General features: G+C 38.8%; 2 protein-coding genes across 3 annotated transcripts; one reads left to right on the top strand and one right to left on the bottom strand.

Annotated features, from left to right (window-relative positions):
• Positions 1-3952: 3952 nt before the first annotated feature.
• mms19 (MMS19 homolog, cytosolic iron-sulfur assembly component) lies at positions 3953-27308 on the bottom strand. 2 transcript variants are annotated; one of them, XM_041815167.1, is made up of 31 exons: positions 27181-27308; positions 26610-26658; positions 26281-26381; positions 25378-25463; positions 25130-25204; positions 23301-23370; positions 22586-22714; positions 22369-22430; positions 19978-20064; positions 19789-19863; positions 19461-19538; positions 17774-17912; positions 15253-15407; positions 15003-15081; positions 14444-14569; positions 14277-14358; positions 14059-14156; positions 13214-13375; positions 11825-11980; positions 11398-11497; positions 9982-10084; positions 9792-9869; positions 9562-9688; positions 9368-9474; positions 9184-9240; positions 8829-9015; positions 7798-7880; positions 7523-7687; positions 7254-7313; positions 5858-5958; positions 3953-4447 (listed from the first exon to the last, which is right to left on the bottom strand). In XM_041815167.1, exons 1-31 carry the CDS (start codon positions 27266-27268, stop codon positions 4417-4419), a joined length of 3096 nt encoding a protein of 1031 aa, XP_041671101.1. In that variant the 5' UTR covers positions 27269-27308; the 3' UTR covers positions 3953-4416. The 2 variants fall into 2 exon arrangements, with proteins under 2 accessions (XP_041671101.1, XP_041671102.1); XM_041815168.1 differs by having other exon boundaries at positions 9792-9866.
• Positions 27309-27744: 436 nt separating this feature from the next.
• ubtd1b (ubiquitin domain containing 1b) lies at positions 27745-52218 on the top strand. Its single transcript, XM_041815175.1, has 5 exons — positions 27745-27992; positions 28310-28529; positions 44585-44812; positions 44938-45095; positions 47286-52218. Exons 2-5 carry the CDS (start codon positions 28448-28450, stop codon positions 47556-47558), a joined length of 741 nt encoding a protein of 246 aa, XP_041671109.1. The 5' UTR covers positions 27745-27992; positions 28310-28447; the 3' UTR covers positions 47559-52218.
• Positions 52219-57364: the final 5146 nt, after the last annotated feature.

Below are 57364 nucleotides of genomic sequence, written 5' to 3'. Positions count from 1 at the left end.
TAAACACATCTGTATCTCCATTCAAGCCAGAATTTCATCCTGAGTCTTTCCCTTGTTTTATGATTTTTGCTGCACCTGTAACACATGCCAAGGCAGCCTGTTGTGGAGGGACAGCTAGAGGGTATCGAAAGTCACAGTGTGTGGCCGGCCTTAAGCTTGCTTCTTTATACAAGGTTTTTTTCTGCAATACCAGAAGCCTAAAATAAGATACACACCTAAGTTTCACTTTGAGTCAAGCATCCTGATGAATTGTAAAAGTTGAGCAGATATTCCACCAAATCTGACTGGCTGATTAATATAATACAAAAAACACACAGATTGAGGCTTCTTTGTGAAATAATAATTGGATCACATCCTAATGTGCCAGAAATCTTGCTCTAATGGTTCATTGATTAAAAAATTAGAGATGATATTGGATTCTTGCCGGTATTTCTAAACTAAGCTAGTACAAATACTGATACTGATATATACACACCAAGTGTCTTCTCTGCATAAAGAGGCTGAGTCAAGCCGAGCTGAGAGAGGAAGTAGACAGTCTGGTAGTTGTTATAAGTTTGGGGCTTCATTCAAAATGTTCACAGCTCATGATGGGCCCCTTTGAGTGTGTGGCTCCCTAGGCAATGATCTATACCTGATGGTACTGTTTTGCCAGTGCTTAAGGCAAATATATGATTTCTACTGCTGATATGTACAGCCAGTAATATCTGCTGTAAATATTAGCCAACATTTTTTAATCTGCTGACACCATATTACCTTTCTAAGCTTTTATCTGCCACTACTGATATCATGCCAATAAAATGTTGGTCCCAATAAAAAAGGCAAAACACAGCCCCATTAAGAATAACTGAAACTGCACTGATCCCTGATGACTTGTTTTGTCAGTGATTTGAGCCTTGACCTGGCCTGCCCCTTTAAAAGGTCTTTTGACTGTAAATGTTGATCATGTCTGTGAATTTAAGGGCAAATCCAAGTGTTTCTTAATGTAAGGAAGACATGTTTTTCTGTTAATGTCCTGTGATTATTTAAACAGTTGTCCTTTAAAAAGGTTCAAGCTTTACTTCTCTGCATGTTTACAGTCCTTTTTGTGTTCAGTGTGCTAAGGATGAGAAAAACTGCTTTAAACTGATGTTCTGGTGCTAAAGAGCGTAAAACCAAGAGCTTTTTCACTTTAATTTATGACTTGAATCTTAACCTGCTTTCAAATTCAGTTTGGAAAAACCTTTACGGAACTCAGTTTATCATCACTGACAGTGATAATTAATGATTGTGTGCCTTGTTTGGTTGCTCTGCCCTTCAATTGGGGCACTTTTAGTTAATCAGGCACTGTAAGGCTTAATAGTACGCTTCCATGAGCTCACCCTTACATAATCATAGTAATAGATTAATAATGGATTATATGGATCTGGATTTGCCATAGGATGTTGACGTACAGTTGTGATATCGTTTGTAAACAAAGGGAGCTGTGCTCCAGTTTTTCTCGTCTTGTGTCCTTTTTTTAATAAACCATGTTTGATATTTAAAGTGTGATGAAAAATGACCAGTGATTTATGTGTAATTATAAAGAAAAGTTTTAATGACATTATAAGTTAGACATTTTAAATATTGTCTTTTTTTCCTTGGCATAAGTTGTAAGGTTCAAAGTCAACCTTACTGAAATGACAAGAACTCTAATAAAGCATCAACATTTGTTCAGATAGTGAGAACATGAGGAAAGCAATCGACATTGTCCACATAACTTACAATCTTAATTCAGCGTACATCAACATAGATCATTATGTAAAATAATCTTAAAAATCAAAACGGTCAGTGGATAAGAGACTTAAAAAAGTGCTCGAATACTTTGATTCTGTGATCAACAACAGGGTGATTGGCACATTTATTTTATCCCAGGTCTCAACAACCCCACCTGGCTAGAAAACTAGAGCGACACAAATCAAACATCCTCGCTGTTTTTTAGATATTAGTGCGCAGTTAAACATTCATTCAAAGGAAAAGATAAAAGCGTGTCAGTGCCTGCTGGGTTCAGTGCTGCTCTTATTTGGCTTCAAGTCTACACAAAGTCAAGAGGAGAACTTCAATTTCCAGCAGCAAAACATTTCTGAAAAGTCAAAGTTTAAAAGAACAATGTCAAATGAAAATATTGCTACCTCGGTTCAGGACTCTGTTCATCACTTTTAGCTCACGACTAGTTTATGTTCTGTTGCTCTATTTTCATCTATAAATTTACATGTTAATCATTTTACCAAACAAACAATTGGATAATTTGAAAATTTTAAACATGTTTGCTACATCACTAAACAGAAATCAGAAAAAATTGTTTTAAAAATTTCATTAGTTAAATCAGTGGTTCCCAACCTTTTTTTCCTTAGCCCCCCTACTCATATCTAAAAAAATGGAAACAGTTAAACACAAATTTAAATGGTTTTCTTTGACAAAATCCCAACAGAATTATTCTACTTAACAGGTTCTTGCCAACAGATCTATGCATAAACTATCCATTAGTTCAACAGCATATTAGGGCCACTCTAAAACTACAAACAACAAAGTGGATCTGTTCATTTTTGAGAAAAAAGCTAGAAAAGATTATCATATTTAATCCTGATTAATCTCAGGACTTCTGTAGTTAATCAAAATCAATCGAATCCTTTCTATCCCATTTTAGAAATTCCTTTATTTTGCATTTAAATCTGTTTCTGCATCATTTTAGATTTTTGTGTCTTAAACTAAGGGTAACTGACTTCCAGTGTCTATACACACCTGCTATTTTTGGTAAAGTGAGGATTTTAACATGAACTTAATCACAGAAAAAGGAACTTGTTATGGACTGAAAAGGAAATATGTGTAAATGTTTGATAACATATGTCTACTGAGCCGTCTGTGAGTTTTTACAACTGGAATGAGACACTGGGAATCAGTGGTGGACTCATCTTACATCACGGTGACAGCAGGGAGACACTGATGTGGTTTAACCAAAGTTTGTTTAAGGCAAAAATAACGCATGTGATTATCGTGATTAAGAAATGCAAGTGCACTACTTCTGGATCATAGTTGATCACAATTAATGCAATTAAACTTGACATCCCTAAAAAATACTCAACATTTTTATATTTAAAGAGTTGTAAATTTACAAGTAAAAACTTGATTTTGAAAGCCGTAAATATACAGGGGCCAAAAATTAGAATTTTGTAGATTATGTAGTATAAAATAGCTGATTGCAAGGAAGAAAATCACACAGATAAAGTGGTTTTCCCTGTACTGGTTCTGCTGTTGTGAGCCTGATAGAACTGTACTGTTAAATGGGACTGATCAGTAAGGAAGTATGTGTGATTTTAGCCCAGAATCATTAAATTATCATTTTCATCTGGACTTGGAAGAGACATTAATGTTAACAGCAGCTATCTAATCACTGTTGTCAGTTTGGGTTTATTGTAGATTTAGCACTTTACAGTGTTGCTACTGTATAACGTTATATAAATATGACATTTTTGTGTTCATAATGTTAAATGTACAACTTTTACAACTTTATAATATTGAGTTTTTTTCCTCATAAATGTGCAACTTTTTAAACTCTGAAAAACTTGGTTTGGTTTCTTGTAAATATATGACTTTATGACTACAAATCGTGACTTTATTTTTTTCAGTGGAAACAGATACTCCTTATAAACCTCTTAAAGTAGCTCTAATATGCCATTGCACATTTAGTCTCTAATCCTGGTTTTAAAAAAATATATGCACATCTGATCTTGAATACATCAGGGCAGACAGGGTCCTGCCCTCGGAGATATTTGGCATCCCGCCCACAGGAAGGCTCGGACCCCAGGTTGGGAACCAATGAATTAAATAACAGAAAAGCAGCTGATGTATATTTGATTTTCCAAGTGTTTCTCACCTTCAAAGTACCTTCATCAACATTTACAAACACTGTCCTTCATTTCATAACAATTGTGTGATGTTCATTTTCTGGGGTTTATTTAGATGCTTTTCTGGCTATGACAGACCAAGATGAAACTTTCTCTGGCATTGGTTTGTGATTTAAAATGCATGATGCACATTTTCAATATGAACAAGCAAAACACCCAAATGCAACCTCATGTCATGTTTCTCCAGTATGTAGCAAAAGAGATCCCAGTATAAATAAGGCATGTTAAAGGAAACAAACTTAATGGTTCATTCTTTTGACTCTGTAGTAAGTCCATATACTCTCATTTGTGCGTTCATGAACAGTTAAAAAGAAAGCAACTCAGTGAGAAGTTGAAGATGAGAGCAGATAGATGGACGAAGAAAGATCCACGGAAGAGGAGAGAGGGAAGAGAGCTGTTGTGTAGATTGCACAGCATTGATCCTTTGTTTCTGGTCCTTGAGTCTGACTCTTCCAAAGCTGGGCTCCCTGGATGAGGATCATTAGAAGCCCCAGAATCACCTTCCTCCAGGACTTCCCAACAAGAACCTTTGAAGGAAAGTGAAACACTTGAAATATCAATTTTAAGATTTAAGTGCAGTAATTGATGACTATTTATGCTGAAATACTTGTTAACTCCATCAAAGAGTAATGCATTAAAGGCACAACAGATCATTGTGATAGGCAGGACAGTTTCTTGTGAATATACCACTGAAACAAAAATGCAACATTTCTCACTGCTAAATACAATACAATACAATACAATACAATAACTTTATTTATCCCTGAAGGGACATTCATTGAAAAGCGTTAAAAAGCAGCATTTCCAAAACATTTTTTCCTGGCGACCCCCTTTTCAAAATGTATACGCCATTGTGACTCAACAGCTTCGTTTTCTGTACAATATTGCTTATCAAGTCTGCCTTCTCTGTTCTGTTCTGGTACGTCAAGCTGATGGCTGGTGCTAGCTTGGATAACTTTAAATCTGGACTCTGGTCCTGATCTGGTGCTTTCTATTTCATGAACCTGGAAGGGGCATGGCTTTAGGACTTCTGTGGTTCTCTGGTCTGGAACAATGCATCTCTTTATTATTAGCCAAGCTTCCATGACTGTGACTTTCGCTCTTTGCCATCCAGTGGCTTGAGGAACCTTTTTTTGTGTTTTATTAATGTGGCGGGGTGAGTGTGATAAGGTGGAGTGGCTTTATTGTGGCCATAATGTGCACTGCAGACATAATTGTCCCATTAAATATTGTAGCACAGAAATTCTACAAACTCATTTGGTGACCCTTAAAAATCTCCCACGACCCAACTGTTACCCTTTTTCCATCAAGCCACTTCCAATGCCAGTTCAGAGCTAGAGCCTGACCTAGCACCAGTTCTTTGGCTCTGAGCCAGAAAAACTCGTTTTAGTGTGGCGCAAACTCTAAACTGGACCAGAGCAAAGCACAATTTCAACAAAGAAGGAGGCAGACAGGGTCATTTTTGACAAGAATTGTTTCGCTGGGTTATTCATGTCTCTTCTCGAATGTGATCGCCATCCAAAATATTGAATACAAGCAACATAAATGCATCCCACCAATGTTTTTTGGGCTCTGAGGAAAGTCCTGGAGGACAACAGCAACAGTTGAACCGCAAAAAGAGCCGTCATCTCTGTTATTGTGCCGGATTGGCGCAAGTGTAACTGGGAAAAAGGGAGATGCAGAGTGACATCTGCAACGTCGTACTGATGTAGCTCTTGGGGCCAGCCTGTGGAAAAGCAAGTGGTTCTTTGTCTGTTTTCAAATTGAACCAACTCAGAACCAGCTCTAGCCAAGCCCCAGCACTGGGGCTGGCTAGATGGAAAAGGGGGTCATAGTCAAAGGTGGAGGTCTCTATCACTGGTACTGGACGTATCACAGAGGTAAATAACCATTAGGCACTAATTCTAGTTTCCTATTAACAGGATTTTGATGCTTACCACTCTCCTCTTGCCTGTACGGCCTCCGTCCTCACCAGCCTCTTCTTATCATCCAGAGGCCGGGCAAGAGCTCGCAGCACTCTAGCACGAAATGGCAAGACCTGAAACAGCAAAATTCCCTTTACTTTATACTGGTTTAAACATATCAAATCTGATCTACTGACAAGATGCTGAAGTTCTAGAAAAAACACAATTAAGTCCTTTAAGATTTCTAATCCTAAAGGAAAAAATGGCACATGGATCACATTTATTCAAAAGAAGTCAGAGTAAATGGACGACAAGTCAGGTAGGGTTACTTTAAAGAAACTTCTTCCATTGTTGGGTAAAATATTGAGAGAAGAGTAACTTGTTAGAGTACTTTTGCTACTAACCCTTTGATTACTTGTTCTACATGTCTACAGGACCAGTGAGCTCAACTCAGCAAATCAAGAAATATTGTCCCAGCTCAAAAAGCACTGAATAGCAAAAAAACAAAACAAAAAACCCCAAAACAAAACAAAACAAAACAAAACAAAAAAAAAACAAGCTGATCAGCAGTCATAAAGTTTAACACTTTTTTATTATCAAAGAAAATAGAAAACATTTGTTTTAACATTTTCTTTAACAATAAAAAAAGTGTAAAACATTACAAAGACTGCTGATCAGTTGATTTTTTGCTACATGTCTGTTATAATAATGCCACATATCCATAAATGTGCTGACTCTACAGTCTAGTTTACAGCCCAGGATCTCTAATTACAGCTTAATAACAGAACAAATGATGTGATCATCTTTAAAGCTCTTTAATATGCTCACAATCTGAATATAAACTGGGTAAAGTTGCACAGTATTAAACACTAAGCTGTGCAATGCTGAATGCCTCATTAAAATAAACAATAAGAGCTTTGAAATGACATTTCACAAAGATATTCTTGTCCATTTTGTCCAAAAAAATTCACCATTATGTGAGTAATTCAACAGTGTACTCTTGGCCATCCCAATAAATAAGCTAGCACACCTGCGATTACCCTCCATTGGCACACAATTACTTGCTAACATGCCAACAGGTGGGAGAGAAACACAAACTGTGTAGATGCATCAGGGATTTATTTATTGTGGCAACAGAAGGGAACAGGGAATAGGGCAGTGTTTACTTCTATGAAAACAAAATTTTAAAAACTATTAACTAATTACTTGAATTGCAAAATAAATGCACCACATTTTAACAAGAAAATAATCTGTACTGTAATGGATTACATCGTACCAAGTTACTCCAAATACAGATGACCAACTGTAATAGGTTAAATACTTCAATAAACTTTCTCCTCTCTAAAAAATAGATTCCTGAAGCTTATTTGACTTGAACTGAGTTTAAGTGGAGGCTCACAAATGTCTGCAATGTTGATGCGAGTTTTACCTCATGTTCAGGGAAGCGGGAAACTGCATTGATGCATCGTAATGAAGCGATCCTTACGCTCTGGAAGACACAAGCACTTTTTATGAGCTCTGGCCAACATGTTTGTACTTTATACCATGCATTCTCATCTAACATGTATAAAAGCTGAGCCTTAAGAACTCTGATTTTACTGGGGTTTTTTTTGCTCTGCTGTCACCTTAAAATCACCAGATTGTAACAGACATATTTGAGCTGGCAAAACTTAAAGTAAAGTGTGACATCTCACTAACCATGGCAGGACTAGAGTTGAGGGCCAGCAGCCTGTTGACTAATGCCTCGAGCTGCTGGATGAGAGCGGGTGGAGGATCGACGAGAACGGGCTCCAGACAGGACAGAGTGGACAGCTGGACGCCCTGATCAGGACACGACAAGGCCTCCAACAGCAGGGACAGGAGCTGGATGAAAAATTACACTTCAGTTACTACTCTTAAAACAAAGGCCTGTTGATTATTTTAAAATGTTTAAAAATAAAGCTGCAGTGACTATAGTTGTTGTCTCTACTCACAGCTGGGAGTTCAGTGACTTGAACCTGCTTCGGCAGGTTGTTGACAATGTTTGACAGAGCCTTCAGGTAGTTGGGCTTCTTCTCTGAAGGGGGAAACATAGATAAGATCAATAAAGCACCCTAACCTTGACAAACCAGCTCACAAAAGATAAGCTAAGGTAAATGTCTACACCTTGAAAAACAGCAGCTATATTAACTTTCTTTGAATGGCATTCATTCTCTTTTAAAAGTCACATATTTTACCCCTTTAAGACAAGTTTATATTGGTCTCAAAGGCCCCCAAAACATGCATGTGAAGTTTCTGAAAAACAAAATAACAAAACAAAACAAAAAACACTCCAGTATTAGATTTTTGCATGTCTAAAAAACCCCTCTGTTTCAGCCCTGCTCAGAATGAGCTGTTTCTGTGTCTGTGGCTTTAAATGTTAATAAGCGGCCTGACTGCTCCTAACTCCCCTTGTATGTGGCTTAATACATGTGGTTCTCCTGATCCTACTCTCAACTGGGAGCTGAGGGCAGAACTTTCTTCCAAGCGGGAAGGGCCAACTGAACCTGGAGGCGGGGGCTAACTCCCCACATGACATCATGAGGGAAAAAATCTGAGAACGACTTTTTTCAACACACACTTTGTGAAAGGTTGAGAAAGGGGGGGTGGATATTTCTGATTCTTGGAGAGACTGTGGACAGGCCAAGGGCACATATTTTTTCAGAAAAGTATTAAAAAGTGTATTTTGCATAATTTGTGACCTTTAAAGATTTCATGTATCTTTTTTTCAAATAGGTAAACCTAAAATGAGTACACCACCGTGGTTAACAGGAACTTCCCTGTTAACCATAGTTAACAGGAACTTCCCATAGTTAACAGGAACTTCCCTTAGAATAAATGCAGTCCAAATATCTTCAGATTTCTAATTTCTTTATATATCTTTATACTATATACTGAAAATGATGTAAGTTGAAAACTGTATAAAGCCACAGTTTTGTGTCAGAAGTTGACCTGAAATGACCTCAACAGTGCTGTAGGTGTGTACCTTGTGGTGCAGCATTGAAGCCTTGCACCAGCTTGGCCGAATTCTCACTGAAGAAGCGTTGGCGGTACATGATGCGAACATCAGCGTGGCAGCTGCGGTTCAGAATGTCAGGAGAGTCACCCATCAGCAGAGAGAAACCTTCTGCTGCCAGAGGACCCAGGTCAGCGTCATCGAGCAGAGAGAAGAGCTTAGAAACATAGTGTAAGGTAAATTAGAAAAAAGGCCTGCAAAAGTCCATGTTGTATCAACGTTTTATATTTATATCTTCAAATATCTATCTCTGAAACATAAACTATGGTACTACTATGATGTACTGTAATAAACTACATTTATAAATAGGGTTCTGTGTGTTTACCTTGTCAGTCAGCGCTGTGGACAGAGGGTGATATCTGAGAAGCAGAGCCTTGGCAATCTGGAGACAAGAGCAACTTTACCACATAAATATTTTTGTGCCAAGCAATGCATCTTATCTATTGCTTAACAGCTCATAATGAAACTATCATCAAAGGGTCATCATATTAAAAAGCATTAACTCTTACCCAGATCATGAGGGTGAAGGCCTGGGTGCGTACAGATGAAGATGCAGAGTCCAGCTCACTGCAAACTCTCTTCATCGTTCTCTGAATGAGGCTGTTGAGATCATCTCCTGAAAAATTAACCAAACATTAAATCTGCTTTAAACTTAAAGTTCAACATTATCCGACAATGGACAATGTGGAGACAAAAAACTGACCCTGTGGTCTCTTATTAATCAGACCAGCGAAGCACTTTGCCGCTGAGGTGTATGACAGTTGGTGGCTGCAGGTGCAGCTCATCTCCTCCAGCTGAGACAGCAGCTCATCCATCTGAGGAAGCACCACCTGAATGAAATGCAAAACACTTAGAGTACTGCTTCAGTGACAGAAATGACTTTTTACAAGAATTTCTGCTGAAGAAGAACAAAGAGTTGAAGATGAAACTCACACTGCGAGGTAAGGAGCACACACATCCTATGAGCAGACAGACCAGCTGAGACTGGCTCCATGAGTCTTCGTCATGCTTCTGGGAAAACACAAGTTACAATAATAACTACAATTTTCACTTTTTTTTGTTATTTGTCTACTTAAATTGTATGCAATCTCTTTTAGATGGATGGTTTTATGCATACACAAACCTTGAGCAGTTGGATATTTGAAGGGAAGGAGTTGTTGGGCAAAAAGGAAACGTCACCGTTCAAAAAGAGGGATACAGCCTTAGATGCTGTCCGTTCCGCCAACCTGACGAGAACAAACAAAAGGAAACCACATGAGCTGAAAAACAATCTGATGGTGCTTTGTGGAAAATACGCCAGACACTGGCTGACAAAAAAAGAAAAGGTGAGAGATGAATGGGAACTAACAGCATTTTTTGACTGTTTTTGGATCTTCAGGTTAAAAAACATTTTAGAATATAACCCTCTGAGTCCTAAGCTATTCTTACCAATTTTGTCTCACCTTGACTTATTGTCTTAAAAAGCTTGTAAAACATCAGCCCGGTGGTGCATAGTCAAGATCTGAACATCATTTTTTTTAAGACAACTGCAGCAATCACTTGAATTTTAAAAAAAGCTCTGGGACTATAAAGACAAAAAACAAAAAACAAAAAACTTAAATGAAAATTGAAACTCTAAGATTTTATGTGTGATACACAGTAAACACTAAGGACTGTTAGACTGAGAACTTTTTTTTAGCATAAACTTGTTATCCCAAAAAGTGAAACAAATCTGTGACAAAAAGTCTTAGAAATATTCACATATTTACAAAAAAGTCCTTGTGCCTCTTCGTGTTAACTTTATTTGTGCCATTATTCAAAGCAGTTTCTATCTGAAATGACACAGAGGGCCATATTACAGGATCTCGGTCTGTTTCCCTCTCTTATTGGCTATTGAGGCCGTCTTTTCTAGGATACACATGCAGGGTTTGACAAAATAGGTCGGGACAACGGAACAGCCTGTCATTGGTTGTCACAGCCCAGTCACAATTCCTTGTGGGATACAAAACGGACAATACGGTGGGCAACATGGTCAAAATGGTCAAAAAAGGATTTTCAATATCGGAGTTACTGGGGTGGATTTCATTTTTTAAGACCCCGGAAAATCACCCAAGTTCTAGGCTTAATAGAAAAGCCTACATAAGGGCTACAAAAGGCATGGATAGTGTCATTGGAACGGCATAATGGAAGAAAAAAAGTGAGGGGCTTTTACAACCTGTGTCTTCTCTTGTCATACGAGACAACATTGTCTCAGAGGGTGTAATTTAAAAAAACTACACAAACATAAACGTAAAAGGTAACAGATGATTAAAGGTAACGAGTGCTTAGGCTTTAAACCAATGTATGCATATGCATGCATAGTAACAGTTTTCTTCAATAAATGTAGAAATGGATACATGTGGATGAGGCACTAACAACCAGTTCATTTTTCTGATATATATTCATCATTATAGTACAACAGTTTTTTCATTAATATCTAGGACATTTAATGGCTCAATTAATTCATGGCAAAAGGAAAAATTATCGGTGTAAATTAAGAGGCAAAGGAATTTACACTGACATGGGCTGTAGCCTGGAGCAAGCAGTACTGATGACAGGGACCATGGCAGATAGGACCGACTCCTTAAGGAGAGGACTACCACGACCTGGTGACTCCTCACCTACAGAGAAACAAAAAAAGTTGCATACATAATATTTCATTTTTAGCTGAAATAATTCACCTTTCATTGTTTACTGGTAATATTTGTGTCATATAACAAGACTATAAGTTGAGCTTTCAATTGGTTTATTTGTTTTAAAGCCAATGGCTTCATAAATGTAGTTTTTATTACTAATATGAGACAGTGCTACAATCACATTACCATCAGTAGATTCCAAAATGAGAAAATCAGAATTCAAACATGGATATACTGTAATTAAACTGTAGGCAGATGTTTGTGATAAAGAAAAAAGCAGATCATAATATTTTTGTTAAAGGAGCTACTCACCCTGCAGCGCTGCCTGGAGTGACAGAGACAGCAGGCGCGGGATGATGATGTCATGGAAGCATCGTCCTGTCTCCTCAGTGTCCTGAGCCTGCTCTGCTATTCTCTGAAGGCTGCGACACGCCAAAACCACCTCCTCTACTGAGAAACCTATACTATCTGAAATAACAAACAAACAAATAAAAAGAAATTATCTTCTTCTGCAGTTTTTGTGCCCTCACTTTGTTTATTTTTAGTATCAGTATTGACCTATATTGACTATATTTCTGGTGTATCTGAAGTATTTGCTTTCTCAATGTTTTTTTTGTATTGTCCAGTGATACAGTCCTTACAGTTACAGGTAGGAAAGGAAATGGTACATTATGATAAGATTACACATAATTAAATATTTTAACAAATCACTATGTACCTTTATCCAAATTCTATGTCTTTGTCATATCTGGTGACATTTTTTTTTTGGGACAATTTTGGCTACTTAGAGAAGCCAGGAGAAGGTAACTAAATACACCCAGAGAGAAAGTGTAACAGAAAAAACAGAAATGAAAAATACAAATAATAAAAATTGTCAGTTTTCTTTTTCCAATTTGCAAATTATAAAAATCACGTATTAAGGGAAAAAAGAAAAAAAGGAGATATCCTGTTAAAAAGATTGATAAAACCAGCACTACCTCAATATGCAATGTTTACAAAATCAGGTCTCAGAGGTTTAACATATTGCACTTACTTTTCCCAATGTAATTAGAATTTTTCAGGTTTTTAATTTTCATAGAAACGGTAATCCTTTTCCATAGGTATTTATTTATAAATATTTATTTATTTATAAATCCAGGTATTTATTTTATGTTCACTTGATGTCATCCATCTTTTGGTCAGGGCATTCTGACCTGCTATAAACAAAACAGCTGCTAAATAATCATCAATACCTTTTTACAGGGGAGATACAATTGAGATATATGATTTTGAAATCAAAGGGTATTTTGGCCTTTAAAATGTTTTATATTGCTGTATATAATGGGTTGAACTCAGGCTGCTCCCTTGGAGGACTATAGCCACCATACATGAGGACCCAGGCAACAAGCCAGACCACTACTGCACCTAAACACTTGTGTTTAAACATGTGACAGCAATGTTTTTGTCTCAAGCACACAACCCTATGATCTTCACCGCTCAGTTTTCTAGGAGACGCTAAAAATGGAGACAATTGCCAGCTGTTCTTATTTGGTCCTTACAGATGTTTAAGATGTTTTACAAATCAGTCTGCCTTAATATGTCACAACTGTTAATGCTTCAAGGCAAAAATGTTGAATGATGCATGAACATAAAAGGCAGTTAATCAGGTGAGTAAAAATTAAGCTGTAGCAGAAGTCAGAAAAACATATCAGGACAGATTACCTTTGTGTGCTGAACTGAGGACCTCCATGAGGACAGGTGTGCTCTCCTGGACAACACTGGGTTGAGTGGAAACTGCAGCCAAAGCAGACAAACACCTCTGACGCACAGCATGATGGGACTTCTGCTCTGAAGCTGGTCTATTATTTTCTTGATCCATGGGCTCTGAGCAAAGATGAGGAAAAGATATGTCAGTATGTTGACGAAGTCAGCTGACTTAACTATCTGCAATATAGTTTTACATGTCTTCCTGCTCCTTTTTACTCATGTAAACTGAGATGTTTAAATTACTACACATTGAACTGATTGTTATTTTTGTATTGTATTGATTGTATTTTCTTTACTTTAAAGGTTTTTTATTTTGTCATTTTAATTTTCAAAATAAAGATGTATAAATCAAAAATATTTAATGACTATAACTTACACTGGCCTCCATGAGCATTACCATATAAATAAAGGTCAAATAATAAAAACTTAAGCCAGTCTGTGTTGAACATCTCTCTCTTTAAAGTTGAAATACATAATGGTAGAAAGAAATTGATTTATCAAATATCCATTCAAATACGCTAATACATGGGACATAGATGGCTTAGCGGTTAGGTTGCACCCCAGCGGGCAGCCCAGATTCAAGTCTGGCCTGAGGCTCCTTTCCCACTCTCTCATCCCCGTGTCGACTCTATTCACTGTCCTCTCTGAATAAAGTCATTAAAAAAACAAAAATAACTAAAAAACACCCCCATAATACATACAGTTATATAATATAAATACTGTACTATGTTCTTTGTATTGGTCTAATCATTTATCTAAAGGCGCTTGCCATATTTCTGTGTCGTACACGTTTAGCTTACCAGAGAACATCTCCGTCTTTAGTCTTGGGATCAGTTTGGTGATAAAAGCTGCTGGGTGCAGCCCTGCTAAGGCTCCTGCACACTCCACTACAGCAAGACTGGAGGAAAAACCAAACGAACAAACGGAGAAACATTTTTTTTAATCACACTGCAAAAAGAAAAGAGGATTATTTAATTTGATGCTATCAAATAATGAAGAAAGACAGTCAGAAGCTGACCTGACTCTTTCATCCTCCTCCATCAGAAGCAGTCTTGTCACATGATCTAAAGCCAGCTCGATATCAGAGTCCAACAGCAGACCTGAGAAAGGTGGCAGATTTATAATATTTGAAACACTTCTAATGGAACTGTTCTTCTGTGAGCTGAGAGAGTCATTTAATCTCACCTGTCTGTTGTGCTAGTGAGGTGAGCACTGAGGTGGCTGTTATCTGTAGATTGGAGTTGCTCTCTGTCAGAGCGGAAAACACCATGCTGCACAGAGACGGACGGAAGGCTACAAGCACGCTCTCTTCTGATGTGGAGCCAAGGTACACAAAAGAAACAGACAGGTAGGATTCAGATTTGGTTCCTTATTTGAGTGAGTCAAATTTTGCCTCAAGTCTGCATGGTAATAAAGCAACTTTGAACAGCAAAGAAAAGAGTGAAAAAATGCAATTTATTTTGGATTAACAGTAAGCTTTAGATTTAATAAAAACACTGTCTGTGGCACTGGCAATGCAATGACGTAAAGCTTGATGAGCTGTGAAACTTAATGAAGCTATAGAATTGAAAGTATCCGCATTTTACTAACCTGGAAGAATTTAATATGTAGTAAAAACACATTTTCTTTTTAGTATAATTAGGTTATATTTAATGCTGTTAAAATAGAACAAGCCACAGCTGTGAGATAAAGCTGGTGGTTCACTATGTGATTTAGAAGTAAAACAAAATGAAACAGCACTTGCCTTTCTCAGCAGACTGGCTGCTTCCTACTGACTGGATAAAACGCTGCACAACCTCCAAAAGTGTCCGCCTGTGAGAACACTACACAAAGACAAAAAAAAAATCATGTTCGACACTGGTTGGATAAACAGGACAAAGAAACACAGTGACAAACCTGAAGCATGTTTTAGATGTTTAAAATACCCCACTGAATCTGTCAAAAACACATCCTTACATTACTCCAAATGCACGTGTGGATGCCTCCTTATCTACCTGTGTTCTGCTGTTGTACTGCTCAAGCAGAGAGGGCATGACTGCAGCTGTTATGATGTGACTCGCCCTGTTGGAGGCGCTGCAGGCGGCCTGCAGAAGCTTTGCACTTGGCCAAACGAGTTTGAGGTCCGGCTCACTCAGGTGATGTTTGCAGTCTGAAACGACATTACAAAAAACCTCTGTGTTATACGGATATTTAAATGACTTTTAAATACTAATTACAAAGTTGCAAAGATGCTTTAAGATTCAATCAATACATAGACCTCAGGATTTACTGTTTATCATAACTGCTACAACTATTAATATCATTCTTTTTAGTATCAGTATTGTTAATTTCAGTCTTACAGCTGCACAGTGCCAACAGCTGAGTCCTTCCCATATTCTCATCATTACACTGTAGTTGTAAATGCTAATATTGTCCTGTTTACTTTTAATGTTTTAATCAGCCTTATCAGCTGATTATCAATGCTTTACTGCTGCTAATGATGGTACGTATACTTGTAACATCGCTACTGACGATGAAACTGTAAATCTGTGTTATCTCTTCTTGTGTTTGTCTGTCCCTAGTAATCTCTCCTGTACTCTCCCTCTGTCCAAACCCAGCAGTCACACCAGATGGCTGTTTAACATGAGACTGCTTGTGCTTTGCTAAATCAACATATGGTCCCTTTAAATAATATGATAAAAAGAAAAGTCTAGACCAGTGGTTCCAACATTGGTGGTTAGAACCAACTGGGGGGTCATGAGACACTGAGAGGGGGTCACGAGATGCCTTCCAAAAACACAAAATATTTTTAAATGGTTTTAAATTGTTTACTTTACTATTTTTGTAAAAATATGTGCATCAAGTTAACTCAATTTAAAATAAAAACATGGGCATTTGGTGAGAATTATGCTGAAATCAAAGTAATGTTTAAAAATTGCTCAAAATATACATAAGTCTGTACATGACTATTCTTGAATTGCGTGGCTGTATTCAACTATGCCTCAACCACCCTAAGAAACAGGGGTTCCCCGTTCTCTGGCACTGTCGCCCTGGTCTAGACCAGCGTTTCTCAGTCTTTTCTCTTTCAAGGCTCCCTTTAAGATTTTGAAAAATTCTAAGTCACCTCATACAAAAAGTTTTCAAAAGAAATAATTAAACATTTAATAATAAAAAGAAGAATATCTTGGAATTATATAGCGCCTTTCAAGGAACCAAAGTAAGCTTTACAAGAACACATAAGACACAGAGAAAACTGTGTGAGTGATAACATGAGTTTAGGTGGAGTTTAGTAAAGACAGTAGGCTGTGGTGAACAGGTAGTACTTGAGACGTTTTTTGAAAATGCCCAAAGATGGAGTGCTGCAGATGTCTGCAGGCAGAGTGTACCAGAGGTGGGGGCTGAAGCGCTGAAGGCTCTGTCTCCATAGGTTGACTTTGATTTTGGGTATGGAAAGCAGGCCAGTGTCTGAAGACCAAAGGTTACGAGATGGTGTATTAAGGATGGAGGAGGTCAGAGAGGTATTGAGGAGCAAGGGAATGGAGAGATTTGTATGTGAGGAGGAGGATTTCACATCCCTATAACTGATGAGGATTTATGTAGCAATAGAATGAATAAGGTAAATCTCTAAAGCCCCCTTATGAAACAATTTAAAAGCCTTGGATGAAATATGTAGTGATCATGCAGACCTTAACAAGGCCCCTTGATGTGTTCCTTCCACCATGATCACATGCTGACCCCTACATTGATGTGACTGAGGAGCAATTTTGATTATTTATGCAGGGATAGCAAATGAGCGACATATTCATGGTGATTCTTGGATGCATTTAGGGCATTCTGAAGGCACCCCAGGGTGCCATGGCACCCCGGTTGAGAAAGGCTGGCCTAGACCTTCTATTTTTGTTTAGGGTCTTGAGATAACACTTACACTGAGAGAACACTAACAACTGAGAAGCTGTTAATACTCAGTTATTTGGGCGTGAGCAAGATGTAAAATTCTAAACTGGTGGGTAGGGCTACTTTTGACTTTTGACCGTAATGTCAGGAGAACCATTATCCTCCTTGGACTATAGCATTGCATCTTAACTGTACAAGTAGTCCAGAATTAAAGAAGTCAACAATCAATGACATCTCGTAACTTCACAGGAAACTCTCCTGTTACCACAGTTAAGACATGGCTGGCTGCTTAGTTACATAAACAAAATAAAGTTAGTCATCTAACAGTTTTTTTAGATTTATATTCACTGTCATCCATTTGTTATGGGTTTAAAAATACCCTCTGTATGGGAGGCAGATGGCCTAGTGGCTAGGTTGCGTCCAGCCTGCGGCTAATTTTGTGCATGCCTCTTTGCCACTCTTTCATCCCTTTTCTGAATCTATGACTAAGATAAAAAAAGCCCTAAATATATACATTTAAAAACCCACTATATCTAGTTCAACTGCCTTATTGAAAGTTTTCCATCCTCATTATAAAATGTGCATTTATTTTTCTATTTCTCACCATTATGTGCCAATAAGCCAGACTGCATGACTAATCACCTTTGAGAACGAGTTCCAGGAAGGTGCAGAGAGAGTCTTCAGAGTCAGAGTTGAGGATGGAGCGAGACAGACAGGAAGTGACTGCGGTTAGAGCAGCGAGGCCGGCAGACTCAATCTTCTCACTAGACGTCTGAAACACCTGCAATAAAACACAAAGAGAGGAAGAAGTTTTTCAAGAGTTTGTTCTTAAGGTTCACTATGAGGCATTTGCATTTAGTTTTTTTCTTTTTTTTTTTTTTACAAAAATAGAATTTAAAAAGGAACAAACATGATTCTGCAACTGATTTTAACTTTTTACAAGAGTTTTTAGTGCTTGAAAGACATCAAATCAGGGTGTTTTTGTCTCTATTTTCTGAGAACACAAGAAAACTGTATAAATATAGGCGCCTGTCCTGACCTCACTTGTTTTTCTTGCCTTTCTAAGTTAGAAAAAATATATTTGTCCTTTCCTCTAATAAAGAACTTTGTTTTTTTTGTCTTTACATTCCCTTAACCAGTGGTTCTCAACTGGTGGGTCGTGGAGCTGTTTTCAGGGGATCATGAATTGGTGCCTGGAAAAATGTTTTGGCAAAATATCTATAATGTACTTAAGTTTACAGTCGACACGTTTCCATATATTTCATTTTTCCCCGTTATGCTACTCAAGGAGTAAAAACTGGTTGTTTTCTTGAGATTTTGACTCCTTTTTTCCACCATCTTGATTAAAATATCTTGAAGAAAGCTGGTTTTTCCATGATAATGTCATTATAGTTATCATGGCAAACAGTAAATAACATGTTTGCTCTGTCCTGTCTCTGTTTAGTCACGTTTTGCTTGCTCCAAATTCTTTATGAATTTCAATGATTGAAAAATGTAAGAAGTATGGGAAATTATCTATTAGTTTTGTTGATAGAAGATTCGACTAACATTTTCATGTCTCTAAGTTCAAACAGACTTGTTTACATGCTTCCTGTAAATCAGGATAACCTTGCAGATGGACACACATGTTTTGGTGTTCCTCACTTGCAAATCCATCTTGCAAAGCTCCCATCTGAACCCTTTGGGCCCAGTTAGAAAGTGAAAGGACCAATCAGCAAGGAGGGGCAGTACTTTTAGGCGCAGCTGAGTCGTGACGTAAGCAAGCAGCAACAAGAGGCCAGTGCAATTATAGCAGAAGAGATTAGCGTGGATGCTGCTAAAGCGCAAGTTTTATCCAAACTTAATGACATTTCATTGTTAAAAGATGAACAGAGAACAGCACTGAGTTGTTTTCTTTTCAAAAAAACGCCAAAGTCGTGTACTGACATGTCTACAGTCGCCATGGTTGGCGTTATGCAGTTCTCTATGGAGTTTACTCCTTTGGTAGGGGCGAAGCTTGGTAGCAGCTACGTCAAGTGTTTTGATGCTCTGACTGGCCCGTAAAGATGTGACAGACAGAACATTCATCCAATCACCCTCTGAGGTTTTTTTTCAAAGGCTCTGCCCTTTCCTAAACGCTGCCGGTGAGTGGTTTACCAGATGGATGTGTGAAACAAATCCATCTGGCGTGCCAGGTTAAAATCGGGTAGGAGAATCTGGAAAAGTTGTGCATGCATATCAGCTTCATAAATGCAGTGTTTATTGTCAAACATGCTCTCTTAGTGTTTTCTTACAAAGTTTAAGCCCCATAAATACACAAAAAAATGTACAGGGACCATGGACATTGTACCTCTCTGCGTAGTGACGTCCACAGCCCCTCTAGGAATTCTGCCAAGTCTTTATGTTCATATTGTGGCACACAAGCAGCCTGAAAAACACACAAGACCCTGCATTACCTTCAGAAGTTCTACATAGCTTCCTCTACTCCAGGCCTCCAGCAGCAACACTGGAGATGTAATGATTGACTGAGTTACAAAAAATAACATATATTACACACATTTACAGAATTCTTGCAGCTGCAAACATGTGAACTTTGGAGTCAAATATTTAAATATCAGAGAAAGCAAACTGCTGATAACTGTTGAGGCACTTGTTAGAAAATAGTTGACATGACTTACCAGAGTCTGTAGAGAGTCCAGCTTTGCACTCTGAACATCTGAGTCAAGCTTCTCAATAATGAGAGGCAACAGAAACTGTAAAAGACAACAAAAACACACTACTAATTCTCTTTAGGCTCTTTAGAAATGCTAGACTGCAAGGTCTGTGTCACAAAAAAGCAGCATGTCAGTGTGAACTGATAGTTGTACCTCTGCAAATTTTGGCGTCCCAGTGAGGACACCCCTCAGAGTTTGGATGAGCTCCTCCCTGGTGATGCCATGGGGGTCATTGGGAGGCTGAGGTTGTTTGTGAGTATGGGGAATAAAGAAGAAAGGAGACAGAACAGTGTTTAGAGTGGAAAATAATAATATTAAAAATTCTGCAGTTTCATAGGTGAAGCAAGAAGCCAATAAAGTAACAGATATGTAACAGCAGAGACAACTGATGATTTTGAACAATACAAATAAAAGATTTTTTTATTGATTAAAATAAGGACCAAACTGTTTTCTGTATGTAAACAATCTCTGCAACTGTTAATGCCAGCTCATGATCTTCATTTATAAATATGTTCTCAGTCTCATTATGGTCTACACTGTGAGCTCTGGCAGTTTCGATGCAGGAGACAGATCGCAGTCACACTATCCACCTAATTCCTGAGGGCACTACTGTAGACATGATTATAGGTGGAACTGCCATTGATATGGCAGAAGTAGAAAAATGTTTCCCCCACTGGCTCAGCATCGTGACTAACCACAAACTGCAGCTGTTGAGAGGACTCCACCCTTAATTTAGAAAGCACTTCTTTTTTTATCAGAGGTCTAATTAAATTATAAGTTGTGAACTTTAAGTTATTTCCTGAATTGTCCTTGCAGAGCTTCGTTGCCTGTTGAACCCTTCGTAGTTGTACTACTAACCAGACAAAGCTAAATGTATGGCTTTAACTGTGTTGTAAACATGCTGTCTCCTAAAATAATTTGGCTTTTTTGACAAAAAACACTCTCTCATATCAAAGTGAAAACAGATTTCTACAAAGTAAGGCCAATTAAACAAAAATATTTAGGGTAAAATAAGTGACTTCACCCCCTTAAAGTGACTGACCTAATTGAACAGAGGTCCAGCCAACTGGTGCTAGTAGTCTCACAGTTAGTGAAATGGGGATCACCTAAGTTCAGTGAATGTGTCTCAGGTGATTGTAGCATAAAGAAACCTGTGTCTGGAAGGTCCATTCACTTGTTAATCAGTATTCCTGGCTACCATTACACCATGAGGACAAAGAACACTCCAAGCAACTCAGAGAAAATGTTATTAAAAAGTAGAAGTCAGGGGATGAATAAAAAAAAATTTGCAAGGCACTGAACATCCCCTGGAGTTTAGTTAAATACGTCATCAAGAAATGGAAGGAATATGGCACATATGTAAATCTGCCTAGGTTCAGGCTGTCCACACAAACTGAGTGACCGTGCAATACAGAGACTAGTGAGCGAGACCACCAAACTCCTATGACTACTCTGAAGGAGTTACAAGCTTCAGCAGCTGAGATGGGAGAGACTCTGCATACAACAACTGTTACCCAGGATCTTCATTGGCCAAAGTTTTATGGGAGAGTGGCAAAGAGAAAGCCACTGTTAAAGAAAACTAATATTAAATCTCGACTAGAGTTCATTGAAAGGCATGTGCGAGAATCCATGGTCAAGTGGGAGAAAGTTCTTTGGTCTGATGAGACCAAAATGAAGCTTTTGGCGATCAGACATGATGCTGTGTGGGCACCAAAAAACTGCAAATCAGTAAAAATACACCATCCCCACTGTGAAGCACGGTGGTGGGTGGTAGCATCATGCTGTGGGGATGCTTCTCAGCAGCCAGCCCTGGAAGGCTTGTAAAGGTAGAGGGTAAAATGAATGCAGCAAAATTCTAGAGGACAATTGTATTCAGTCTTAATATAAAATCAATAAAAGGGTAAACGTCTAAGGGGGGTACATAGTTTTTATAGGCACCGTCTCCATACTGAAATTCATGTTGTGCTTTATTTAAGCTTTCTAAGCAGTTTTGAAATATACAGCAGGGATCCGTGTAAGCTGAAGAGTGTATATGCACTTCAGAGCATCTAATCACAATAGAAAATACTGGTTCCATATTAATCGACAGAGCAAAAGATCAGACCCAGAATTCATGCAAGGTATCATGGGAGGGAGGAATAAATGGGATTCTCTTATTATCTGATCCATAAAACAATACAAGATGATCATGATAATTGAACTCTAAATGGCAGAGTAAGGCCTTGAGTGAAATGTCTCACATGTATTTGAAGATCTTGTTTTATTATATTTTCATACAGTGAGGAAAAGCTCAATCTTCCTGTCATATAAAATTCCCAGATCATGTTAGCATTGATGCTAGTTTTCTCTGGAGAGTTGACAAACGTTCAAAGAGCTGTGATCCTGTCATACAGACATGGGAAATGTGCGTGAGCAGACAGGGAGACAGAGTCTGTGTTATTGTTGTACTGAGGTCACAGGAAGTCAGTGATGACATTTCTGTCTACTGCCCTCTCTGCTTTCGTCAGCTTTCAGACAAGAGCAGCTGAGTAAACAGGGACTTACAGGGGTGAAGTCGATGGGGAAATAGCAGGACGTCACCTCAAACAGCTCCTCCGCAAATTTACCTGAGGCAACACACAGGAAATTAATGGGGGGAAAACAAAGTTATGCTTGAGTAGTGAAATAATTAGTAACAGATTTCTATAAAGAAGAAAGAGAGACACAGAGAAAAAAGATGCTGCAGGAGTCTTCATGTGCACCTGTGTGTTTGTGTCCTTACCTAGATCATACCCTCGCTGGATGATGCTATTGGCGATCTGGAAGGCTAAAAGAAGGTTTCGAGGATCCCTCTCTCCATCCATTGACTGGACAAATCCAAAGACGAAGTCTGCCCCCAAACCCTTCAATTCTTGAAAGACATCAAATGGAAATGGAAGGTTTTTCCCTGTTCATAAGATGGCTGAGATATACTGTATACACATTTGCTTTCCTGCTCGTATATAGTGTAAAGGTCATTTTGTATTCCTTTTCTTATGTATTTTACCCAAATGCCTGCAAATATTTGGCCTACCAACATCCTAAATTTTCATATAAATCAATCACCATCTTTGAGAGAATGACATATCAGTTGGACCTTTGTTTTAATGCTATCACTATGTTTACTTCTACTTTAATAAATAAAATGAAGACACAAACACTTGTTTGTCACATCTCTATCTGCATCCCTTGCAGTCTGTCTATGCAAAATTTTCAGCTGCCAAACAAAGTAGAAGGTGTGACTGCTTTACATTTAACTGCATAGATAGAAGTGGTGTGACTGCCCCATAGTGATTAGTCAGAAAAATGCTGAGATTCTGGCCTCCAATTCTCACTCTACAGTTTAGAGTCTCCTACATCCTCAACCGAGAGACTCAGATTTTGTAGCGCTTTGAGTTATTTTAGGGAGCTCTACTTGTTTAACTAAGCCACTCTTACTAAAACATGTCATCTCTTACCGGCTTCTCTGCTCTCCATGAGGTTGATGAGCATGTTGTAAACGCAGGCTCTCTCTGACAGCATCAGTGACTGTGGAAAAACAAACAAACCACAGCAGCTTTTTACCCACAAAGCCCATGTCAGAGAAGAACTAAGATTAGTCAAGTTTAGGTACACTTCATCGAAAAGGACCTGAAGAAGGCACAAACAATGTGTGACAAAACATTGAACTGATAGTGTGCATACTCAGATTTATAATAGAATTATCTACAACCATACATAGTTGTACCTGCAAATATCAGGGCTACTGTTACCATTATTAAGAGCATGGACAGCCTGCTGCTGTGGATCCTCCTGGCTCCACGTGCTTCAACCAATCTCAGCCTTCCATCTCTCATCTTGACTATGAAAGTTAAATCTTAGAGCTGCTCAACTTTAACTCCTTAATAATATCACTCCTCTCCATTTCATTTTCACTTCAGCTTCAAACATCAATATTAGAGACCCCAGCATAAAAAGTAACTCCTTCAAGCAACATTGTTGTCTGTAATTCATTGATGGTGATATTCTTCACATGCATGCTACCCCAGCCTGTCTGAAAATGTTGGACTCAGTACCATGCTGACTTGCAATTCTTCTCTGGTTTGGGTTTTTGCACCCATCATTGTGTTTTTTATGAGAAACTTGGTTGTTCTTCCTTGTACACTAGAAGGATAGACCATTGGTATAGCTTCCTTTATAAGGCTATTTTACATAAATTACCTTCTTATCTTACATTCTCTACTGACTCTAAATGCTGAGTTAGGGAACATTTGACAAATGTATGCACATGCTTTCCCACTGAAATCTGCTGACTTGTTGATAGATGTAATCTTGTTGTCTGCTGTTTTTTTGTCATACTGTATGTGTGAAATGTATGCTACTGTCTTGGCCAGGACTCCCTTGTAAAAGAGATTTTTGTATCACAGTTGGAATACGCCAGGTTAAATAAATAAATAATTGTACACAGTTATTACTGCTAATGCCATGCAGATTGTTTTTATTATTTACTGACACTGTGGCCAAATAGTGGAATATAAGATTAAAATATATTTATAGCCAGTGCAGCCATAAATTTATCCCGCTAATTGTTGTTGCTCTGTTTATTTGTTACAGTCCAGCTCTCTCTTTCAGCATCTCCCTCTACCCCCTCACACCCCCAACGGAGCTTTGGCAGATTCATCATGAGTCTGGTTCAGCTCCATGTTTCTGCTTGTTAAAAGGAGGTTTATCCTTACCACTCTAATTTTATTATATATTGCTTGATGCTGTGCTAATGGTGGATAATGGACGTTGGTTTTTCTGAATAAAACAACATTAAAGATGGCAGTTTGGACTTGCCACTTCTGTAGAGTATCTTGAGGTAAAATTTATGGACAGGTGTTGCAAATTAGCATTTTGCCATAAACATTTAGAGCAGTGCATCTGAGTTCAGTGTGTGGCTAAATGCCACAGCATCATTGTTATGTATATCTCTGTCCAATTAATGTTAAATAAATAGAAAAATTGATTTATTAGATCCATGAGACAGTGAAATGTGATCTGCACTTTAATGTTTGGTCAAGGACACCAGATGAATATTTACTTCTTATGTATCTACTATCTCTAATCTTCTTGCAGTATATTGTCTTAATCTCTTGCATTTAAAACAAACAACACAATAAATTTCAACTTCTGGATAAAACTTATATATACATTTAAAAGTATACCTTACACAAAAGTCTTGCGTTCATCTTACAATGCATACTTTCTCAGGTAAACAATAGGCTTCACTTTCATGACTTTACACTAAAACAAAATCAAGCTTTACCTGAACATGGACATCCTGGAACAAAGACCTCAGCATCGACACTGCTGAACCAGGAGGCAACACGGTACATTTTGTCTGAAAATAGCAAAGAAACAAAAATGCACGCTTATCATCAGTGCCATTACAATTAAAACTTGAAATCCTCAAAAATGATTCTTAGCCCTACCAAACATAATCTACACGACTTGCAGTTTATTAATCTCATGTAGGAAGTTTTTGATGTTGTAACTAAAAAATGGATCACTCACCAGTGCTCTGAGCCCCTGTAAAACTGACGGAGTAATGACGTAATGGTCCTTTAAACGGTTTTCATAGAAGGCGATGAGGACTTCGACTGTGGAGAGCAGACAGGAGGACATACTGATTAAATATAACTATCTACTACTGCTTTTATTTTACCAGATGGATACAGATGTTTTTTTTAACCCTACAGCATTTTAGCAATGTTTATAGTAGGGCTGAATGATTTGGGAAAACATTTTTTTCCCAAAGTGATTTTTTTTCCAGTATTGCATTTATGATTTAACATGCAATTATGTTTTAATTTCCAAATCTTACGTATTTGTAAACAAATACAAGCCAAAATCATTCTATATTATAACAAACACAATATAAGATAGAGACACTGTTTTTCCTGTAGGCCAGGCAGATATATTAGAATGACATAACATGATGCATGAATCAGTATGAATTACATGACTTGATTTAATCACTTTGATAACAGTAGTAAATGTACTGATTTGTTTAAGCTAAAGCCTTGTGGCAATCATCACAAAAACTAGGGCTGAACAATTTTGAAAAAAAATTAACTGTAGTTCTTTTTACTCATATTGCAGATGAATGTTGAACTGAAGTGAATGATCATTTCATGTCATAAGAAAGATTTTATGCAAACTCTTCTGGGAAAAAAAATGATGCTTTGGTGTATGCATGATGTGTCGATCATAACATATCTGCTGCAAAAAAGAAAGGAAGGAAAATGTTTTTTTTTTTTCTGGAAACACATTTGAGGTAAAAGAACCTTTGCAACGTTTGTGATTTGAAAATTGCAGTAGGATATATTGCAATTAAATCTAAATTTTGATTAATACCCCAGCCTTAGTTTATAGAACTGTCAGATTCTTAAAACATAAATTAAGAGGAAAAGTTACCTTCTGCCTCAGTTAGACCTCCATAGCACTCCTGTAAAACTTCAGACAGAAGCTGGACACCTCTAGCTCGTGTGTGAGGCTGAGAGCTGGTTAAACTCGCACTGCAAGGAGAAAAGCAACAAAAGTATGAATTCATTTTTAAATCAAGACTTGCTAAATTTATCTTCTTCTATTAACAGCAAAGGTTTACAAAAGTTTGGACCTTGACACTGACAAAAAAAAAGATGCCTTACTTGTTTCAGAGTGAAACCTGCATATCTGAGCTTATGTTTTCTGAAAATGTTATTATAAACTATGGATGAAAAAATATTAGAGTGCTGATAACTTACCCCAGAGCTTCAACCAGCTGCAGTATTGTAAACTGTCCGTCTCTTATCCCTGAGACAGAAAGCAGAGTTCAGTGAGTTGTGCCTAAAACCTCTGATATATTAACCCAAAACACAGAAAATAGACATCATAACACATCTCATCATAACTGAGCCATCTCTAGTTAATAACTACAGATTAACTAACAACAGCGGCAGAGTTCAAAGGTACAGAGTTCACTGACAGGATGCTGTTAGGACACAAATATAGCAGCTAGCAAGCTCCATGCAGTGAAACCGCACAGCACTAGCACCAATATTCACATTATTAATGAAATGACATTACCAGAAAATGCTGGGCATACATTAAACGTGCGCTGGTCTCGTGAAAAAAACGACAAAATTGTCGCAAGGCGTATCCGTCTTGTATAAAGAGGTCCAAACATCACACAGGATGTTGTGGCGCTAAGTTAGCTAGTTAACCATCATGCTGTGTTGCGCATCCTTGAAGCGGCATCTCAGCAGGCTCAAAGGCGTTTTCTTGGCAGCTAACTAATCTGGGAAGGTTTTAAGAAAAACACGAAGTCTTATTTACCTGTTGCTGTGTCTTTGGCTTTGCTGTCCTGTAGCCCCGAAACATATTCTTCCACCAGAGACAGCAGCAAGGTACTGTCCGCGGCCATCGTGCCCCTGTTACACCAGACTGCGCATGCGCAAAAAAGTTATGGGTGAACCGCAAAAGCGGCTTTTTGATCACAAACCTTCGCATAACAGGGTGGGTGGGACATAACGCATTGTTCAAACTGGGTAACATTTGTGTGATATATTTGAGCTGAAAGCTGAAATAAAACCGCAACGTTTTTGCTGGAGTTTTTGGTGCTGCCTTCAGGTGCCGTCCGAATTGCCAAAAACTGCATATTGTCAAATGTAGAAAGATCTGTGAAATCCCGGTGCACAACGTCTCTTTTTTCCCTTCAGTTCGCCCCAGCTATCTTTCTCTGCAAGTAACAACACAGAACAGCTGTAGATTACAACTACGTTAAACAGTCGTCTGTGTTGAAATAATTTGCAGGGCTGTTCATTCATAATTACTTTTCACCCTGACGTAAGAGAATCTAACACCTGCCTTCTCGCTAATGCGCAGGCGTAAAAAAAAAGTTCGGCGCTAGCTTCGCCGCTAGTAACCTTTTACCAGCAAAGAGGGAAGTAACGTCTGAGGGATTTAAGGAAAGGCAGTTGGAAAACATTGTCAAAGAACTGAGTTGGCGCCTGAATGACTGCTGGAAACTGTGTCTGTCCCCTGCATTTGGAAGAAATTCAACGCTAATGAAATGACCACGAGTGCGCGGAAGTTTCTGTTTATTGATGTGGTAGCTAGCTGGTTGGCCCTGTTAGCCTGTTAGCGAGGTAGGTGCGCGGTGTTGGAGCTGCGGAACATCAACTTTTGCAACTAGTATAACTTAACTGACAAAAGAAAGCTGACAAGTTATCGGTTATGTCATAACATTTTGATAAGTTTGGCAGAGGTTTGCAAGGGATTGGCTCGCTAATTTGGCTATCAAAGTCTTGTTACGTTAGTGCGGGCCACGAGCTTTGAATCTTTTAAGGTTAACAAAAATAATGCTGGTTTACAACCGGTGAAAACACATTAAGCTACAGTGTTTTATGTATAGGTCGGCTCAGAGCTTAAGAATATACAAAGATCCCCCTGTGTGCCTCCACAGATGATCAATCAGGTCGACCTGACTTGCAGCGGACGAGCGACCCTTCCTCCTCATCGGATCTAGTTCATCCTCTTCATTAGTAATGGGCCCCCTGTTCAGCTAGTACGACGCGTGAAAACTATCAGCAGCCCTTTAACTATGGGAGGATGTGTCGGGAGATACTGGGAAGGCTGGGAGGACACACAGAGCAGAGGCTCATCCAGGAATGGGGGACGAGGAGGTAAGTTTGTACCACAGTACTTTGTGTACGTTTGCTGTTCCCTATAGTGTCATAAAAATCATTGCTATGAATGCCAAATATTTATTTGTTGCAATGCATATGCTTCGATTTGAAGAATTTATACACTAAGGTACATAAAGATGTGCAAAACAGCACCAGGGATGGTTACATCTCTTGATATTCAAGCCTTTTAAACTCCGTCAAACTCAAATACATCTCAAGTGACCACTTGTGATTGGGTTTCACCCTCTTGCTCACCTTTGTTTTTCTATGAGCTGCTAAACAGACATACAACTCTTTCTTGCATCACTCTGGGTGGTCTTGTAGGGATTAATCACTGTGCTAAATATCTTCTCAACAGATTTCTGAATGTCTGCATGCTTAGAGCAGGGTTTTCCTTATTTGCGTGGATTTAGATGGAATATATTGTAAATGGGCAGAACCTGCAATGAGAAATATCAACAGCCTATAAAGCAGAATGACATAATGGGTGCAAAACTGCCTTTTTTTGGGATTTTGAATAGCCAGTCTAACAGATTACTGAGGTTATATACACTTACAGCATAAATTCTGTGCCGTTTGTGTGCTGTCTGGGGTCAGCCAGTGTAAATATGTTATATCTGCAGGTCAGCTGCTTTGCATTTTTGCATTGCAAACATATTTTCTAAAACAACCCGCACGCAGGATGGGATGTAACTCCTTTGTGTGTTTTTGGTTGGCACTTTGGCATTTTTTGTCTTTTTCCAAGACCTACTATCACTGAGCATTTCACCTCTGCTATAACTTGATTTCCTAACATTACACTCACAAAAAGGTCTGCAATTCACTTAACCCAGCAATTTAAAGCTTAACACCTTACACCGCAAAGCTAAACTTGTTGTGCTGAATGCTATCTTGAATTTGTAGCCCTTTAATCACTTGCAGTTTTTTTTTGGGAAGTCAGACACCAAGCAAAGGGTAAATAGAAACACTCAAGTCAAGTTGAGGTTAAATTGATCCCAAATGTTATGAATTTGTTGCTTGTTTACATGCGGAACTTAAGGTCATGTCCATTAGTTACTTACCTTACCGGAAGATAACATTCCTCTAAAGATAAACATGGGCAAACTGCCATGTTTTGTTCCTTTACACTTGTCTCTGATTGTGACAGATAGAATTTGGACTGCTGCTTCAGCACTTAGCAAGAATAAATGCTACATTTACAGCCAGACTAAACTGAATGACCAGGCGCCACACGGCTAAGTTGGCAGACAGTCTGAGTTTCTGAATAGTTTCAACCCAAAATAAAAACATCAGCGATGTTTAGCAGGGTTTCTTTAAATTTTATGGTGTGACACATACAAGTTCTACTTTTATTTTGTGATTGTAGCCAGCCTGTGAATTAACATTGTTTTAAGCTAACTTAGAATAACAAACAAGCTTCAGGTTTTCAAGAGATGGGGTGATGCTGGTCAGTTTCACCATAAAATAACACAAACGCATTTCTGCTCATTTGCATTACTTTTACAAACAGAATCTCCAAAGGAGTTAAGTTTCCTACTTAGTGACTCTTAAGGAATCCAAGTGTCTGTTTTTCATTTGGATGCAGGATCTGTCCCTTTTGTTTGCTCTGACTGTACTAATGGAAAGTTTTTCTGCTTTTTTTTCCAGAAGAAATTGTCTCCAGTGTAAATCAGATAGATGACAGAACATTTTAAGATGTATCCAGCTTTGTGAATTAGTATCAGATAAGTTCCCTTTTCAGCCCTGGCCACATGGCTGCATTCCAAATTCTACATCTGATCTAGATTTCCCAAACAGATTTCGATCTTCGTCTTTTTCTGTAACATGTGTGTGATACCAGTATTCGAAGTTAAAGCCCTTAAAGCAAAGATTTTCAGGTTTTTGGCAGTGACTGCAATTCCCCACCCTGATTTGTAAGACACTACCAACTAGACCAGGCTTCTATCAAAAAAGCACAAGTCTCTTCATGCCCCAATGGCATTGACTGGCTTCTTGATGAGACTGAATCTGCTCTGCCTGACACACCCTCGTACAGACAGACTGCTAGCATGTGAGACGAAGACAGAGAGTAGACAAGAATGTTCACAGATAATAATCACATGTTTACAATATTAGATAAAAGATGAAGATTTCCTCTGCATAGAAATATATTACCTTTTTTGTTGTGGATGGCACAGCTCTCATAGTTTTGTGCACTACTGTATACATTGTTACTGTGGATGTCTTGAAATACAAAAAGCCCGATTTGCATTTTTTGGGCTGGAGTATTTTCATCACTGTTCTGAATTTTCCATCCACTTTGATATCCAGAAACTGGGGTTTTAATCTTCATATAATACAATTAAAAATCAGACTGTATTGATACCTCTTCTGATAACACAAAAATGTAATGCATAAAATATAGAACTGTGAGTCCAAGGCACTAGATATTTGGCAATTATTGTTTTATACAAAAATGCAAGCAACACTCTTGCACACTGTCCATATTACACAAAGACATTGACAGTTTAAAATGCTGCCTGTAAGTGTGTGCAGTTTAGATAGCAGTCTGTTTTTCTCTGTGACATTAGATTTATAGCGATCGAATACTTAAAATGGGGACAACTTCAGTTTATTCAGTGCATTGCATTCATTTAGATTCCTTTTTTGCTATATTTGAACAACAAATTATAACAATTAGGTCTGCAGTGATCTACACCTATACTTCTAAACTATCTCTTGTTTTAAGAAGCAAGCATTTGCTAAGGCAGGGAGCCCTGCACGGCTGTTGATGCAGACTGCATGTGAAGCATGACATCCTCTGATTCAGAAAGTTCCTGAAGTTGTGTTGTAACCACATTCCAGTCATTGCAGCTGTAGCGCTGGGTGCTGCTGATCACAAAAATCACAGCAGGTTTTGTATCATGGTTTTTGGACATTGTTAAGATCAGCAACAAAGGAGTTTATTTAGATCTCCCTTCCTTATATGACACATTAAAGTTATTAAGCTGTACCAGCCATAACTCTACTATTGTGCCTCTTTACTGCACTGGAGGTCTTGCTGTATCTCAGTCTTTCACATCCTCAATTTTATATTTCACTGCACCTGGTTATTTTGCATCCATTAATACAAGAAGTGTGCTAAAATTGGAAACTTCCCTTTTTATTTTTTTAAAAGGCTGAGATTATAATGAATGTCTGTTTTTACTTTTTATTTATTAAAAGCTTAACAACTTTGTCATTTAAAATTTAAGATAATGTATTCTGAGGCTGTATAGGTTGTACAGAAGAATTAGTGTTCTTTTCAATGATTATACTATGTTTAATGCAAATCTTATGCAGTGAGTAATGTGCAGGGATGCACTGATGCATCCATGTAAAATGCATTCAGAGAGTATTCAGAATTTCAGAGCCCCTTAACTTTTTTGGTTTTTCTCATGTTGCAGCAGCGCAGGGGTTAGCCCTGTTGCCTCACAGCAAGAAGGTCCCTGGTTCGCTCCCCAGTCAGGGCCTTTCTGTGTTGAGTTTGTGTGGGTTCTGTGCATGTGCGCATGCGGGTTCAGTCCAGGTACTCCAGCTTCCTCCCACCACCAAAGACATGCTCATTAGGTTAATTCATCACTCTAAATTGGCCGTAGGTGTGAGTGTGAATGTGCCTGGCTGTCTGTCTCTAAATGTCAGCCCTGCGATTGACTGGTGACCAGTCCAGGGTGTACCCCGCCTCTCACCAAATGACAGCTGGGATAGGCTCCAGCCCCTCGATGGGATAAGCAGTATAGAAAATGGATGGATGGATGGATGTTGGGTGGTTGTTGTCAAAAATATTCACTTTTATTCTCATTAATCTACACTCAGTACCCAACCATGGCAAGTGGAGACAGAATTTAAGATTTTTTTTTGCAAATTCACTACAAATAAAAAGTATTTGAAACATTACATTTATGCAAGTATTCAGACCCTTTACAAAAACACTTGAAATTTAGCTTAGGTGCTTCCCATTTCTCACAATCTTTGCTGAGATGTTTCTACACCTTTATTAGACTCCACCTGTGGTAAATTGAATTGATTGGACATAATTTAGAAAGGCACACACCTCTGTATAGAAGGCCTCACAGCTGACAATGCATATCAGAGCAAAACCAAGCCATGAGGCCAAAGGAACTGCCTGTAGAGCTCAGAGATAGGATTCCTGCATGGCACAGATCTGGGAAGGCTACAAAAATTCTGCTGCACTGAAGGTTCCCAAGAGCACAGTGGCCTCCATAATTCTCAAATGGAAGAATTTTGGCAGGACTACCAGGACTCCTCCAAGAGCTGCTTACCAAACTTAGTAGTTGTGGAAAAAGGATCTTAGTAAGAAAGGTGAGCAAGAACCTGATGGTCACTATGACTGAACTCCAGATATCCTGTGTGGAGATGGGGATAAAGTTCCAAAAGGACAACCGTCTTTTTGCAAACTCCAAGCAAAACTTTTTAAAATTCTGTTTTCATGTTTTCATAACGGGGTACTAAGTGTATTTATGACACTGCATAGACTGGCCTTATAATTAAGGCTGTCATAGCTTATGTTTCCTGTGCTGGACTTTGTTTTAGTTTTAAGACTAAGAAGAGTAAATTTCTGTAGAGTCTGCAGCCTCAAATAAACTTCCCTTTTTTATGTCACAGCACCTTCTTTTTAAATAGCCTAATCATTGTTTTTCGGTCTCTCAATTCATGCAGGATTATCAGCATCAAGATGCATCATACAGGAAGCGTATTCATGGCAACTGCAACAAGTTGTAGAGAAATATTTATCAAGATACTCACTATAAGTTTCCCTATTTCCTATTTTTTAATCAAGGTTACCCCTTTATAGCTTGATCCACTATTAATGATAATTTCAGTCATTTTTTAATAAAAAATGTCAAATTTTATTGTCCTAGCTTTTTTTAATGTTAAGGATTTCTTGCTTTTGCTCTTCACTTGTCACTGATACTAAAAGTAGAGTTTCAGGAGATCGTCCCAGTCTGCCTGGCTGAAATTAGAGATTTATCAGGTCATCGTAGGTGTCACTGCCTTGAAATATTTTGCACAGGTCTGACAGAAATTGGGAAGGAGATCCGTATCATTTTAGTTGTCTGTTTTTAAAAGTGGCATTATGTGTGCAGCTAAAGTCTGTTAGAGAGCTTAGCTTTATCTGTTGTTGCAGAATGCTAAATGGCCATTGTGTTGATAAGATAACCACCAACAAGGATGAGCCTATGTGTTTAAGGTTGTGCTTAGGCGCCCTGAGTAAATTCAGTTCTGCATGATTTCTGCCTGTGTCCTGTTAAGAAAGCACTTCCCTTTTGCTGATGTGCTCCAGACGTGTTCTCTGATGTCTGCGTTTAAAGAGGAACACTGAAAACACCCCAATTTATGACTTTCCTCATGTAAGGGGAATGTTGGAGGCTGTTAAATGTCCTCACAGAGCCAAAGCAACATTTGTTACTGATAAACACTCTTTTCCCAGAAGCAGGTCATTATTCAAAAGCCACCTGTGGCTGTGCTGTTTTTGTTTATATCAAGGTATACAGTACACAGAGATTTTATTTATGACGCATTGTAACACTTAAATACTGTGTAGTATATGATAGCCTCATCACGTGGCAGCTGTCTTTATGAGCACAGCTGGAGGAAAACACCCTCATATTGCTTCATGTGTCAGAAATGCATTGCTTCATGACTCTGTCCACTGTTTCTTATAACAATCCTTTAAGCAGGTGGTTTTAGTCTGTGTTTTCTTTTGCTCTCAGTTCAGCTCATGTTATTCTCTTTTTCATTTGGTCATTTGTTTCACTTTTATGATCATTTTTGTCAAATGACTGAGTTCTTAACTGGCATGTCAGCTCTTCAGAACATAGCCTCTGGTCATGTTAACACAATGTGCCACTGAGAGATAACCAACCAGAACGTACAAATTGTGCTCCTCTTAGGAAAGGGGAGGCACTGAAATGGCACCTGAATTTCCAGGGTCACTGAAAGGGATGAGGATTACAAAACCACTCATGGTATAAACAATAACATATATGATGTGATATGATATACAATAAGGTAACAGTATACTACGATACGATTAACAATACCATATGAAATGTGGTCCAGAAGGATCACATAGCACTATCATACAGCGATTCTGTGAGAATGAATTAATTGCAAGACACATATCGCAATATCACAATATCGGTGCAGTGCAGTATTAATGTATTTATTAACACCGGCATCACCTCATTGGCCCATCAGAAAATAATCTGACACGTGCCGATAACAGTTGCCGATTTTTGTCAATCCTGGAATTAGACAATTTTGAAATGAATGCTGCTGTGAGAGAAAATATAAAATATAACAAATTCAAGGATGGACAAGTTTTTGTTGCATGCACTCTCCAGCTGGCTCTCCAGATGAGCTGAGTTTGCGGGGCGCCAGCGTCTCTGGTGTGGTTGAAATTAGCCGAAAAATAGCTGGACACTTGAAACATTCTCCTGTTGTCTCCCTGTGCCAGCATGCTGTGCAGATGGAATGAGGCAGCCGATGTGATCCTCTCAGTAAGTGCCCTGAAACTTCTGTTTACACACGGCGGTAGACTGATCACTGTAAAAACTACACTAAACTACTACAAAAGACTACTCTATTAGAGTCTGTTTGCAAAAGATTCAAACACATAGAACCTTATCCACCTCTCTGCATCCTTATCTTATTACATCCTGGTACAGGGACCGCTATTTTGATGAGGAAGTTAAACAAAGTGAGGGCAGCTTTATGCACAACTGATTGGCATGCCAGCCATCGCTGCTTCTCATATCCTGGATGAGAATGGAAACAGACTGAGTTGCATCAAGGCAGGGAGGCTAATCTTTGGAGAGAAAACATGCATCTAAGGCTGGCCACACACTAGACAGTTTTTTTAAATCTTAAACGATTTTGAAAATGTGGGAGGCCACAGACATAAGGACAATTTCAGACCATTTTTCATCTCTAATCCTTTAAACGCACACACTAGACAACCCAGCCAGACTGTCAGATCACTGGAGACCACACACCTGCCGACCTGCCAATGACTTTGTGTGACTTCAGAAAAACAAAATGATCATGGATGTCTGTAGGGGCTTTTCCATAATGGCTTTCAGCCGCACCCAGCCAAACCAAGCCGTGCTGATTTGCTTTTCCATCACCAGTTTGGCTGAGCCATGCCGTGCTCAACTGGCCCTGCTCATGAGCAAAGCAAGCCAGTCCCTCCTCCAAGCGCACCGCGCTGACGTCGAAGTGCTTTGCAGGGTGTGATTTGCCAGGGGTATTTACCCCTTCTGCTACTAATATCCCTCCTCCATGATAATTTTTACACTGTGGAAAGATATGTTTTATCCCTGCCTCTGCTCCAGCTGTCTATAACTCTGTTTCAGTGGTAGTCTGATGTCAGCATTCACTGTACAACTTAAACATTTATGACACAAGACCAAAACTTGAGATTATTGCACATACTACAGTCTGAAAGTTGCGAACAGCTTCTCACACTGACAAGTGAGATCAGGAAGGACCAGGCGCAGATCCAGGGTTACAACTTTTTCTGCACCTACGAGTAACAAAAGTTTGACCCTTTCCCCTACTGATAGGCAGATTCTTGACTTTATAAAAATAAAATGCTGGAGATGTTTGAAACATTTCGCCCAGGACAGAGCCTGTCTTCAATTTTTTAACTGGCGCCAGTAAAGCATTCTGTTCTCACTACCTAGTCCATAAATATGATCATGTTAATTTTCTGCTCTTTAGAGACCCATAGATCAATAATAAGGAGACTGCTCTTTAACTTATATGCAGGAAAATTCTCTCCTTTTTGATGCTAAGCGTGAATTATTGTTTGTTTATTGATTGCAGAGAGAGAGAGAGGGAGAGAATGTGAAAAGAGTGGCATGCAGCACTGTCAGTCTACAGTTTGATTTTTGCTTTAAAACGATGTAAAGTCATTAGATCAGACAGTGTACAGAGATTGAGGAGGGCTCAAACCTGCGTCATCAGCTCTAGACGCGCACTTACATGGGTAGCTCAGTTGTGGTAGAAAAGCAAATCCTCTGCTGCGCTGGGATGCCATGCCATGTCAAGCCGCGCCGCGCCATGTAATGGAAAAGCCCCATCAGTATACCCTCTTGCTGTCCCTCCACAAAAGGCTATCCTGACATGCGTTAAAGGCACAGCAAAAACAACTTGTGTCCAAATAATCTACTGTAAATGTAAAAACAGGCAAATGTCACTTCTGTTTTTTACACTTGTTTTCTTTTGCATAATGCGTAAATACATGCTTGATTAGGCTAGGTAAGTGTAAGAGTACCATCCCCACCCCTCAAAACATAGGCTTTAGTAGAAAGGTATCAAAAAACACCTTGGAAATGCCTGGACCCTCTTTTATGCTTCCCTCATGCTTGCTATGTTTGATCTAGCTATTGAAACACCGGTGAACTGGACTGGTATTCGTCAATGAAACTATGAGAGACTAAACTCTAATCAGAACTGGTTTTTGAGGTGGAAAAGAATCAATTTTTGAAATGTATGAATATTTCCTATCAGCAGGAGTCTGATTTATTGTTCCAGCTCTAATCAAAACAGCAGATTTCTCCTAATTGTTGATTTGCTCAAAGGTATATTTCCTCTAGATTTCAAAGATCATGCGTCAAGTAACCAAAACTCATGGCAAGTGTTGAGACTGTCTGCTTTAAAAGAGGGAAACACTTCTGCCTCTATGGTGCAATAGAGCATATTGTGAAACTGATACCAGTGTATTTCAAGAGATTGCATCACAAAGGAAGGGGCCAAATAGTCGAGCTGAGGGTATGTGTTGGTTTATTTCAGATTCTGATAAAGTCACAGTGTGGATTTCCTTTCTGACACATGAGAAGCAAACATCACCTACCTTAAGATAAACAGGAAGTATCATTTTGCAAGTCAGCTGGTCAGTTACCTTGATTAGGGTAGGAATTGATAAGATCTTATCGATATCAATGCCGTTATCGATTCTTCTTATCGATTTGATTCTTTATCAATTCCCTTATCGATTCCTTCCTGTGAATTTTTTTTTGGATTGCTAAAAATGTTGAACAGCAAATGTTTGGGAGGAAAACACCCTAAAATATACAAAAAAAAAATTTTTTTTGGATATGTCTCAGTTAAAACAAACTCCTCTCTGGATCTTCAATCTGTGAACTTGGAATTAAAATACAGTACTACTGCTCATTTTATTTCAAAGATAAAACCTTAAAATAAATGTAAAACTTGTCTCTGGATCCTAGACCTCTGTACGTATCAAAACAAATTGAACTCTTGTGCAAAATTAACAGTTCCTGGGCAAAAAGATGCATGTCATGCATTAGACATCACTGTTTTACAGACGTTTCACATTGCCATGTATGCATCATTTTAGGAGAAATGAAGCAACACTTTTTCCCGCTTTAGTCTGTGTTTGTGACAGTTCACTAGAAATGGGTGGTAATGCGGTTGGGGCTGTGTGATGAGCACGTATTAACAATCAATTCCTTGAGAAAATGTTTATTTTTCCACCCACAGAGCCACTGCCTGTGTATGACACTTTAAAAGTCATGAGAGACCTCCTGTTAATTATGTCAGGACAGTTTTGCAAAAGACGAATCTGCACATATAGACTGGCGTACCGATACATGTGCGCCATGGTGCAGGCACGGCATGGGCACAGTTCTGGCACCACGGTAGTCTTCTCTAAAGTCAAAACCTTAGATGTGCACTGATGTGATCTAAGACAACATGAGTTTAAAAACGCTTGAATTCTTATTTCTTGGTGTAGATCAGTGATGAGAAATTATTACGCATACTCACAGGTGCCGCCATGCCAGGTACAACAGAAACCACTGAGGGTTTTTAAAATGTTTAAACTTATCTTTACCCATTTAATGTGAAATGTAGATGAAATTGTTCACTGCTTGTTGGTCATTTTATGTGCTTGAGTATTCTGTAACTTTTTATAAGATCATCGTAAAGTAAACGCTCAGCAGGACAGAGGTCGCCATTGAAGCACAACACGGACATAAAATGATCAGAAAGTCCAATCTTTATCTGTTTAAAATCCCACAGAACATTACTTCACATTCACAGATTCTGTGATATTAGAATTGGATTATCACTTCTCATCTTACCTCTGGGAGAAGAGGAGGGGTGGGAGGAAAAAGAACGCACGTCTGTGTCACTGAAAGAGAAAAAAGAGAAACAATTCATTTGATCCCCTGCCCTGATTTAACCTGTTTTACTTAAATAATTCACTTCTCCCGCTCCTGTAAACGGCTCCTTATAAACCTGTTTTATTTTAGACTTGGAGAATTTTGATAAAGGATTAGATGAAGCGTTGCAGAGGCATGTATTAAAAGATCGATGTTCGGATTATATGAATCAATATCCTATGACATCAGTGCGATGTATTTGCTCTGTAAAAAAGTTAACTTGTTACGTTTGTGATTAATTAATCAAAATTAATGCGTTAATTTAACAGCACTACTTTTATAACAAAACAATGAAAACCAAGGACACTGTATATTTTGTTTTTTAGGCCCAAATTGAAATACAAAACCATATGTATTCATAAATTGACATAAAAATAGTGATAAAATTGCATCCTGAACCCAGTAACATGACATATGTCATATTTTGAGTTGAGTGCTTTTGTGCGTCCCTTATTTTATAAATTTATTGACTCTGCTTGGGGTGTTACACACTTGTACAAAAAAAAAAATTTATGTTATCTTGTACTGTATTTGAACATACCTCACTTCATATCCATTTCAGAATTTTATTTTAGATTAGACTAATATAGAAAAGAGTCTGCTGTCTTTTATCCTTAAAATACAGACCACATTAGAATAGAAACTTTACTCTGAGCTTTGTGTTAGCTTCTGTGTGAGTTGTAATGAGGAAGCCCCTGTGCTCTACTGAAGATTTCCTTCCCTTCAAGTGCTAATCCTACACCGCCTCATGTCCTCCAAATTACTCCTCCTAAGCTCTGGCACTATAAATAATTAGTTTGGAGAAACGCAACCCTGTGGATGTTTGCGGTCTCCTCTTAGGCTGCTCTTCTTTTCCACCAGTGACTGGTATCTCGGCCTCTCAGACGTAAGGAAGTATTACACTGTGTTTAAACCTGCTCACACAAATATAAAAAAAACTCTTTTTTTTAGAGTATAAACTGAAGTGGCAGGCAGTTGGCAGCCACAAAGTTCTGATGTTTTTTATGAGGACCTCTTGCTGCTAATTTCTGAAAAACTGCTAATATATTTGTTAGCATGTATAACCCCTGAATGATGTCCCCAAATTAAAGATATTAAAATAGTCAGTCTATTATCATACACAGTTCCAGCTAATACTAGACATACTTTTTATTAAAGACAGTGCAACTATAATATTTGTCTTGAGATGACATTTGTGATGAATTGATAAAGACCAATTGATTAAAATGCTACTTTTCCCTCCTGGTTCTTGCTCGTTTGTGACCCTCATGCCTTCACTAATATCGGTGCTCTCCTGGCCTAGGTGTGCTCCACATTAATATTGAATGGTGGGAAACACAGGTAAAGTTACAAGACAGATTTAGGCTACACATGCGTCATGCATATTGCAAACTCTGAATGACCTCCTAATTTTAGATCAGGATAACAGAGTGGGGCGGGGTGGGATTTTGACGACTCTGGTAGCAGCTAGTGTGTCTTTCTGCTGCCACATTTGTTTATGATCTATTTATGAGATGAATTATATGGAAACAACATAACATTCAGCAGTTGATCTGCCTTTGCTTTATATCCTGATGGAATAAAAATCCTTATTTGATTAACTTGTGGTGCTGAAGTACATTATAAATATTGGTTCAGACACTAGCCCCTTCTTAAAATTTCCTGCATCAAAACATTAAAGACTGACTCCTGACAAAAAAAAATGATGCCCTGTATAGTTTTTTTTTTAATGTCTAGAAGTGTGGAGCGAAAGCATTTTAAGAGCTGGCTACCATGCATTCATCATCTGTTGACCTCTCTAAGGCCTTTGATACAGTAGACCACTCCACCTTGTCCAACAGACTGTCTTCTGTTGGCTTTAATGTGATTGCTCATACTGGTTCTGTCTCTATTTATCAAATAAAACTCAAGCTATAGTTGTAGATAATGTCAAGTTATCTATTATGGAGATCAGCAAAGGAGTACCACAAGGATCTGTCCTTGGGCCTCTTTTATTTACCTGTTATATAAATGATAACCCAAATCTAATAGAAAACTCTGAAATACATTTGTATGACACAAACTGATGACACAATATTATACTCTACTGCGCCCTCTAATTGTTAAACCCTGTCACAGCCTACAAACTCATTTTGATTCTTCCCAACAAGCTCTTGTCAACTATAAACTTCTGCTGAACCACCAAAATATATATATATATATATATATATATATATATATATATATATATATATATATATGTTAGATGATGTAGACACTGAATGCGTCCAACAGTTTAAATGCCTTGGTGTCTGGTTAGATCAGGATTTGTCTTTTAGGTCACACATTTCTTGATTGATGAGAAAAATTGTTCGTCCATGCTACAATTCCTCCAGTTCTAGACTATGGTGACACTCTCTGTGCACATGCAACTGCTTCTATCTGGAAGCCCTTGGATGCTATTGCAGTGCTCTTTGATTGATTGTGGAAAGTAGTACGGTTTATTTACAGCACACTAATTGGTAAACTCCCGCCTTACTTGACTTAACTCCTGTGTGTAAACATTTCAACACATGCAACCAGAACTCAAAACTGGATCACTTTAAAAAGACCAAGGTTTAGGACTGAATGGTGAGGGCTGCCTTTAGTGTAGCTGCACCTATGCAGAATAAGTTCCAGTTGATAGCTAAAGCACTTTTCACATGAGACTAGCTCTACCTGTGGACCTCTGGTAATTTCTGAATTACCCCCCTGACGTTAGTGTTTGGTGAGGTGCACGGCAAATTTTATTTCTAAAGTTCATACAAAAAATGCAATGTTATGCACATCGTGTTCTGCAGGTCTTGCAATGGGTCCTATACATACTGTAAACCAGAGTTTCCAAAAGACAACATGTGCTTAATTATTTTCCGTCTCTCCATATATATTTTAACATTTTTAGATTTGTAGCAAGCTTCTATGACTAATAAACTTGTGAACTGTCCCCACCTTTGCTCTCCCATTACGTGTTGAGGTCCCAAAAGTCACCTGTATGTATCTTCAGCTGATCAGACAGAGGAAGAGACAGAAAGTTGTGCATCCCTCCCATTAATGTATGGGAAAAGGAAATGAAATGTTAAATGTGTGTCAAGCTTTAACAATGTCCTACACAGCCTCTGTTGTTATTTTCAATCACAAAAAGAAGGGAATAAAGGGCACTGGCAGTAAAAAAGCATAATTCCCAACCTAAATTAGACATGCCGATTTGCACAGGATTAGATTACCTTTGGGCCTCTGTACTGATAGGTATTTTTTTTTTAGTAATTCCATGCAAATAGGGCATAAGATGCACTCTGTTGTTTCATAAGGTGTTTTTAAAGAGCTAGTGTCTGAACTACTTTAGGAAAGTGACTGTTTTAAGATGTTATCCCAGCAAACTGGGCATGTTTTCTGAATGTATGAATGTATTTTTATCAATGTGTGTAATTAGTATTGTGATTACTGTGTCTATAGTGTTTATTTGTTTATGTTTCTGTATAACTGCAGGGCACCCCTAGAAAAGAGACCTCAGTCGCAGTAGGTCCTCTGCTAAAAAAAAGGATAAAAAAATGCTGATTATAAATGTCAAGCCTTTGGAAAATCATCTGAGTTCAACTGATATTTACAAACGTACACACAAAATGAGCAACAGCTTAAGGTTAGTTCAGCTAGTGCAGTGATTTATTTATGTGGGGGAAAAATTGTTTTTCCAACTTGGTAACATTTTTACCCTTTCTGAATTTGATCCCTTAAATTTACAAAGTAGACTGTTTTTTTTAGACAAACTCAGTTATATATAACCTGGCTCATGCCTGTTAAATAACAAAATAAGTAGTGAAAGAAGGTTACGAGATACTATTGCATCATTTATTGAACTGAAGGATTTTTTTTTGTAATTCTTTCTGTGCAGTGAACTTAAATACCCAGCCCTTTTCACATAAACTGTAACTGCACAACCAATGGAAAATAATTCACTCCTCTCTTCGCAGCACATCCTTGTACTTTTTTTTTAAATTATTTTTTTGACTCACATGCTGGAGAGACCCACTTTCCATAACAAACCTGATGGGCTACGTCAGATGGTTGTTTAGCCTGCATGAGCAGTATATAGCTAACACATACTATTATAAATGGATGGATGCATGGACTGATGGCTTTATTGAGCCCAACTGTGAAAGTGTAAACATTGTGAAATTGCCCAGCTCAAAAATGCAGTTAGAATTTTTCCCCTACAATTTACTGAACAATGAAAGCTTATTTTGTCTCTACTCCCATAGCTCTCTAAATGTTGTTGTTTTTGAGGGGGGAGTCATAAAAAATGTACAAAAGACAGCTTTCACTGTGGTACTTTGCCTGCTGAGATAGGGACTTGTTGCTGGGGTGTTTTCAGTCTTATAATTGTGAAACATCTGCTTCTAACTTTAAATAAACACCAGCAGACCAAGGCATTTTAACCATTTTTGCAGACATGGCCCACTGAGCTGATGTCTGCCCTTTATTCTGGTACAGAGAGCTCCTGCGCTCTTCAGTACCTGTGTGGACTGGATAACTGGGTGGGTCACAGGGGCAGCAAACTGTGAAATGCTATTTGGTGATATCCAGATCGCTGATCTGGACTTTGCTGGTGATGCTATGATCCTTGTTGAGACTGTAGATGTCCTTGTGGGGGCTCTTCACTTGCTGAGTGAGGAGGCTGAAGCATTTGAAATGCACGTCTCCTGGTCCAAAACAGAGATCCAGGCATTTGGGGACGCCTTGGATGCTGCTATCAAATCTGTGTCTGTGAATGTTGAGAGCGTAAAGTTGTAGAGCAGCGTAATCCATCGATCCACTTTCTGGGATGCTGAGCTCAACCGCAGCCTTGACTCTCGTGTAGGGCGATGGGTTCACTGAGCAAGACAGCGTGGCATTCCCTTTGAGACTGTTTCTCTTCGGTAGGGTCTCATTGGCAAGACCATGTGTCTAATGATTACATGCCCAGAACAGCGGGAATGGGAAGGGTCAGCTGCTTGGCTTTTGTTCGGTGCGCTTGCCTGGGCCTGATCCAGCTTGCTGCATACTTGGTGACCAGGACTTGGTGGGCTGGCACAGATGCTGGGGGCAACCACATTCGTCGTGGAGGGGGCAGCTGGGAGGATCCCTGGAGCGATGGGGCATGAACTTGGTGCAGGCCTGGACAATGTTCATCCAGAGGCCAGAGTAGTACAGGACCAAGGTTGACGCGGTGAATTGCCAAAGGATCTTACTTTCTGATGTGCATATCTTTGTATTCAAATGACACCTTGCACGCATTCTCGGCACTGTTTAGCTTAGTTGGTTGATCAGGAGCCCATAAACAAGAGCCCACAGTCCTTGATGTACTCGTCGTAGGCTCTATTTGGTGCATGTCCTCCCCCACTCTCCTTCCCCATATTTTCTGTTCTTCTTTAGATGTGCTATCAAATAAAGGCAAAAAAATCTCCTTTAAAAAATTGGCAAGCAATCTACCTATTCATTGTTTTTTCTCTACATTTTTCTTTCCATCCTTTTCTCCCTTTATTCTCCACCATGCAAACCAGCATTCCCCTTGCAGGTTTGCTGTGCTGAGTTTGCTTTCTGTGGACTTTGACAGTGAATCTCATGCTTTGTAGTCCATGAAGTTGAAGCTGAAACATAAAAGCGTGTCCTGCTCTTTTGATAAAATGGCTAAATTTCATAAAAGCATATTTCTTTCTAAATAGTTTCCAGGTAACAATAACCTTCTGTCTTACAGCTGTTGTGGTCTGAATTCAGACCTTTTTCCTAACCGTCTCCCTCTTTCCACTCTTTTCCTTGTCATCACAGCCCGTAACGAGCCTCTGAAGAAAGATCGTCCCAAGTGGAAGAGCGACTATCCCATGACGGAGGGCCAGCTGCGAAGTAAACGGGATGAGTTCTGGGACACGGCCCCGGCCTTTGAGGGCCGTAAGGAGATCTGGGACGCCCTGAAAGCTGCAGCTGTGGCTCTGGAGTGTAATGATCATGAGCTAGCCCAGGCTATAGTGGATGGAGCCAGCATCACACTGCCACATGGTGAGGACAGAGAGTGCTTAAAAAATCAAATCCATTATGAACAGAGTAACCAAGGATAGCATTACTTTTCTTAAAAGAGATTTAAATGGCATCTTTTTACTTATTTCTTTAACATTTCTCTCCAGGTACTCTTGCAGAGTGCTATGATGAACTTGGGAACCGATACCAGTTGCCCGTTTACTGCCTGGCTCCACCCATCAACCTCATCTCAGAACGCAGTGACGAGGATCCCAGCGACAGCCCCGAACCACCTGTAGCTCCCAAGAAAGAGTTCCAGCTGAAGGTACTGTAAAAACTAAGCATCCTAAATGACTAACTTTTTTTGTTTTTACTTATTTTTACTTTACTTTTTAAGAGTTTAGCATTTGTTCATAAAGCAGCATATATCTGGTAACATAATAATGTATAGCTTGGCTTAAGAAGGCATACTGTTTCAACAAATGCAAAGTATTTGTTGAAATTGTTATTTTGCTGGTTAACTCACTGGGTCTAAGAGGGCCTTTCTGATTTTTTTGTGTCAGTTTTTTTTTTAACATCTGCTGAGCATATCGGCTCATCCTGCCCTAAGTTGGAAATTTTACTAGGTGGCTGTTAGGACATGAGTCTGAGTAAAGTCAGGGAGAAAATGCTACTATTAATATTTGTTATATTTTCAGATAGTTTGATCTTGTGCTTTACCAGTTTTCATGTCATATCAGAATCCTCCTGCTAAGTTCTACAAATTACACCGCGTTCCAATTTATTATTCAAACTGAATTTTAGTGTAATGAACATTAAATTTTTAGTTTTTCAATTAACCCCTTAATGCCTGAAAACACAAAAAGTAGCCAGAAAATTCTAATTTTTGGGAACTGAAATGTTCATTTAACTTTCTACTGAAATTTAAAAAATCAAAATTTCCATAAAATTTAACAATTATATTTTAAGTATCTCATTTCATTCATTAGGTGTTTTTGGTAACTGATAATCCACTTGAGTGCATTTTTATCATTTATCAGATTGTATTCATAAGTTTTTTTGAGTATTTTATTGGGCATATTGATTAGATAGAGGTATCATAAAAGTATGTATTAAGTATGCTTTAACAGATGTTAAGGGGTTAAACTCATGGATGGTATTGTGTCTCAGGCCTCTTGATCACTGAAATCAATCTCAGACACCTGTGATAATTAGTTTGCCAGGTGAGCCCAATTAAAGAAAAAACAATTAAGAAGGACATTCCACATTATTAAGCAGGCCACAGGTTTTAAGCAATACAGGAGAGTAAAAGGATCTCTGCTGCCAAAATGCGTCAAAAAGTGCAATGCCTCGGACAAGGTATCAAAACATTAGATATTTCACAAAAACTTAAGTGTGATCATCGTACTGTGAGGAAATTTGTGGCTGATTCAGAGCACAGATGGGTTTGTACAGATAAAGGCATAATGAGGAAGGTTTCTGCCAGACAAATTCATCAGATTAAGAGAGCAGATGCTAAAATGCCATTACAAAGCAGCAAACAAGTATTTGAAGCTCCTGGTGCCTCTGGAGTCCCACAATCCTCAAGGTGTAGGATCCTCCAGAGGCTTGCAGTCGTGTATAAACCTACTATTCGGCTACCCCTAACCAATGCTCACAAGCAGAAACAGTAGAGTGGGCTCAGGAATACATGAAGACTCATTTTCAAACAGTCTTGTTTACTGATGAGTGCTGTGCAACCCTGGATGGTCCAGATGGATGGAGTAGTGGATGGTTGGTGGATGGCCACCATGTCCCAACTAGGCTGGTACATCAGCAAGGAGTTGGTGGAGTCATGTTTTGGGCCACTATCATGGGGAGAGAGCTGGTAGGCCCCTTTAAGGTCCTTGAAGGAGTGAAAATGACCGGCAAAGTAGAGTTTCTGACTGACCACTTTCTTCCATGGTACAAAAAGAAGAGCAGTGCCTTCCGTAGCAGAATTTTCTTGAGGGTGGGAGGCAGTTCACATCAAAACAGCAGCTCTGGGAGGCTATTCTAACATCTTGCAAAGAAATTCAAGCAGAAACTCCAAAAACTCACAAGTTCAATGGTTACAAGAATTGTGAAGGTGATATCAAAGAAGGGGTCCTATGTTAGCATGTAACTTGGCCTGTTAAGATGTTTTTGATTGAAATAGCTTTTGAATTCAGTAAATATGACCTGCTAATGCTGCAAGTTCAACAAATGACCATTTTCAGTTCTTTACAACCTATAAAATGTTTTGAAACTCTGTTGTGTGTAATGATTTGGAACAGTGTATTTTGAGTTTTTTAGTTTTTGAACAAAAAAAAAATTTTATCATTGGGAGGTTTGTTCAATAAAATTTGAATTATCCTCTAATGATTAACATTTCACTGACTGTGTTTCCACTATTTAGGAAAATCTGAGAAAAATATAATTTGCAAAATAATTTGGATGCTATAAAGATAGATTTTGTCATTGGCTGTTAATATTTCAATATGTCTTCTCCATGCAGGTACGGCTCTCCACAGGCAAGGACCTTCGCCTCAGCGCCAGCATGGCTGACACCATCGGTCAGCTGAAGAAGCAGCTCCAGGCTCAGGAAGACATCGACGCCACCCATCAGCGCTGGTTCTTCTCTGGGAAGTTGCTGACGGACAAGACGCGGCTGCAGGACACTAAGATCCAGAAGGACTTTGTCATCCAGGTCATTGTCAACCCACAGGCCCTTCAAATCCCCAAACCATCACCCACCAACACCACTGCCTCCTCCCCTGCTTCTGAATAATCAATACCACAGAGTTTAGAGAGAGGGAAAGCACAGTGGGTTGTTTGGAGGGGGGGCGGACATAAAAAGACCAGAGGTGCCTCCTTTTGCTGGATAAAAAAACAGCTACTGTTACTGACATGAAATCAAACTACAAAGGTACGGAACTTTTCTGGAACGAAAACATGAGGGAGAAACACAGAAATGCTGCTTTCTTTCATCTGCCACACCATCTTTTTGGGGAATCTGCTGGGTTTATTTCGGTGAATCCAGGCACCACACTAACTCTGTAGACAGCCGTCCTCTTTCTTTTTGAACCATCTCCAACAGAGCAGAACTGATCACGAAGGTGTGCAGCCTTTCAACCATGTGCACATCATGCTGCACATGCTGACTCTGTCTCTCACCTGTGTCTGCACTGATGCTAATTGAGTGCCAACGGAGAAAATGCAGGTGTTTGTGTTGGTTCTGAAGCACATTGCTACTATGATGCCCACAGGCTCTGCACAGAAACAGGAGGTGAAAGCAGAGATACTGAGATGTTTTCATCTCTCTTTTTATTGAGGAATGATGTAAAGTGAGCTTTTTTGCACATTCAAATATTACTATACTTTTGTGGTAGTTTGTGTGCCTTCTACAAGACAAAACAAAAAGGGTTTATGTCCTGACGGATGCTAGTTTTACTGCTAGGCTAAGACTTCTGTATTTTTTCTATTCAGGAACTTCTAGATTGATCTAAGCTGCCTTTTTTTAACGATTTCGTGAATCTTGCAGAGATGATAATTTTTGTGTGGATGCTTGTTTGTGTGTTTGTGTTGTGTGCCTGTGTGCGTGTCTGTGTTTGGGCAAAAGAAATAGATTTGGCCCATAATACATTTCAGTTTGACGTAGCTTATAAAGACAAGACTGTTCTTTGGTGAATAAGTCATAGCTCTACATTCAATCATATCATAATCTTTAGGGAAATGCAAAAACAATGGTATTAAAAGCTGCATTATTGACCACTTTAGGACCCCCCACCACTAGGGGCTGCAGTGTAGCCCTTAAAAGAGTTGGTTAAGTTGTTACGGGCTGGTCGTCCTTTCCTCTCCATTTAAAGAATGTAAATCCAGCCTTCACTCATATCTTTTGTCGATGTGGTTCAGAAAAATATTTGACATACTTGTTCAAATGATGTTTTCACCAGCGGACGGTTGGCTTCTGTTAATCAACTACATGTTTTTATATGTGAGACTGTGGAGAGCTGTTGGATTTATAAGGAGCGGTGAACCAAAATAATGAGCTTAGTGCAAGAATGGGCAACGTTTCAAGCTTATTATGTTGGTGTTTTATTAAAAATATCATTTAAATGAGCCTTTGATATGGTTGGGTCTACTTATCCTCTGTAAAAACAAGTATATAACGTCTTCTGTGGCTCCAGAGGAACTTCGCATAGCATGAAAAGATTACCTTTATGCCATATTGATGTCAAAATATGCATTTGTGCATACAGAGGAGAAAGACTGGAGTCTTTAGCAGACATGGGGCCTCTTCCTTAGGATTCTATTGCACTGCATTTTAGGAAATGTAGGAGCCATTTGTGCAACTTGTCCTGTTGTCGGGATTATTATTCAGGTCTCTGCAGAATCTCCTTTCACCATTCTTGTTTTAGCTGATTTCACATGAGTTATCCACCTTTTTAAAAGTGAAATACATTGATTAGGGATTCACCCATATTGGTTTTTCAGGGCAGTCATTGCTTATTGATACCTCATAAGACCAGTAACCAATATTTGGAGCTGTAATGCAAGCAAAATGTCCAATGTAATGAATGTAAAAATCAGCAGTTCAGGACCATTTCTGTTAACATGAGTAATGGGGACACAGCAGCAGTAGGAAAACTGGAGGTGATGCCATATACTCACAGTGTCAGTGGCACCCAGGCCTCAGTACTGATTGGCTAGCATTAGTTTGACGTTAAGCCAGTCAGATTGTGTTGTAGGTGGGACAATAGGTCAAGCATAAACAAATCCAGAGGGGAAGACACACCTCACAGCAGAACCAAGTTTTGGTAATCGGTATAATAAAATGCCAGTCCAGTAATGCCTCATATCAGCCCTGATAATTGGCCTGCTCATTAGGGCTGGGTATTTTCTGCAGCCTCATGATATAATAAGTTTCACGATACAGAGGCCATGATACGATGCTCGTGATACAAGTTGATTTGGGATATGTGACGTAATAAACATGTGTTACACAGATTTCACCACAGCTGCTCTTTTTTGTTGCAGAGGATAACTGAAGTGGTATAGTTTCATGGCTCTTGTACTTTAAAAAACTTAAATTGAGATCCTCAGTGATCCAAGTAAATTCAAACTGTCTATTTCTAATCATTTACTTATTAATATATAAGCAAATACAGTAATATATAACTTTTTAAATCTAATTTATCCCTCTCTGTTGTCTCTCTTGCTTTTGCTTTTCATACTCACACTGGTTTTACTTTAGTATAAGCCCCCATGTATTTGTAAGAATGACTTTTTGCTTTACTTTTGAATAAAACAGCACCACAGTTTCTGTGCAGTTCAGAGGAGTGAGAATTAAATAGCGTTGCTAACAGTGCCTGAAGCAGCAGTTTTGTGTTGCAGTGTTTTGCCGTGTTTTTGGACCGTTTGCATGACTCACATCCAACTCCTGACTTTTGCGGTCTTTGAATGAACCTAGTATCTTTGCTTTTAGTCTTGCTGGCAGTGGATAAAAACTATAGTCCATGTTACCCAGTGTGAGTATCACCCCTAATGCGTTTCGATGGAGTGAGGTGTGTGCATGCATTTTCACAGCTGCTGCCATCTGCTGGCTTTCTGTTAACTGCACCCTGGGGCATGTCTTTGTTTAAACTGCTGTCACAGCATTTACAGGCATATCGGTTATGTGAAATCTGAATCAATACATGGCGCATGTGAAGATATGTTGCCAGATTGATTTTTTTTAGTGCAGGCATACTGGCCAATGACTGGTTGACCCCTAACTTTGATACTTGAGAGCCCCCCTAAAGCTCCAGACGGGATCTTAAATTTTGCAAATATCCAATCCTGCTTTTATTTTAGCTGCAGTATGCATGAACCTCTGACAATCTTTGCCTTTGACAAACGAAAGTAAGTCAGTGAATGCTGTTAAACCCATCTGACTTCTACTATTTTTTTTATAAATGAAGAAGAGCCTCCAGTTGGTCACCAACAACAGCAGCTCCTAGAGGACTGTAACATGTCAGCGACAGGAAATTACCTTGAAATATTGCTGCCTGAAGTTCCCAGACAGTCTGAGTGTCAGAAACACATTAAAACACTGAAGATGAATTTACACAGCACCTCAAATTGCAGAGTAAAAATATTCCCCTCAGTCATGACGGATCATATTTTCGTCCTAGTATAGAAATCCCACAGCTACATTTGGCTCCTCGCTCTCATGAATCATTTGGACATGTAAGAAGTCATACCCTGAGACGACGAATTGAAGTTTTCAATCAGACCAAATGCATGTTTGAACAGTTAGACCACAGTCCTCATGTATGGAAAGAAAGCCTGTAATAAGTCTGGCCATTTTATCAGTAATACAATATCTTACTGGGAACTATAACCACTGTTGATTTTACCTCTCACTTTTACGACTGCACATACGGATGGCTCACATTCTTGGTTTATATTTCTAGTATAAGCCACTAAATTTGTGGTTTTTCATAAATCCAAAAGAAAATTTAACTTAAAAGACAGACTTTTTGACCTACATACTGATAACCAGTAACATCCCTGCCATCCTCGGCTGGGCTCTGCAATTTCTTTTGAACCCTCTGAACCCCCCTGGATCGCTGACGATCCCAAATAGTGCCTATCGCAAACGGCAATATCTCAGGAACCATAAGACGGATCTCTATGGAGCAAATCATGATCTTAAGCTTACCTTTTTGCCAGTCTATAGAGAGCCTCTGGTGTTTATATCCCTTCCAGAACATTTTAAGTCCAGGTGAAAAGCAGTGTTTTTTCAGAATTTTGATACTACAAAACCTTGCTAAAGCCATGATAACATGATTATCACATTTTTTTTGATGAAAAACAAAATGTAAATTGGTTTTACAGTTTGCAGTGTCTATTGTGCATTTGTCAGCAAGTTATTTTTCTCCTGATAGACAAGTTTGTAGGAACTAAATGCAGATTTGAAAGGGTTAGTCAGTTTTGATCATATTTACTTTTACATTCATTGATATGACTTCTTTGCTGCACACATATTCTGGTAATCTCAGTTGCCCTGAAAAAATGGTTTTCTTTGACTTGATTGTGCTTAAAGGGGTTGAGATTCTCCAGACCTCTATAAAAACAGCAAAAAACTGGCTTTGAGTTCCTAGTGCTAATACTAAAAGCCATATTGAACAAGCTCTGACTGATCTTAGTTTGGTCAGGAACACTCTTGTAATCATTTTTTTTTGCAAACTGGACAGAGAAGGCTTTGCTTGGCAGAGAAGGCTCTGCTCAGAAAGATGCTCCCTTGGTTAGTCAAGCAGCCTGCTTTGACTTCTCAGGTAGCGCATGGCTAGAAACCTCCATATACAGTACTGTGCAGAAGTTTTAGGCATGTAGAGCGCTAACGGTTCTTCACAGGTCCTGATGTTCCACAACCCCGGGCTAAAGAGAGGAGGGAGGGCGGTCAGAGTCAGTGTGGACACATTTGACATGTACGTTTGTCGCTCAGCAGCCAAGCTCGAGCTTAACAGCATTTCTTTTGTCTGGGCCTTTGCACCCCTGGTAACAGCTTTCAGGTGCTAAAAACATACACACAACAACCAGGGGGTTGTGGCAACCCTCCTACCCATCCTGACAGTACCCTAGGCTGCGTTTAAGCGCCATGTCTACCCATAACTCCGCCCTAAAGCTTTGGTTTTTGTTTTGTTTTCATCAGATTATTTTTCCATGCTCTTGGTAATGTACAAAGACATCCAGAGCATGACCTGGGTTTTGTCAATCCTCCTTCCCGCCCGATGGGGCTCTCAGATGGTAAACTTTTGAGAACCTCAAAACCATCTTTCAATCTTGTATATATACTGCTTGTCCTGTTCTGGGTTGTTGGGGCCTGGAGCTGATGGTCACCAGCCATCACAAGGCCAACATAGAGACTGATATATTTTTGTTGAGGGCAGCGGCACCTAAAACAAAAAAATATCAAAAAGGTGATATTCACACCCCATTTTTTCCAACTCGATCAGGAGCATCAGTGACACAAAATCCTGACTTTTTTGACACTTTGAGGTCATTTTAGTTCAGATTTAGGTTACATCTCAGAATAGATTTTCACATTCAGAGGAGAGTTGAGACCTGATTTGTGAACCTAGTGAACGAGATGTGCTCATAATGGTGGGATTCTCAAACTGAAGTTTGTTCTATTTTCTCATCAGAAGTTTTAAAAGCATTGTTTTCATTCACCGCTCCTGTCCACAAGCTGTTTTTATATCATGGAGGGAATAAATGAAAGCATCAGTGTGAAACCTAACTGAGCCACAGCTCACTACATCAAGAAAATGGTTTATTTTATATACAAATTTCAGTCTTTTGTCTTTTTCCATCCAGTTTCAGCTTATCACAATCCTCCTGTTAATTCGGGGCCTGTTTTTCTGGGCCTATAGTTCTTTGGGGAAATTTCTAAACCTTTGTATGCAAACTTGAAAAAGCCTTTTTCTCTGTATGTGCAATACAATAATAGACCTAGACCTCATATCATGTTTGTTTTGTTCTGACTACAGATTTCACCACCTGTGTTTAAGAAATGTCAGGTGAAAGCCTGCTCTGTCAGATAATCAACTGTTTCTGATGTTCATGTTTGTCACTTTGAAAATGTATTTCATGCTGTTGTCTTGATCTTTTTATTGACTCTCACCTTTCACAGAGTAATTATTTACACATTAAAATGCCTACACAATGTATTTTTTCTTCTGTGTCCATTCAGCACTCTGCCCTCTGCTGTGGAGGTGACTGCGTCATTATTGTCAGAGCTTTGATGGCTGTATCGATATCGTCTCCTGTTACATAGTTCTTGCTGAGATGAGCGTTGGGATGGTGATTGTTCCTCATTCCTCCTCTGTCCCAATGCTGTCTACAGAAAGAAAACACATTTATAGCCATTGTTTCATGTTGTGGCGGTGAGATATAACTAACTGGCACAATGTGAAACAAAAGAACTTAAGAAACTAACTTTTAAAGAGTTGTCAATTTTACTAAACTCTTATAGCAATTAATGAAACAATTGTAGGGATGCACAGTATTCTCAGCATATCAGTGAAGTTTTAAGCCTAGAATGTTAATATTCATTATTGGTAGATATGAACAGTTCTGCTGTGAATATTGGCCATGTGTATGAATATGTTAGTGAAGTTTTAGGTTGGACCAACAAACTTTTTCTTTTTTCATCCTCATTCCCCAAAACCTTTTGCATTTTAAGGACTGAAGTCTGTTTCTTTGTTTATTCTTAAATTTTAATATTGGTTTTGAGGATGGAAATTAGAGTTGAACTACATTTTTGTTCCAATAACTTAATTTATATTACACATTTAAAAACAGATGTTTATTAAGTGCTTTAACTCTAATCAAACCAAACAAAAAACCTTCAAAGTCAGAAAGAAAAAGCTGTAGCACAAAAGTCCGCTTAAATTAACACAACTGAAAAGAATGAAAATGACACAGTCTTTTAAAAAGGTAAAAAAAAAAAAAAAAGATGGAAAAAAAAAACCTCTTTAATGTCAAGTGGAAACAGATTTCTACAAAGTAAGGTCAATTAAACAGTAATATGTAATGCAAAATAAGTGAGCGCATAAATATTCACTCCCTTTAAAGGGATTGACCTAATTGCAGCCAGTTGGTGCTAGTAGTCTCAGAGTTAGTGAAATGGGGATCACCTGATTGCTGTGAATGCGTCTCAAATTATTGTAGTATAAAGACACCTGTGTCTGGAAGGTCCAGTCACACATCACCACAAACACACCATCCCCAATGCATAGCACAGTGGTGGCAACATCATGCTGTGGAGATGCTTCTCAGCAGCCAGCCCTGGAAGACTTGTAAATGTAGAGGGTAAAATGAATGTGGCAAAATATAGGAAAATCGTTAAAAACAATCTTATTCAGTCTGTGAGGTAACTGCGGCTTGGGAGAAGATTTATTTTCATGCACGACAGTGAGCTAAAGAATACAGGAAAAGCTACAGAGAAATGGTTTAAAGACAAGGTGAATGTTCCTGAGTGGCCAAATCAAAGCCCAAACCTCAACCCAGTGGAGGATTTGTGGCTGGACTTTAAAAGGGCTGTTCATGCTTGCCAAAGGTATATCTACTATATGCTGACTTGAAGGGGTGAATATTTATGCAGTCACTTATTTTGCCTTACATATTATTTATTTAATTGGCATTATTTTGTAGAAATCTTTTTTCACTTTGACATCAAAGAGGTTTTTTGGCCAAAAAGAAAATATTTATATTGGCCATGACTGATTTATAAAATCAATAAAAAGGTAAAACATTCAAGGGGTGAATACTTTTTAGGCACTTTCAGTGGAATATATTCTAAATGTTGAATCTTTATAAGTTCAAATGTATCACTGCAGTTATGATGCTCCAGAGGATTTTGAAGGTCTTTTTCATAGTTTAAAGCCAAGCTTTTGTAAATATATTTTACTCCATGAGGATTAAACTGTTATGAATTTTATTATAAAAAAGCCAGATTTTTTACACCACCATTATCATGTTCATTACTCCCTTAGAATCTTTTACTTAAAAACTCAAAGCAGTGTCAGATGCATGAGTGTTTTTATATAAAACCATCCTTTACATGTCCATGCGGTGCAGATAAATGAAAAAAAAAATCAAGCATGGTGTGAAATGCATGTATATTTATGCACCTTTTCAGAAACAGCTCAATACTTTAATCTCTTTGTAAGAGGAATTATTCAAATTGAAAAAAATAAGCAATAAAAGGGACAAAAGTCATTTTCTTGGTTGATTGCATTACTATCAAGAACTGCACAGAGGTGTTTTTCCCACCACTAGATGGTGCTCTGCTCTTTTAAAAGCTCTGGAGTGAAGCGAGGCCTCCTGCCCAGTGTTAGAAGGAAGGCAGAGACAGAACACACACAGCTTTGTTTATTTTTGCCTTTTACATAAACAGACATGAATCAGATGATTTACAGCATACGTGTTCCTTGAAAGCAGCGCTCACAAACCTGAGCGGGTGAAAAAGTGAGCCATGGAAAAGTTGTATGGTCTGAGTGGAAAAGTTTCACGGAAAGTGAATTCTAGGACATGAGCGGGTCGCTCCTACTTTTACCCAAATTACTTTGACCCCTTTCAAAATAATGTGTTTGGGCACGGTAGCTGCAGTAAAAGCTGCTTTTATGGGCAGTTAAATTGTTTGGTAGTGTGCAGCTATGGACTGAATGTGTAAACAGCACTAAGCTTTCTTGCAAGTTTGTGTTTTTTCCAAGTATGGCATCACAGATCACATCACTTTAACCTTTCAGACCTTTTTTTTTTTCTCTCCTAGCAGCCACCTGTCAATCAAACAGAGAGGGCCGGAGTGACTGCTGCTTCTAGAAGTTTCTCTTCATGGGCTTTAAGTTCAGTAGGTGGCACTCTTTCCACATGAAGCAGTACAGCCACAGCTGGTGAGCATCAGTGGTAAGTATAATCATATTTTTCTTCTTGTTTATAACAAATCTGTAATATCCAGTGTTCTCCTGCTTGAAGTGTTGCTGATACTCATGGGTGTATTTTTAATGTTTCTAGCCCTTTAAATAATCACCTTTTACACTTTTCAAACCACCTTGAGTGCCTGAATCTGGATCACTTATGCCAACTTTTTCTGGTCATAAGTGTCCCAACTTTTTTGAAGTACCCTTCTACAAGCACCAGTGGTTTTAGGAATACCAGAAGCATTTCTCTGTTTCTTTTTGATGCATTGACATGGTCGAGTTTTCCTAAAATGTCAGAACATAAAAGAGCCATTCTTTGTGAATACTGTAAGGTGAAAGTTCTTACCATGATCACTATCATTCTGCACTTTTTGCAGCCATTATCAACCTCTTCTTGTCCTCTCTGCTCTCAGATTTGGAGCATTTCAAGCAGCACAGCTCTGTTTCAGTCTCTGCAAATACTGTCAACACAGGGTCTCTGGAGGGTTGTGGTACACCGGGCCTGGAAAAAGCCCCTATTGATGGTGGAATTTCACAGGCAGCGCTGTGTTTGTGGTCACTCAGCCAGCCAGCCTTCTTCTAAACTCTGTCCCTTCACTGACAGACCCAGGATGACCCTGACGCCGCTCCACTGTCCCATGCTTGGGTGTTATTGACTTAAGATCCCTCTTGGTATGTTTAATGAAAAAACCCACATCAAAATCCATTCACTGCCCCGAGTTGACAACATGAAGTTTCACACTAATCCTCCTGAGTGATCTGCAAAGTCCTGACTGAGTTTTTATGGGATTACTTCAAAATCCACAGCTAAAATGCATAAACTGGAACAGCAAGGCCAAGATTTAGCCCTTTCCAATCATGAAATTGTTCAACCCTGGCTGGCCCTGTGCAGTCTGTTATCCACCCCCCTCCTCCCCTTTCTCCCTGCATCACTTCAAATGAAACTATCCAATAAAAAAGGAATGACCCAATTTAAAACAAAGCTGACACAATAAGAGCAAACAAACCCAGCTTAAACATCACTGTATGCTCTGCCTCAATGGTATTCTGTTGTCAGTATGGTGGTAAGTCTGCTCCACGGGAAGTGGTGGATCAAAAACAGAGTAAAATAACGTCCGAAGAAAGC

This window comes from Cheilinus undulatus, linkage group 20 (genome assembly GCF_018320785.1).
Source record: "Cheilinus undulatus linkage group 20, ASM1832078v1, whole genome shotgun sequence".
Lineage (NCBI taxonomy): Eukaryota > Metazoa > Chordata > Actinopteri > Labriformes > Labridae > Cheilinus > Cheilinus undulatus.
The sequence above is the reverse complement of the archived record's forward strand: the minus strand, read 5'-3'. Positions and strand labels throughout refer to the sequence as shown.

Excerpts from the sequence above, each read along its gene's own strand:
- mms19 (XM_041815167.1), bottom strand. The coding sequence starts at position 27,268 with ATGGCCGCGGACAGTACCTTGCTGCTGTCTCTGGTGGAAGAATATGTT. Across the intron at positions 17,913-19,460 it reads GGACGTCACTACGCAGAGAG|GTGTTTCAGACGTCTAGTGA; the intron begins GTACAATGTCCA and ends GTTTTATTGCAG. Across the intron at positions 14,570-15,002 it reads CAGCCAGTCTGCTGAGAAAG|AAGAGAGCGTGCTTGTAGCC; the intron begins GCAAGTGCTGTT and ends GCTCCACATCAG.
- ubtd1b (XM_041815175.1), top strand. The coding sequence starts at position 28,448 with ATGGGAGGATGTGTCGGGAGATACTGGGAAGGCTGGGAGGACACACAG. Across the intron at positions 28,530-44,584 it reads CAGGAATGGGGGACGAGGAG|CCCGTAACGAGCCTCTGAAG; the intron begins GTAAGTTTGTAC and ends TTGTCATCACAG. Across the intron at positions 45,096-47,285 it reads AGAAAGAGTTCCAGCTGAAG|GTACGGCTCTCCACAGGCAA; the intron begins GTACTGTAAAAA and ends TTCTCCATGCAG.